The sequence below is a fragment of the Mya arenaria genome, chromosome 17 (genome assembly GCF_026914265.1).
Source record: "Mya arenaria isolate MELC-2E11 chromosome 17, ASM2691426v1".
NCBI lineage: Eukaryota > Metazoa > Mollusca > Bivalvia > Myida > Myidae > Mya > Mya arenaria.
The window spans coordinates 48,715,808-48,787,896 of record NC_069138.1 but is presented as its reverse complement, the minus strand read 5'-3'; the positions used below and the strand labels follow the sequence as shown (position 1 = coordinate 48,787,896).

At 33.5% G+C, this 72,089-nt stretch overlaps 4 protein-coding genes across 5 annotated transcripts in view; 2 read left to right on the top strand and 2 right to left on the bottom strand.

Moving 5' to 3' along the window:
• LOC128223572 (putative nuclease HARBI1) overlaps positions 1–1,068 on the top strand; it is a 2,510-nt gene extending 1,442 nt beyond the window's left edge. Inside the window, exons 4-5 of the mRNA XM_052932849.1 lie at positions 223–358; positions 955–1,068. Of these exons, the coding sequence (XP_052788809.1) occupies positions 223–358; positions 955–1,068 (250 nt within the window). The remainder of the gene's footprint in view (positions 1–222; positions 359–954) is intronic.
• A 29,130-nt stretch (positions 1,069–30,198) lies between these two features.
• Positions 30,199–30,822, bottom strand: LOC128223571 (caveolin-1-like). Its single transcript, XM_052932848.1, has one exon. It carries the CDS (start codon positions 30,820–30,822, stop codon positions 30,199–30,201), a length of 624 nt encoding a protein of 207 aa, XP_052788808.1.
• Positions 30,823–45,664: 14,842 nt separating this feature from the next.
• On the bottom strand, positions 45,665–50,215 carry LOC128224753 (orexin receptor type 2-like). 2 transcript variants are annotated; one of them, XM_052934768.1, is made up of 3 exons: positions 49,276–50,215; positions 48,759–48,908; positions 45,665–45,738 (listed from the first exon to the last, which is right to left on the bottom strand). In XM_052934768.1, the coding sequence occupies exons 1-3, from the start codon at positions 50,065–50,067 to the stop codon at positions 45,721–45,723; spliced, it is 960 nt and encodes a 319-aa protein (XP_052790728.1). In that variant the 5' UTR covers positions 50,068–50,215; the 3' UTR covers positions 45,665–45,720. The 2 variants fall into 2 exon arrangements, with proteins under 2 accessions (XP_052790728.1, XP_052790727.1); XM_052934767.1 differs by lacking the exon at positions 45,665–45,738 and having other exon boundaries at positions 46,606–48,908.
• Positions 50,216–62,374: 12,159 nt separating this feature from the next.
• On the top strand, positions 62,375–71,527 carry LOC128223570 (17-beta-hydroxysteroid dehydrogenase 14-like). Its single transcript, XM_052932847.1, has 9 exons — positions 62,375–62,484; positions 64,808–64,846; positions 65,651–65,736; positions 66,054–66,120; positions 67,172–67,263; positions 67,461–67,568; positions 67,926–67,993; positions 70,659–70,755; positions 71,393–71,527. The coding sequence occupies exons 1-9, from the start codon at positions 62,388–62,390 to the stop codon at positions 71,525–71,527; spliced, it is 789 nt and encodes a 262-aa protein (XP_052788807.1). The 5' UTR covers positions 62,375–62,387.
• The last annotated feature ends 562 nt before the right edge of the window (positions 71,528–72,089 follow it).

The following is a 72,089-nucleotide window of genomic DNA, read 5'->3' as shown; positions in this document are numbered from 1 at the left end:
CTTTTAGAATAACCACCAAACCTAACAAAACTATAATAACAACTTTCAGGAGTCTGCATATTATATCATAATATTTAAAAAAAAAATAGAGTAGCCGTAGGGATGGAAGTGTTTCACCAAATACTTCAAATCAGGGGTTGAGATGGCAAGGGGAACTTGAGATGTATATCACTGGTCTGAAAAAAAGAGTTAAAATTGTATATTTAGGTATGCCTGTTCTAGTGTCATGATGACACCATACAGAGTGGCCGATACGCAGCAGAAAATTAGTTTCAACCGGGCACACTCAAGGACAAGAGTTGCTGTGGAAATGGCTTTTGGTCGATGGAAGCATCGATTCGGAATTCTACATGGAGAGGTAAATATAAAATACTAACAAAGCAGATAAGATTAGTAAACTATATTGTTATACAAGTACATTTTTGACGGTTTTTCAAAACAATATCAACTGATAGTTGTGCTTTAACGTCTTAAGCAATGGGCTAGTAATTCAATAAACATGAATATCATAGTATTATGTAACCTCTAATCAGTTTCTATTTTCTTCCTTCTAAATTTTCTTTGTGGTAAAACATGGCCTTGACATTCACGGAAAACGAAACAACAAAACGGAATATTAGTTGCAGTTGAAAGAATTTTGATATATATATTGAAATGTGTAGAACTAACTTAAAAATCCTGTTATATACCCTTACGTATTACGGTTTATTTACAAAAACACATCCTTGTTATGTCATTATTCATTTAATCTTTAGCAAAATGATGAAATGAATAATGAAATACCACCATGAAGTTACTGTTCTATGTCTTATGAAACTTAAACAGTATAAGTGGATTAAGCCTTCCAGTGGATGGGGTAAGTTTAATTGTTTTTCGATACATAAGCAAAAAGGTACAAGGACTTAGGTCACTGTGGCCTGTGCTGTACTCCACAACCTTGCCATCAACCTAAAGGAGCCTGATGTGGATGACGTTGTTCCTGTAGCGCCACAGCCAGGCGAAGACTACAGAGGACAGGAGCAGGGGCAGGCCATAAGAGATCATATTGCTAGAGCATACTTCACTTAATATAGGACAATTGTTGTTGTTTTTTCAATGTAAGATCTATTTCAACAAGTTAGCATCAAAAGATAAATTTCACAAGTGGTGTAGCTATGAGTTAAATATTTACTTTTGGTGTTCACGAGGTGAAATATATTTTAATCTTACACTGAAACAGTTTTTCGTTTTTATTATATGCCTTAAAATGACAATAAATTGTTGTTTTTCATAAAAGCGTGCCAATTTTCATGCAAATGTAACATCATTTCTGAAATGGGCTGACATTTGATTTGTAATTGATAGCATGCTAAAACTAAAACAGTCGAGAAATAGCAATTAAAACAGTGAAATAAGATTTTTATTTCACTGATAAATCATTATTAACCACCGGAAGTCATATAATAAAAAGTGTTTTTCGTGTTTATTATATATGCATTGCCACTAGTGCAATATGGATATGGATAACACAATCTAACAAGTCACACTTATTCTCTTGATCAAATATCTAGGCTTACCCATGAATCCCGCTAGTGTTTGGCTGAAGGATTGTTCCTTCTCTTGCATTTTTTTAGTGGCACACTTGAAGAATGTCTCCATTGCTGCGAAGCTTCCTATCTGGACACCTGCCAGTTCATTCTGTATTTGAATTGCATTATTGCAGTGAATATGGAAATCTAATTTTAGTCATTTTCTGTCAAAGTAAAAATTGCAATATTTGGATGGCTTCTAAGAGAATTCTCTGTGATGCAACAAACTGCAGTAATTTAAAGAAAAAGAAGAATGCCTTTAAATTTAACAATTTTATTAACACCATTTACTCTTGCAATCCCTACCCAAATCTTTGGCAACATTTACTGATAAATATGAATATATACTTATATGTACAAAGACTAGCTCATTATCTGTTTTTGGAAAAAGATGTACTGCATCTTGTTGATGTCTTCTGTTGTCACCTTTGTTGTTTCCTTGGCAGTTTCGTAAGATTTTCTTAAAAAGGGAATTGTATTTAAATATTGAACTGGATAAGTCCAAATGTTATCTTTTGGCCAGAATGTTAATCTACATTATATGACTGGCTAGAAATAACCATTGGACCATAAACATGGTTGAATTTCCCAATTTGTAGTATGTCAGGCAAATTCATATCACTTCATAACAATTCTTAATTATTGTGTTACGTTAAAATTGTAACATAATCAACTACTACACAGTGTTGAATTCACCACATCCTCTTGAAACCTTATTAAATTTGTTACCTTTTATGTCCACCAGGTATGCTGACATTTTCTTGTTCACTTCAACAAGGTTGTTCATCTGTAACATTAATTATTTAATATTTTCAAAACTGCACTGAGAACAAAAGGGACATACCTGATAAGAAAAACATTTAAACAAACAAACATTCAATGAAAAATATCACATGGCCATGTTTGATGGTTACTGTGTCATTCTATGAAAGTGAAAACAGACATATGTGCATATCAACATTTAAAATAGAAGACTTTTTTTCAAACTTAAAGTTTTTAAAGTTAAATTTACATGAGTTTATGTATAAAATCTGTACAGAACGTCAATTAATATAATTTTTAAAATAATGCTTCTTACGAAACTCATCTGTTCCTCTTCAGCTATGTAACTGAAACTGCGTCTGCAAATTTATCATTTCCCGCAATGAGATGGTTTACAAGAAACATGTTGAATTTATATCAGCTATAACAGAACACATTAACAAGGCCTCACTGGAAATATGTTATACAACTCCTCTATGATTAAATATAATATATTTATGCAAATTATATATATTTCATATACATGTCTTAGTAAAAGCTAGTTTTCAAATGTTTATGTAAAAAAAGGCTTAATATCTCTGATAATAAATTATAATTATGACTATTCACAGTCCTATATTAACCTTGTGCAATACAAATTTATTTTACATGAATCATTATGTACTTTAAATTACACTTAATATGTTCCTACATTTCTTAAATTTTGTTAATGATTTTTGTTATAATGCCATTTAATGTTAATATCTATGTTATTCAAATATGAGTAATAAACATTATTGTATCATATAGGTATTGGAACTCACGATTTCTTCACGGAGGGGCCTTGATTACCACATTCGCATGTCGTAGCTGCATTCTGAATATGCAAACAAATTAATATAAAAAGGCATTTGTTGGGGTTATTCTACACAGGCATTTGCTTAAAAGGCATACCCAACAATTTCAACATATACGAACAAAGGTCTCTACACCTGGCTTTCATTTCATCCTATTGCATTAATTATTTTTAAAGCCCCTATGTACTGTAGTGTGTGTGGGTAGCCTACCGGCTAGCTCAGTTGGTTAGAGTGCCTTGTTATTGTCCCGTCATCGGGCACACTTTTCCTCCCAGGTTAACTTGGTACATATAAGTATCTAGCATTTATTCTCATTAACATGTGATGTTCAAATTATATATATTGCTTATAAATGTATGAACGTTATACAACTGATTGAATTATCTATAAAACACTCACATCTTGTTTAGTAATTTCAACAAGTACGTTGGCAGGATGAATAACTGTAGTATCCACAACAGTGGTCTCCTCAAGCAGCGAGTCTACAAAAGTGCAAACATGTAACAATTAAGAAGTAAGTTAAAGTAAATTTTAAGTTTTTTTCTTCATGTAAGCCTTTTAACTATGTAAGGTCATAAAACATTAGTATTGTGTTTGCAGCAGTACTAATCCGTTAAATATCGATCAAAATCAAGAATTGTAAATGTACCGAAACGAAACGGTTAACGGGACCAGAGGTGTACGAAACCGAACGGGAAATAGAAGACCGAAAGTTTCAGCGAATTCATCATCGCGTTGAGAACAAAGTTTTCTAATACAAACAATAAGTTACTTTCAGGAATGTGTCAACCAAAGGTAATGTAACTTTTCATATTTCCGTTTGAGTTAGATATTCTTTGCTCTTAATACGATATTTCTTCTTAATAAATGCCAGTTCTTATAAGTTCGTCTTCAAAATTTGGAGACTCCCGAACATCTATTTTTAGATCTTAAAATTATATATTTAGAAAGTGGGTTTTCTTACATGTCAGACGAGCATTTACATTTTTCTAAAGATATAACTATAGTTTTGTCATCTATATCGCCTTGTTTAAGTGCTTAAGTGTTTACTTCAGGAACGGAATTTACAGATTGTACAGCCTCCATCTTGGATTAAGAAAACGACGGGAAAGTGTTAAGGATTATGGGAAAACAAACAGAAAGTGAGCTTAACGCTGATACTAACGCTAACACGTAAGCGTTACATCAACGTTAGCTAACGCTTACATCAGAAGGGATTTGAACAACAGGATAACGCTAATGTCGTTAGTTAAAGTTGACATTGATGATTTAACGCTAACACGTTAGCGTAAGCGTAAGTAATTTAACGAGTGTTTTGAACAACATGGCCTTTGTGTGCTAATTGAATAAGAACTTTGATCAAAATAGTAGTTGCTCGTCACAAGATTTCTGAATCTCCTTTACAGATAGCTGCGGCAAAAAAGATCAACACACATTTTATGATCGGTAGCGAAAAAAATTGAATATAACGGATAACGATCTAAAAAGTGAAACAAGCCTTTTATTATAACAGAGCTTTGATATCAACATATTCTGTTCCTAAATTAATAAACATTATCTATATATTTGACATTTGTTCTGTGTTTATAGCAAGAAGATGGTAGTTGTATTTAATACATTGCTTTATTTGTTCAAATGTTAATATGATTTTGCCGATTTATAAACGTCAAGCAATTCTAAAAGGCGGTTTCAGTACGGCATACGTTAAAACCCTGCAAGGGTATGGAATTAAACGTTATTTTGTATTTTTCACTTTCATCTAAAACACAACAGTAGTAAGCAAGCTGTTGTTTTTATGGAACGTATAGTGTCTGATCAAAACAATACGACACGATATCGTTGTGTTTTCCCTCGATAGCACCGTTCTTCGCTAATGCATTTATATGTGAATATGACTCGTTAAGTGTCTCCATAGCTTTCTGAATTCTTATCTGCGTAGCGTTAATAGTGAGATAGCATACAAAGTGCCTTATTTGACTAATATTCTTAGGAATAGAAATAAAATAATAGGGCTCTCAGAATACTTATTCCAATTTTCGCTCTCTGAATTGAATTTACGACATCCTAAGTGTTAAGGCTGACAGAAAACAGAATACTTTTATCTGCTAGGAATGGCTTTTCTCTACTGAAAATAAAAACAAATTTCTTTTTTGTTTCAGAATAAAAACGACAAATGCTTAACAAAAGTAAATTGACAATTGTTCATCATCCAAGTGATACAATCGTATTTTATAATGATTTCAATTCATCAGGAATCCTTTACATCGATCTGTCATCTAAAAGTTACTTCAAATTGACACATTAAGAATATATTGTCAAATATATGTTTGGTATATCCAACATAGCGACAATGGGACATTACTTAATAGTAAAAAAAAACTCGACGACCTGCACATTCGTTTATATAAATGTGGTTAATATCCTACGCAGTGATCTCCCTCCATATCCTAATAATCAATAGATAGGTAATATTAATTGCAGTTTTATTTTCTTCCTTTTCTTGCCAAAATATATGCAATAAAGAAGTAAAACAGGGTGCAGTTGTCCCTCGGGCTTAAGTCTTTGGGTAATTACTAGTCAAATGTACAGTTGCGCCCATTATTTACCCCAAAAGTATGAGAGTCAATAAAGAATACGAAACTATAGTTACAAAATCCGACTGTTTATACAAAATATTAATACTTCGTTGAAAATGAAGGGGTGTTTATCAGCCAACGTTTGAGAGTTGAACAATTTACCCCCTAAAACCTGGTTTTGAGGTAGGATACTTATGTATCCATTATGTTTAAAAAGTGAAAGAATAATTGTGCAAGTACTTTGTCTAAATAGGACTTTTAAGGAATCCTTAATAGAAATATATTTTATCTAACGCAGATAAATAACAATGTACTGCGTGTTCTTGACTAAAGATTGAAATTCGTCGGTGCCACATTAAGGTACGAAATGATGCGTCATTCACATGCTTTAATATCGCACCAATTAAATGCTAATGAAACTTTTTGTGATCACACATATACATCAATGTCGTAATGAGATCATGGTTCATTAGCCACGATTCTATCAAAATTAGAAAGTAATGTGCTGCCATAAAGGATGACGATGAACGAATGTTAAGAATCTTGAAGAAACGTACAGTCACATTTGGGAGAAGCTCTTGGCGTCGCAATATGCCAACATTAATTGGGAAACTTTACATTTTCGAATATACATAATCTGTAGTTCTTATTATATTATCAGACCCATAGAAATGGTTCTCTGACCAAAACAAAAAATATAATAAAACGATGGAATCTAAAGTGACAAACCGAGGAGCTTCAATGTTAACCTCAAGTATGGTCTAAAGGAAAACAAACACCAAAAAAGAGAAACATTGCTAAAATGTTGGGTAAATGTTTAGATAACCTATCATGAGAAGTTTAAACGATCAAAGGGCAGCTAAGTCTACTTTAAAGTTGAGGCAAGAGATATTTATACAGTGTTAAAAACAAACATCACTATGTTCTTATATTGGAGACTGAACTGAATTGTGTGTTATCGGAAATGTAGGTTTGGAGTTATGGCACATATCGTAAGGATATTATTTTTTATGAACAAAGACCATTAAGTTCCTCCACGCCAATAAGTGTTTCTCATTTGTTTAACATGAACTGTTAAGAAGCGTTTAGAAGTTGTAACATGGACACGGCAGACAGCTACAGGAATAAATATATGTCTACCAAAGCTATAATGCTCCATTCCTTCAGCGGAAAAGATCCATTATCAATACATGTTCTATTGGTGAATCTGTTAAGGAAATTATGACATTATTCTGACATAATAATCTGAATAAACAACTTTTGTGTCGCCTTCTAATCATGGCCGACATTTTTGGGTATGATTTGGTCGTCGTTGTTTTTTGCGTAGTCAGCGTGAAACTTTTGTTTCTTATCATTATGTATTGAAAGGCTTGTTCTATAATATTTCAAAATTATTTGCCCATGTGTCTATTGATAAACCCAATTATTGTTGGGGTCAGGAGGTCAAACGTTGAGGTCATTATGATCTTGAATAGGTGACGGGCTCGTTCGAAAGGCGAAACATCCGATTTGCAGAATTTTAGTCTTGTTTGTATAAATACATGCAAGACACTCTTTCATAAAACACATTTTATGGTATATTTGTATTGTTTAACGTAAGTTACCATTGTATCATTATTTTATGTAAGTGTTCTGTTGGTTTAATAAAAATTCATTGAGCTTCAATAAAAAGGATGCTTATAGACAAAACTAGCTGTTAAGTCATTTGCATGAATGCCATCATCTGCGTCGGGAATAGGTCCAAACATTTGGCCATACCCAATCGCAACTTCGCACTCTTTTTGATTAAACGTGCATTTTTTCTTAAATTAATGTTATCGTAGTTTCTAAAACAGACTATAGAACCGATAAATTGAAGAGGCACAAAAGATTCGATTGTTTCACTGTTCCTGCTTTTAAAGATCGAACCCGAATGGAAAATGTCCTCTCTTGATAGTGTAATCTTTTCTCGAATCAAATAAATAAATATCTATATTAACTTATAACAGATACCTGCATCACCCCTAATTAAAATACATGATGCGTTTATCAACTTAGTCAAAATTACATATCTTTTTATATCAAAACTCTTTTTGAAGCTTCATTTTTGTAACGGTGAAATTCCGATAGTATTTTTCCATTTCAGGCTTTTACTACTCCACGAAATGTGATTCTTTATGTTTTTGGTTTGTGTCTTTCTTTTAAAATAAGAAAACAATTGACTCCGTGGAGATGTAAATTTGTTTTATACGTCAGTCATATATATTGATAATTGTAGTGCAGTTTTCGTTTTATTTTGCGTTGATAATATATTAAATCAATATTTATTTGCCATTAGATAAATCATTAGTGCGGAAAATAATGTCAATCTCGGCTGCGCCTCGGTCGAAAATATTTACCACGGGTTGACAATATTCACTGTCACCCTCAAGGCAGTCATTTTTTTTTATATAATGACTCTTGGAAAAAGAATAACCCTTACCCCAATGCATGTTTTTGTGATCAAGAGCGAGGTGAAGCTTATCCCAGTATTATACTGTAACAAACGTGACTTTTTGCTGTTATACTCTTGAAAAAAACTCTCAAACTCAAAGTCAGACTGAAAACATAAGGGCTCAGATAGCCAGGTACTTAAATTATGTCTGTACAGAGGAGAACGTCCTTTTGCACCTTTAAGCAAAACGTTACCTGCTCAAGAGTATTCTATGCTTTCCTAATTGAAAACGGATGGTTTTATTCATTATGATTTAATTTTCCAAAGTATTGGCGGGCACTTTTCTTTGACAACGTTTATGAAAAGGAGACCAAAATTTTGAAACATTGCAGTTGACCGTTTGAACATAAATCATCTAAGAGCTTCATGACACTGATCTAGCCACAACAGGCAATTACATAAAATATACGGATGTCTAGGCAATATAAACAGTTTTGTCTTCTTTAGCGACAATATAATTGGATCCTGACGCATGAAAAGTCTCCTAGGACAATTATTTTCGACCAATTGACAACCTTTTTGTCACAAACCATTTTCGAGCGATATGCTTGTGTTTATTACGAAACAATTTCTTGTTTAATGAATGTGTCTGACTCTGGCAATGATGCACATTACAATTTAATATTTAATTAAAACAGTCGTGAAATAGAATCATATAATTATCTGTGAAAGTTGAGTTCAATAAGTAGTGTTATGTAAAATATATGTAAGACTGAACATCACCGATATGGAGTTTTGATCCAACATGAATTCAATTTACAAACTCAGATTTAATGGATAATGGTAACTACAGGCCGAGCATTTCAAGAATTACGTATGGCAAAAACAGCAGCAAAACATCACCATGCTGGAAAACGAAAGTAAAACGTAGTTCGTTATTCAAATAGTTGCTGTTCTAGAATCGAGTATATTTATCCCGAGTAATCACCTTTAACCAAACCGTAATTTGGAAAGAAGCTTAAAATTAAGTCTGAACTGATCCATTCAATGTATCCATCAATCCATTCCTACATGCTAACATAAACATTGCAAGTGTTGAAAATCGCGTTACATTAAAACAATTCTAATAAAATGCTTCAACATATGTAAAAGTTCAAACGCTTTTGAAATACATTTGAAGATGGCCCGACTACATTTATTCGAATAAGCGTGTCTTTTATAAACAACTATCAATTATATAATATCGAACCACATAGCAACAGTTGAAACGTCCAATATTAAACAACAATAATATAACAACAAAATATTTATTTTGTCGTATGCGCCTTCAAGCAGTAGGATATAAACGACTGCTCCAGACCGCTCCATGAAAAATGATATATTACTTGCTTCCATTTCCAAAGAAACCTCCTTCCGAATAAATGTGTATAATGAAATGTATATCAGTTTTGATAGACACTGAGAAAACAGTTTTATTAGTATCTGTCGGTTTCCAGTATCTCTCATAGACAGACAACAAATAGAACTGTACTTTATTATCCAGAAGGCATAATTTCCCATAGGCACTCTGAAGATATTAAAAAATTGCAGAGACTTGAATTTAATATTATTTTTATTCAAAGCAAACGCTCATGTTTTTTTTTTTCATTTTATATCGAAGATATATATATATATATAAATATATATAAATATATATATATATATATATATATATATATATATATATATATATATATATATATATATATATATATATATATATATATATATATATATACATATCTTTTAAAGTATGTATACTTACTTGTACTTGGATATATTGACGGTTTGGGGTAATGATATATATATATATATATATAGATATATACATACATATCTTTTAAAGTATGTATACTTACTTGTACTTGGATATATTGACGGTTTGTGGTAATGACCAAGGTTAAAATATTTAACATCGACTACGACTCCGGAGACAGCAAGGTATTCAAATTATTCAAAATACCCCGGCACTTTTTCTTCGATAACACAAGATAAACCAGATCAACAAACTTGTTTCTACAATATACGGCGTACACAATCACTCTACAACCTTCTACAGTGAGTCGTGTGAATCTGTGATATGATCGATGAGGCATTTTGGAGTCGGTTTATAACTAAAGAGCCATTTTCAGGAGTTTGGAGACTTAATGAATACTCGTTTCATTTCAAACCCTTATACAAAACATGTAATAATGGCTTACAAAACGTGTTTGACAAGGTGTGAATAACCTTAAACATGTGGGTAAATTCTAATTTTAATTAAAGGAAAGGGAATTGAAAAACATTGTTAGAGTTCATGGATATTTCATTCCTGTTCCTGATAATGTTTGGCCGAGAAAGGTACGCAGAATCATCACAAGTGCTGTGAATGAATAAACTCTGTGTAGACACTTAACGCTTTTATATATAATCGCATGACTGAAGGATATGAGCTATGGGTTATCGTCGAAGTAATTTCATAAGGATATCTTAGTATTGTTTTAAACTTCCAGAATGTAGATATTTGAGCGGTTGTACAACAATCACACATATTACAAGGCTGATTTGACTAATTTAATTTGGAAGTATATTCGGGTACAGATACACAGATTTTATATGGGTACCACGTTGAATGCCTGTATATATACTTGTTTAGGTTTGATGCATTTTGTTTAGCATTTATATTTTATATTTGATGATGCACCATAAAGAAATAAAAATGGCTAATGCATTCTGGTGCTTTGTAGAGATTTATCAGTTTTTAATGCTAAGTATGAAAATATAAGCTCTCTTCAACTTCCAATTAAAATGTCATCGCGAACAGGTCCGTGGCACAATTTCAACGACGTCATTTCCGAAATTAAATTACGTTTGCATTCAATATTGCCAAATGCAACCAGTTATTTATTAATTGGTTAGTGAAGATAGATGAAATAATCGTCCAGATTATAAAATCTACCTTTGAAGTAGTGTATTACGTTCAATCTATATAGGATATGTTCGTATTAATAAACGTTTTGATATTTAATTTATAGGAGTTGGAGTTTATGCAAACGTTTTGCTTTTCAGACATGCAACACTTTAATATGTTTGATGATCTTTTGATTTTTTGGCTAGACACCACTTAATTATGAAAACATCAGTGGCATCTTAAGCAGCGACTGCACTTATCTGATGATGTTGCGTCTTACTGTTTCTTGTTAAATGTTAGCTTTAACGTGATTATTTTCATATAAACATTTCAAACCATCTTCCATTTCGATCCCAAATTAATTATGCAAGAAGCATACCGATTTGTCAGAGTGTCAAATTATCGTTTGAAATGCGAACTGTCTACTTTTCCCAAACCTAATCGGAACCAGATGATCTCCAAATGTCTTATTAAATGCGTCACAGCAAAATGTCAACTTTCCTTTGTATTGTGTGCATTTTGCTTAACGGATTCGGAAAATGACTTGTGTTCATTTGCGTAATGTCGTCAAGAATATGTATGTATCCCTTATACACTATCGGTTGCTTACATAGAATAAAAATGCAGTAAATAATTATAGAGGCAAATTAGGCTTAGGTAATGAAGTTATGCAGTATGCTCTTTTGTAGCTTTCGTACACTATATTTTTCTTTATTAAGTGCTATGTGGTGGCCTTTACCTTGTTCATACTGCACTTCATTCATTTTTTCTCGTCCTTTGCAATAACACTGATTCGTGACCAATATCACAATTCCGTTGAGCTGTATTGAGAAAATGTGCCTTAAGACAGAACTTGCTTTTTGTGTTATTTGTAGAGCTGCATAGTTACAAAATCACCTGTGTCGGGAACGAATCCAAACGGTAAACCATACTCAATCGAAACCTCGCACAGCTCCTGATAAAAGGTAAATTCCTCTAAAAAAGATGTCATGTCGCAGTTTCCAAAAGCAAAACTGAAAGCTTAACGATACATAGGGGATGTTTTCATCGCTTGATAGCATTTATGGAACACACACTAATGTTTCTCAACAAGGCAACCGAGTATTCGAACATGAATCATCTCACAGCTTCAGGACTCTGGCATAGACATTGCAGGTCACTACGAAATTATACAAACGTCTAGGGAAAATACATGGTTTGTGCTTCTTAAGCGGATATATAATCCCTACCCGAACAAGTACTCTTAGGGCAATTATTTAGGACATACTGGCAATATTGTGACACAAACAATTTTCCAGATTGTACTACAATTGATTAAGGTAAAAATACCGAGCATTGCCAATAAGAACAGTTTTGAGCCAACAACACAAATTATACTTTCGTTTATTATACTTTTATTGACAAATAATACTTTTTGGAAGAGCCGAGAATTTAAAAGATAAGCCTTCATGTATTTAAAAAGGGCATAATTGACACTCGCCCAACGAAACATACGTCAGCACAAGACAAATTTAGATAAATTGTGACAGCATCTTTCCCGTTTAAACAATTGGTTAGATATCACAGTTAAGAAATGTTGCAGAGAATGTGAGTGTGCACAGTTTAGTGGGATATCAACAAGCATAAACTAGTACTTAACCAGATATCAGTAGTTAAAACGAACAATATCATAAATAAATCAGAAAATACTAACCTTATAAAGAAATTAGAAGAAAGTCGACCTGACACAACCTGGCGATAATAATATAATTCCCTACACTCCCTTAAACAAAAGGATACCGAAGACCGTTTTAGACAGAGCTCTCATGATGAACGATATATCACTTTATTACATTTGGAAAGAAATCTTTTTCCAAATTAATGTCATTAGATATCGGGTTTGACACTGGAAAAACGCAGATACCACGTGCATTATTGAATCAATCAATCAGAAAGCAGTATTTCCGAAAAGCATTTTGATGATATAAACGATAACAGAAAATTTAATGTAATATCATTTAGTTGCATCGCAACAAATATCACAATGGAAATATTAATGCGAAGTTTAACACGATATCTAAAACAAATATTAAAAGATCAAACGTGCAAGGGGATTGAGCCACGAGATTTGCCATCATCGTTTACGGCTCAATACCTTTGTTGGAAATTTTTAACCTAAAGGGCAATTTTAAAAGTGACTTTTTGCCTACTGTTAACATGCATCAAATAGTTGAACGAATTATTATATAATAAAGTGACAAGCGGATGAAATAGCCTTATCATTCTTGGTGATTTCCAACATAAATTGAATACGTCTTGGACTTGAACCGATTTAAGGGATCGTAAAGGCAGCAATGAGGATGAAAATGAATTCCATTTTGGAGTGTTGGATTTTCTACCCGATTGCAACGTATCATGTATTAAAGTCGATATTGAGAATCGGTGTTTGGATAATGCACCATACGGGGATACAGCTTCAGAAATAGATGAGGAGGATATATTCCGACCACAACAGCAACAATAATAACCATAAGTGCTGTAATTGAACATACGCTGTAATGTTTTCATTTGAATGTTCAAAACAGTGTCAATTTGTAGTCATCACCTTTTTATAATAAGTCGGTAGCGTACCTCTGCAGGATATGCTATACAGCAATACATTGTTATATAGAAAGCTTGTGTATCGGTTATGGTGAGCTGGCCTCCTGCAAGTTGAAGGTGTGTTGATGTTTAAGTGTGTAGTTGACAGCTATTGCAATTGAATAAGATGTGTTCTTTTTTGCCAGACACGAATTATGTTCACTACGTGCCATTTGCAGAAGAAAAACAGTTTCGATAATTTTAAAAAAATAATGCACAGTTACCAAATACAACTGGAAGGAAATAACCTTGAACGTTATAAAATGATTGAGGTAGTTGGTCTGAGCATTTGTTCCAGTGGCAAGAACAATATGTGTAAGAATACCTTAGGAGGGATATGTATGTAAACCAGACCGTCGTCTCCAGTCGATTGATTGACTTATCGGGTCATCCAATGCTTGTCAGGCGATTCGTCTTTTTGAAACACTATATTGCTTTACCTCATAGAGGCTGTATAAACAGCATTATATTACAATAAATATTCTTTTTCAAAACGCTGTCATTTAAGGTGTTTAAATATATTCATATTTTACTTTAAATATATTTGCCTGTTGTCTACGTGAAAAGATATCGCTGATCAACCTAGAAAACATAGTATACGTCCAAACCTAAGAAGTGTTAATTGAATTTACGTAATAGTGATGCCGATATAATAACTTATTACCTCAACAGTTTGATATTATTTTGAAGAGCTAATTTATTTAAACTATATTGTAACGAAAAAAGTCGTACAATAAGTGATGACCGAAAGGTATAAAATATTTGAAACAAACGACGTTTAAAGATTCCAGAAAGGCGCATGCGCATACTTTGATTGTTAAGATTGCTAAGCGTGGACAAAGCGTTTATATATAGCATGTCCAATTACTCTGGCTTTATTAGCAGTCGAGTTATGACCTTCTTCGACTAAGAGAACAAAAATAGACAAGTGATAGCGCTCTCTCAGCGGCGGTCTTGCTAATATGTTCCAAAACCTTCGTTGAAAATTTAATCTTTGCGTGCAAATTTTCTAGTAATGTGACAATAGTATATTTGTATGTAGAACCTAAAAGACTACGACCACATGGTGTTTAGGAGATGTTCGCGAGGGAGTACTAGAGCTACATGATGGTGAGAAATCCCGGTTCACATGCAAACGCTTAAGAAGTGTACGCAGTTAGCTATACATGTTTGACTACTTTTAGCTACATACTACCCACAACATAGAACTTGTATAATAAGAAAAAAGAAAAGAATAAAAATGTATATTTTCAATTATTAATTATGACAAAATCATCATCATAGTCACATATGTTGACCTTTTTGGTCAATATTCAAATATAATCGATCATCGATACAACATTTACATATTTCAACATACGTTATATAAATTAAGTATATTAGTCTAAGTGGCTATTCAGCTATTTTCCTAGCAAATTTGTATTTAAATTAACACTTATTCGGGCCTCTTGATTACGGTGATTTCTTTAAAAATAAAAAGTCTTCAAGGGGCCAAGCAATTTGTATTTAATTTCCTTGATTATTGAAGATAAATAAATCAACTAGCCGGGACAGAAAATGTACCTTTAAGTAATAGCTAAAAGCCAGTAGTATGTATTTTCTCAAATAAACGGATGAAGCGATGACCTATGCCGTTCATCCTTTTTAGTGTTCTAAATGAGTTTGTTATAAAAAAAATCTCTCTGCGACAACAGACTGTCAGGTTGAATAATCAGAATAAAAATGGTATCCAACTTCACGTCAACATGCGTGTTGAAATATCCAGCTCGCGGATTCTATGCAACTTGGGACTATCCCGCTTATCGGGTTTAATTCATACTGCACTATTCATGCTGAATTTCTGAAATAATAGGACAGGTTTGAGAAAAAATGCCATCACATTAGACAAATAATATTTTTGAACGTGTAAATAGGATAACACGTTCACATCTTGTGAAATAGTTTAGTACTTAAACTAAAAAGTTCTGCTTTTCAGAAATACAATCCTACAAAAAAGATGTGTTAGCTCCAACTTCATTATGAACATATCAGCTATAATTCATTGTCTTGGTGATGAATGTAGGAGATGGTTTGAAATATTAACGCACATTATTTTGCGAAAATTAAATTAATGCTGACATTTTAAAGAAAAATATTCAGAAGCACATCATAAAAAATTGCTTACGCGCCTTAAGGTGTCACAATAAAGTTGGCATAATTTTGAGACACCCAACTCCCCAAAACTCAAAAAGAATCTTGTATCTTGTAGCTTGTTTCGTTTTCATCTTTGTCCTTAGGCACGCCTCAGTGATTCAATTCCGTCCGTTGGCCAGGTATATTTACAGACAAATCAAACCACTTGGATTCTAAATATATTATTAAGTCAAATTCAATATGGTTATTGAAAACATCGACTGGACAATAAACAGGAGATGCATTGCTGGGTCACACCATAAACTAGGACTTGAAGCCGCTGCAAAGAGCATTGAACGTTTCTACCAATTTAGTCAATGTACAGACGCAATAAGAGATTTCTACTTTGATATTTTGTGCTTTTCAATGATAAAGATTGTGTTTATATTTGTGTAAAGAACGTGTACATTCACGTGTTCAATAATAGTGATAATTTATAGTTTTGCATACAATTTGTTTCAATTACCTTTTAATAGTACATTGATTAATTGCGATCTTATAAGACATTTCGACTCGATTTTGGTTTCGATTCGGTTTGGAAAAATTTGAATGCCAACTTAAAAAACATCAGACGAATCAGTATGTTTTGTATTATTTATTGGCCTATGGCCAATAACAACTGTGTTCAAAGAGAGAGTATCTACAACGGAGTATTCATAAGTGCAATAATATCAGGAACTTTTAATTTACCATTGTAATACCCCTAATGGTGCATTATTTTTTCAGGAATCATGAGGGCAAATTACCAAACATATCGATACAAAAGGTCTGTGCAAATTATGATGCGGCTTTTGATGGCCAAATCAAACTCACCTTTGACAAAATTGTCCAATTTATTATCATTTATTATCCAATTCGTTATAGATTGGACAGTGTGAAGACCCCATTATATCAAAACCGTAATGAGTTCAGGACTTTTTAAATCTATTCATTTGCAATTGACATTCGCAAGAATAAACAATTCTCTTTTACTATAATTACATTTACTTGAGCGGTCCTTGAATAAAAGTAGTTTGGTAAGAAAGAAAGAAACCAAATGATTTCGATAAGGAGGTTGGACACATATCAATTCGCTTAAAGCCGCCGCGCAAAACCCTGATAAACTATTCTCATACCGTAGAAAAGAAACAGGCAATTTTTCATTTGAATTCATTTTACAGAGACAGGCCCAATGGCATACATCTTACTATTGCTAGGAAGGCAGTAAGTATATGGGCAGAATATAGCACAAAACATCCCATGAACAAAAATTCCCATGTCATTTTTGATTACGTGGACAAAATATCTGATTTTATTTCGGCAATGTGGACAAAAACATTTCAGAACGCTTTATCAAGATGAACATTCCGACTTAGTTTCATTTACTTTGGTCTAAAATTGTGGCTTATAGCGTTTCAAACAAATGATTTCTCTGGCATGACCATGTGATCCAAGTTTTGACCGCCGATATCTCAGTATCTATCTCTTGACCATAATTTTATTAATTCAAATTAATTAAAAATGTTCTATTGATGTTGGACTTAAATTTGAGCTTCTATAATTTTGACTTTTATTGGATCAACGGTGACCCTCGAGACCAAGAATCGAACTTGGCCTTTATCTTATAGTGACACACATTCTGATATTCTACAGTTGCACGTTTTTGGGGCAAACACTGTTGCTTCTAGATTATTAAGATTGCGAACGACAAACGATGGAAATCCAACGATCATAATTATACGTTTTGACATTATAACTAAAGATATTATTGTGAAGTATTTTGCCGTAGTAATCAGAAATTGCACCCAAATCAACAAAGCACTTATTCAACAAAATATCACTGTCATTTGATATGTTGTCAGGACTTAATTTTAGTGTTGACATATCGGTGCAATCATTAGCAGCGTCTGCAATTTTCTGAATATGCACCAGCGTCTGCAGACTGACAGATTTAATGTTTCTTTTCATCGTCAATTCCACTATAGCTGGTTTTGTAGGGAGCAGACAAATTGTCTCATTTGCCTAAAATAATCGCAACATCCCATCATTTGCACAGTTTGAATATGTATTCATTTTTTTTTAAATCGAGCCCAGACATTCTCCACTAATTGTGTTACTGGATGTTCAGATAAAAATGTGCGCTAATACAGTCTTAATTGTGTCTTTCACATATATATTTAAAGTCTATGTAACTAAAACAGAAGTAAAAGTATAGTACAGACTCTTTTAACAAGCAGCTATTTTAAATTTAATGTGATATCTTCTTTAGCTCAGCTCAGAATGCCTTCATATTTTTAGTTCATTTCCAAAGACAAGATAAACTTCTCAGTCCATGAAAGAATAAGCATGCGGGTCCATTTATTTCTGATATATTCAAAATAACCATTAACATGATTGGATGTCTAAATGATGCCAGTGACGATTTTGTGGGTTTAGAGGGTCCGATGTACAATGATGCGTTTCGTTTTCTCTAGCATGTAATGACAAATTTTGTTGCCAGGTGACCTCATATAAGCTTGTTTGTTTCCAAAGACGTTTTGCTTAATGAATACTAATTTGTAAAATGAATCACCGAAAACACTTAATTGAAAAAGATATCACATGCTGTATTTTTGTATTAATTGTAATAAAACGTGAAATGCCACATTTTGCTTCTTTTAAAGCCCAAAAAGTAGTGATGGTAATTAATATGTACTTTCTCCATCAATACAATCCTTTCAATTGATGCGAATTTAATATGGTGGTACCATGCACCAAAACTAGACATTATGTTATCTTCGGAAACAAATTTCTGCTTTCGCCCTAATATATATTGATATAATTTCCCACACATGACATAATTGTGTAGAAGTTAGATACATAGTGGTTTAAGACTGTGCTGTAATCAATAACCATTTAAACACGAATATGTTGGAATTTCCTTAATTTGAACCTTTGCTTCTCTGTGAGAAAATTATTTATATCATTGAAAACAACTAAAAAACATATGGCTTTCTTTAAACAAATCTAAAGTAAGGCCCGAATATTTTGTATGTACACACATATAGTCCAATTTATTTTTGACTAGGAAATATGAAGATCCCAATATATCAAAACCGACAGGAGCTCAAGTCCAATAAAACAATTATCATTTGCTTTGAGGAAGTTTGAGATCAAATATACAATGTCAAACTGTTACTTCAGAATTTAAAACAAAGAAATTTCTATAAACCACCTGAACGTAAATAATATTTTGTTTAGATTATCAAATAACAGATATAAAGTGGAAATACAAATCCTATATCACAATACATGTATTCCTGCTAAGTATATACATAAAAACATTTCGACGGGTATTTGTATAGCAAGCTGTGTATCCGTGTATCATTATACCGATAATATTGCAAAATGAGATTTGTCAAAGCCGTAATATTTGTGATGTTCATGCAACCCAAAAAACACAGACATTCTGCCACATAAAGACAAAACTGAGATATCCTTATAAGTTCATTTCGCGACAAATCATTACACAAATGCATTTATATTTATATGGAACTCGTTACGTATCCAAATAGACTTCTGAGCTCATAAATTCGCAAACGCTAATGGAGATTTCACATAAAGATGGTCTTATTTGTAAAATTTCACGAGGGAACGAAATAAAATTTCTAGGAACTCTGAATATGTTTTCCAATTCCTTTCCTTCAGTTCAATTCCCAACATCCTTATCACAAATGACAACATTTGTTGACACATTCACAAACATTTCAGTTAAGTGTAGTATTGCATAAATAATTAAGATTCCAAAGTACATGGTCATTTAGTTTAGCTGTTTCATTTATATTACTTCGCGATCTACTTGCAGCGTAGTTAAACGTGAAGATTTCTGACATTGTAAACTATATTCATCCGGGGATCTTTTCGATGGAAAATGGCTGCGGGGTTCTAAATTAGAGTGTCAAAGTGATCAGTGTGTGTATACCACGTGATAAATTGAGCCTTAAATGCCCCGCCTTCGTTCTTTTACCAGAGTTTGATTGGAGTTTAGTTTCCTCAAACACTTCGAAAAATCTTTTCACAATACGGCCGTCTGACGGAGCACTGTCAAAACATTATTATGGAAACAGGTTTGTTGAAGTGTTTGAGGAAACTAATCACCTAATCAAACTTTGGTAATAAAACTAAGGCGGGGCTCTTTAAGTGGCATAGACTGCACTTTGTTTTATTTAAAATGGTGTTGTTAAAGAAGTTATCTTTGATTTAAGTCTTCATTTTATGCAAAATGTTGCCTTCCGACGTAGCATATATGACGTAATTTATCACGTGCACTGGTAATGTTCGCGAGGGAGTATCGCAGCTACATGGTAGTGGGAAACCCCGGTCAATTTAGTGCGCACGCTTAGGAAGGAAAATATATTCCACATACATACTACCCACAACGAATAATTTGTATATTTCCGTTCTAAATAAAAAAAACTATTTCCACCTTTAAGGTAAGAAAAAATGTTTTAATGTTAAATCAAAATTGTATGCAACTCCGGACAAATCCGCCTCTGTGCCTGCTTAATTATACCATATTATGAAACTTTAAAACAGTCCACTTACCAGGTTGAATTCATATGAACTAATTCATGCTGATTTTGTGAAATAATTGCAAGCCAAATTTGTAATTTGCCAGCGTTAATTTCATTTTCGCAAAGAACGTTGCTTTAATTTTTCAAACATTCTTCCAAATTCATCCCTAAGACAATAAATAATGTCAGGAGCATACCGATTCGTCTGATGATACTAAAATTAGCGTTTGAAGTGCGCAATATCTCCTTTTATTTTAATTTTCCGCAACCTAATCGAAGCCAGACTTCCAAGGCATGTCTTATTAGATCGCATATAATCATTGCACTATTAAATGGTATTTGAGGAAAATTGTTTGTATAACAATAACATTTCACAATTGTTGATCACATAAAGGTACGCCTAACTTACACAAATAGAAACACATTCTTTATCCCTGAAAAGCACAAAGTATCAAAGAAGCAATCTCGTTCTGTCTGTCTTTGATTGTGCCGGTATACATTGACCTTTGATCCCCTGTGTATTGCCTAGGGGCGGTATTTAATTATAAATAATATAATATAATATAATAAACATCTTCGATTTCACTTAATTTTAAGTTTAGAATCCAAGTCTTTTGATTGGATGGTAAAATACGTGGCCAAGGTACTGAATAGAATCACTGAGGCGATTCTAAGGACACAAACATGTGTAAGAACAATAATAAATACGGCCTCTGGTGTCACAGAAGTATTCCCACTTTTTTGTGTATTTTGTATTGCTTAATGGCCAATTTAAACCGTGTTCAAAGAGACAGACTCAACATCGGGGTAAAAATAAGTCAGATTCAATCCAAGGCACAACATCATCAGTAAACAACTGTAGCGTGGCATGGCTAATTTATATGCGCGTGCACCGAACTAAAAATGTAGACTTTTAAAGCGGCTGTACTCCGTATGATGAAATAGCGAAAAAAAAGAAAATTGTCGAAAACTGACATAAACTTGGTATCGATGTATACAGTGCATTGAAACTTATTAACTGAAGTACTACATTGTTTACAATTAATTTATTTTTAGCAGTTTTTTTGGTATTTTTCCATTAAAAAAGATTGCTAGGTATGTCTACCTAGTAGAATTCATTCCTTATGCGTGATAGGCTAGTCGATGTTATCACGTGATATTACCAAGTTTGGTTTATAGCTGAAATATTCCACCCGTTATGAGTATTCGTAGCACAGTGGATACAACACTGGACTGCAATTTTGGCGACCCCAGTTCGAACCCGGTCTCCGACGCGATTTTTTTTTACATTTTTTGGAATTTTTTTACAATTCTGATATCAAAGAGTAAAACATTTTATCAAATAATTGTCCTGAGATTCGTTACAGAAAAAAAAATTGGTGCCAATCTGGTGTACAGTCCCTGCATTTTGCGGTATCCAGTGGAGAAATTGACAACATTATCGATGCAAAGGATTTGTGCAAATTATGATGCGGCATTTTATGGCCGCCATACAGCACAAACTCCCGCCAAATCACTCCTACCTCTGACGAGAAAGTCGTTATCGATGAGACAGTGTGAAGACCCCGATATATCAAAACCGTAATGAGTTCATGCCTTATTTAACACATCCATTTACAAATGACATTCGCAAGAAAAACATTTCCAAAGAAATATAATTACTTTCGGAAAATAAGGGTTTTTGGTAAGAAAGTAAGAAGCCAAAGGATTAGCTTGGAAACTTTCGATTCGAAGGATGGTGACACGTGTAAAAAAAGCTTAAAACCACCAAGAAAACCTGTTATTAACTATTTGCATTCCGTCGAAAAGAAACATACCGTTTTTACAATGGTATTAATTCTACAAATGCAGGACCAGTGGCCTACATCTTACTCTTGCTAGGCCGACAGTAAGCATAGAAGCAGAATATCGGGCAAAACATCTCATGAACAAAACAGTCCATGCCATTTTTCAATAGATGGGCAAAATATCGAACGTTATTTTGACAGGGTTGACAAAACTTCATACATAATTTTACAGAGTGGACAAAGACACAGGACAATATGGTACTTTGATTGTGCCCAAATGACCCAGAATCGAAACTGGTCTATATGATTTAGTGAAAAATATTCTGACAAAGTTGAATGAATTGGGTGCCAAAATTGTTGTCTCTAGTAACGTTACTTAAACCTTCTCGGATGGATATTGATAAAAAATTTAAGTTTGCTTTACGTTTTTTGGACCAGTAATAAAAAAAAGCATCAGAAACAATACAGCACATGCTCAATAAAAGATCGTTATAATTTGACGAATTTTTGTTGACACATCGGTTGAATCTTAGACAGCATCTGCAATTTCCTGATTATACGCTTCTTAATTGTGTCTGCCGAATATCAGCTCGCAAGGAAAACGCGTTAATATTTCAAACTCCTCTTCAACGTTCATTTCTTACAAATACAAAATAGAATATGTTATTTGCTTCTGATTTACAAACACTTGGCAGCGCCTACTGACTTCATAAGAAAAGATCATTTCCAGAGACAAAATAAACGTCCAAGAAAGAATCAGAGAATGGATTCATTACCCACTGAATAAATATGAAAAATAACCTTTTACATGATCAGATGTCTAGATGATGCCAGTTGCGGCCCCTTGGGTTTATTGTTGGCGATGAACAATGATGCTTCTTATTTGATCCAGCATTTTGCTGAAAACTTACGTTTTCTTGCCTTTTGACCACTTATAACTTTGGCCGTATTTAAAAGATACTTGCTGAATACAATAAATAACCGAAAACACTTTATTGAAAAAGATATCACACGTTTTTCTTTTGTCTTTCAAGTTAATTCAAATCAGACGTGAAATTACACATTTTGATACTTTTAAAGCCAACAAAGTATTGATTGCAATTAACATGTTCTTTTTCTTTACCTTATACCCTTTAAATTGATGCCAAAATAATATGGTTTCACCATGCATCCAAAATTAATATAAAGTTATCTTCAAGAACAAAAAGGTTTACATTGTCGGAAGGGTTTCGTCCTAAGCTGAGTTCATATACATATATATTCAAGACATGACATTAGTATGTGGGTATTTAATACAAGTCAGTTTATATATGTGCTCAAATTAATCCTCATTTAACCAACATATATTGGAAATGCTTTGCTTGTCTGAAAGAAAAATACGTTGTTTAAACAAAAGTTTACGCCTAATAACCTGTAAGACGCGATATCTTTTGTACAGGCATAGAATCCTATTTCCTTGTATTTCCTTTGACAAGACAATATGAAGACCACAATATATCAGATCCGATAGAAGCTCAAGTCTAATTAAACCCAAATTGAATCAATTTGCAACTGGCAGGTGTTAAAACACATTTTAATTGAACTGCTTATTGATTTACTTGAGCCGTAAATAGAAATAGTGAAAACGTATATGATAATTGGGTTGCTAAAACCGTTCCACCCATTTCCCAATTAAACTAAAATAGAAAAAAATAATGGGCATACTTCTGCTCTTGCCTTAAAGGCTGGTTGATCAAATTATTTCGCGAAAACCGGATTTTGTTTTAGTAGGACTGGCAAGGGATGTAAACGGCCATGGGTGCATTCTAATTATGTATGTAATCTTGGATTAAAATTCATTTCGGGAGCATTCATGTGATCTAGAATGCCCCGCTTAAAATAGCAATTTACCGCGCTTCACAGAAATTGTCATTTTAAGCGGTGCTTAAATCCTTATATTTACAAGTTTTCTGCCACTTATTGTAAAAATAATAAAATAAAAAAAATCTCGAATTGAGAGAAAATGAGCTCTAAATATTGTAACTCTTTTGTGACTATACCGGCATCAGTAACACGGTGTGTTACAATTGAATAACTTCTGTTGCATCGAAAGTTTTTCAGGCCTCCATTTTATCAAAGTTATGCGATTACAATTGTTACAATGAGTTACAAGAGTGTCTTAAAGGGGTTTATTAAACTATCGGGTAACGTGGTTTAATCAGGTTACATCAGTTAATTTCAAAATCTGATCATTCTACAATGGGTTACAGCTGTGTTTTACAAAAGTTTGGAAAAGCTTTTTTTCTTTGTCAAATATCGGGCTATGCGGTTACATTGGTTACATCGGAAAATTTCTCAAAAATCTGATCATTCTAGATGGAAATGGAATTCATCTTATACCATCGTACATCAGTCGATTGAAGTTTCCAATTAAAAATAGAGCTTTCAGGTTGACATCAGTTCAGAATTATGTGGTAACACTATTTACAATGAGTTACTGCAGTGTTTTTTCAAAAGTTTGGAAAAGCGTCAAGTATCAGGTTATTTCTTAATTTTTCAAAAATCTAATTATTCCACATGGAAACGGAATTCATTTTGTATTATAATACATCAATGGAATGTATTGCTTAAAGACGAGACAAATCACTGCAAATCGAACAGTATTCATGTACTTAAAGACGAGACACATCACTGCAAATCGAACAGTATTCATGTACTTAAAGACGAGACACATCGCAGCAAAATGAACCTTGTGCATGTACTTATGGACGAGACACGCAGGTACCTTTAGACGATAAGGCACATCAATGCAAATTGAATCAAGCGCGGCAACAAATGTAGTCTCCATTCAGGTACGATGACATCGCATTCTAAATGCATTAACCTAATCTAACATGTGCGCCTATATCAACCTTATCTGGGATGTTTAAAGCTTCAATGGTATCAATGATTTTTTATCCTTGATATCACTATACCCCTTCAAACTTGAGTGAAGTACATACATGTTAAAATTATAACATGGTAATCGGCACATGCATCTTGAGTAAATTATCGAATATGTTTCTCGTAAGTGCAAGCTTGTTTCAAAGATATTTTAGTAAAAGCACGATATGTACGTGTTGCTAATTTTCACATAAGCTTTGAATTAAAGATTAGAAGTCAATATTGATGGGGAGGTGGTATTAGAGTTTTTAAGGTCTGTCCGCGCTTGTTTGGTGCATTGTGGATTGAGCCCTCCGCATCCCCCGTTTAGTTCAAAGTGGAAATTAAACCCAAGGGGGGGGGGGGGAATATACACTCATCCATAAAGTTTGACACTTCTAATTGATATCCCTATAATTATTTTCACTTCAGATTGAAAAAAAGGCCATTTCTAGCGTTTCAAGTATATGGCAACCATACAATTCCTTAATATTCAGTTACCCAATTGATTTAAACAATACAAATGTATCTTGCGTTTCACTTACGAATATTCACTTTTGGTTTGAACATGTGAACGCCACCTCGGTTCGGGTACATTGTATCGCCCTCAATGGATACTTAGTGCCTCGACTTGGGATGCCATCCTACCCGATGATAATCAAAGCTAAATTGTACGAAATTAGGCAACTGCAGTAGACACATTATCAGTTCAACTAGAACCCACCGTGACCGTCCGCCCGGTTACCTCAGTCGGTAGAGCGTTGGACTGTTAATCGGACAACCCGGGTTCGATTCCCGGGCGGACCAGGTCACTTCCGTTGTGATTGGTTATGAAATCCTTTCTACGACCATTCGCACTGTACCACTGCCCCTAGCATGTACAGAAGTTGTCAGTTCCTTGCAAAAGTGAAGGCACCTAGTACTGGTTAACCGCCCAGGATATGTGTGCGGTGGTTGAACTGTCACTCTGGGACCCTTCAATGTGCTCACGCCGGGACCCGGAGTATAAACTACTAACACCACCACCACCGTGATCCTTGCATACATAGTACCAAGGGAAGAAACTTGTATACAAGTGTTGTTTTCGAGTTGTGTTAATCTCCACTTTTAAGTCCCTTATAACACGATCAAGCTTAGGCTAAGTATTTTGTTTCTGGTATCGCTTGTGTAATATTTTCCCTTTTAAGAGTTTTGAGACTAAAATAGGAAATTATATTTCAGATTATCAAGTTTAAGTATGAAGTTAAACTAGATAAAATAAGTTACTTCAGCATGTTATGCTTAACTATTTTTGAGAAATTGGGCCCTGATCTTAATACCTTGGGTTGAATATACACGGGTATCCAGGATTAATATAATTGTTCTATATCCTTGTATGTAACTTCGCTGATTAAATGTTATTCAACTAAACCCAATAACCGATCAAGCAGATCTGATATAGATGGGTTCTTCTGCAGTAGCATTATTGACCAGATATAACAATATTGCAACCGTGTTTTAATAGCTGAAAACGCACATATATTAAATGATTGGTGAGTGCTAAAAGATTTGCTGTGAACTACTATCGTCTAATAAGGTATGAATACCGTGTTTTCTGCACCTTTCTCTCAAATTAAACTCGCTTTCCTTCATGAGAACCATTGTTTTCGACATCTATTCATCCTTTTTGGTATATTAAAACAATTGTGTCCATTGTGGTAAATCTTATTTAGGAGTAATAGTGCATATTTAAGAAATCTGATCAACACATAAGCTAGATCACCTATTCCCTTCTTAAAGCTGCACTCTCACAGATTGATAATTTTGACATTATTAAACACTCTTGTCTCAGAATCAGCTGATTTTGATATCAATGCTTTCGATTCAGTCATTTATGATTTTACTCATTATAGGACAGATCTCAATTTATTGGAAAACTACCGTAAAACTTATTTTTCTTAAAGCATTAGTAACGCTTTTTAGCCATGAAATATCAATTTCCGAACGTAAAGATGTAACACTGCGATCTGATCTTTTGTCAGCAATCTTATATCACTGGTTTCCAGACATTTTCGCAACAATGGCTCATTCCAAGACAAAAATTATATAATGGTCGAAACGGTGAATCTGTGAGAGTGCAGCTTTAACCTTAGAGGAGCACAATGTTAGTGTACACTTGGTAGATGAAAATATTCAAATACATGTTTATATTCAATTCGTTTGACTTTAATGATCAAAACAAAACAAAAAATGCACAATATTTGTGTACAAATAAAAAAATAGCTTTTATAAATGCGGTTTCAATAAATAGCAACGTAGCCATAAAATTTCCGGTGAAAAAAAAGCGCCAAAATATTATCTGTAAACAAAGCATTTGCTTTCTTTTTTTTTGAATATTAAAGTGGGTTGTTTAACTTTATAATACATTAGATTTAATAAACATCAGATCGATCAAGTTTTAACCTGTATTGTTTTCCTATGTAATGTTTAATTGTAATACCTGAAGACCTCATCAAAGGTTGGTATGGTTGGAAAAGGTATTTGATGACTTATTACTTATACGTAAAATGTATTATAAAAAGTGCATTATACATTAAGTTATCAAAGTTTGTAAATTTGAACTTTATTTCAACTGAAATCAGACGCAATATGACACATTTTGCAATCGTTGACAAAAAATTTGTTTCTTATAAAAAGAGAAAGACCGGTCGCTATTTCAATGTTTTATTCTTATATGTAATAATTTAACAGGAAGCACTTTCATAATAGAATTGTAAATGATATCACAGTAAATAATAATTTAACACAACATAAAACGATTAAAATATATTTTAAAAAGCGCAATCTGAAATCAAATAACCCAATCAAAGACATTTGTAAACAAGCAACTATAATGACTTACAGAAAAGGCATTATGAAATAAATAATGCATTTTTTTAAAGACAGTTTCATGTAAAAATAACACTCGTCAGTCCTAATATCACTACCTGTTGAGTCTACGTGATAAATTTCATCATAAGTAATGAGCAAAACATATCATTCTTTAACCTGTTTTTCCCGCATTCACCACGCGTAATCGTTAAGATTTGTAGTTTTACATAACAGACATGACGCTCGCTCCGCCAGATTTGTAGTTTTACATAACAGACATGACGCTCGCTCCGCCAGATTTGTAGTTTTACATAACAGACATGACGCTCGCTCCGCCAGATTTGTAGTTTTACATAACAGACATGACGTTCGCTCCGCCAGATTTGAAGTCTTACATAACAGACATGCCGCTCGCTCCGCCAGATTTATAGTTTTACATAACAGACATGACGCTCGCCCCGCCAGATTTGAAGTTTTACATAACAGACATGCCGCTCGCCCCGCCAGATTTGAAGTTTTACATAACAGACATGCCGCTCGCCCCGCCAGATTTGAAGTTTTACATAACAGACATGCCGCTCGCTCCGCCAGATTTGAAGTCTTACATAACAGACATGCCGCTCGCTCCGCCAGATTTGAAGTCTTACATAACAGACATGCCGCTAGCTCCGCCAGATTTGAAGTCTTACATAACATACATGCCGCTCGCTCCGCCAGATTTGAAGTCTTACAAAACAGACATGCAGCTCGCTCCGCCAGATTTGAAGTCTTACATAACAGACATGCAGCTCGCTCCGCCAGATTTGAAGTCTTACATAACAGACATGACGCTCGCTCCGCCAGATTTGAAGTCTTACATAACAGACATGACGCTCGCTCCGCCAGATTTGAAGTCTTACATAACAGACATGACGCTCGCTCCGCCAGATTTGAAGTCTTACATAACAGACATGCCGCTCGCACCGCCAGATTTGAAGTCTTACATAACAGACATGCCGCTCGCACCGCCAGATTTGAAGTCTTACATAACAGACATGCCGCACGCACCGCCAGATTTGAAGTCTTACATAACAGACATGCCGCTCGCACCGCCAGATTTGAAGTCTTACATAACAGACATGCCGCTCGCCCCGCCATATTTGAAGTTTTACATAACAGACATGCCGCTCGCTCCGCCAGATTTGTAGTATCACATAACAGACATGACGCTCTCTCCGCCAGATTTGTAGTTTTACACAACAGACATGCCGCTCGCTCTCTCCACCCCATTTATCATTCAGGTTTCAAACAATATATTCTAATTATTATTCATGGCACTTTGTTATACTATATAAACTTGTATTTATTGACATATCGAGATAAGTGCAATTTTGAAACGCTAAACAAACACAATTCTCTCCATATTTGTTTCGGTAATTTTGGAAAACAGGAAAAAGAACTTTGGCATTACTCTTTGTGTTAAATATTCAATCATTGGTAGTTTTCTTTCCCATGTCAAGTGTTCAGGTATTATATCAGCGCCAAACTACTTATAAGGTGTTAACATTTCGCAATACCTTCAGATTAAAAGGTCATGTCCTAGTAAAAATATAAGCCTTTAATTTAAATCACATTTCTTAAGTTGTGTACAATCTTTTAGTTAAATCTTTAACATTGCAATGAAAGAAGTATACGCTAAAAAGTATATAACATTGAATGAGTTAAACAAAAATATATAAATAGTACATACATCAAGATTGTCATCTATATAAAGCAATATCGAGCCAGCGATACTAGAGTGTGCATGAAAATAATATATGCGGATCTGAATCATTATTACTTAAACAAAAGGTTGGAATGTAGTACAGTCAAAACTCGCTATGTCGAAGTCGATGAGACCTCGCGAAATACTTCGAAATAACGAGCATTCGATATTACCGAAATACAAAACATGTCGTACTAAACAAAACACGTTCGAATAAAGTTTGTCATAACCAGAACATCGAGATAACAGAGCTCGACATAGCGAGATTCGACTGTATATAACAAAGCATATGTTTTATTTACGGAAAACATTCGCATACATTGTACTGGTATCCTAGTATGGCTATGTCTCCATGAACTCTTTGTAAATAAGATAAGGTTGTCACCCATTCCCCCGCCATTATTAATGAAAGGTGAAGAAAATTCCACTGTCCACACAGTATTCAATTAATTAAACTTGAATCGAGTCACAGATATATTGATTTAACCATAATTGATGGCAGTGCTGGATTAAAGGAACAACTGCCGTTTTATGGAACGAGCTATTTTCTCTTTGTCGTAATCATTAAATTCACTCGTAAATGCAACAGCTGCAACTTTCTTTATTTCCGGTGATTTGGGTGGCTCGACTGGTTTCGATTGAGGTTTTGGTCTTGGCTTTCTTGGCTCATAAAGCGGTGTTTCCGGTCTATTTCTATAACTTCCGTCGCCGCAGTGAATGAATATTAACCCACAGGCGCTCGTACATGGTCGTATACACGCCCTGGCCCACAAATAGCAACACCGCTTACACCAGCCCCCACAAGCAATCTTAAAGCACTGAGTAAATGGAGTGATAAACCATATAGCGGCAAACAGTGAGGGCACAAATTGGAGGCCCCAGTAAATTGCTATACAAACACCGCAACAAAGAGATGAGAATTTGTATACTATCTCCCGAAAACAGTCGAAAAATATTTCCGAACATTCCCATACAAAGTCAACAGTTTGTGGCGCAGTGCTAGGCTCACCAAGTACGCCGTAGAAGTCAATTTTGATATGGTCATTAATATGGTGCGGGTCTCTATCTTCTTTCGGTGGTGGCTCTTTTGGTGCGACTTTATTAGCGCGTCTAGGCTGGTTTGTGGACGTCATTGTGTCCTTCCGTGTCCGCGTTTAACTTTGAATATTGAATATCCTATAAACTATCTGTTGTTTGCTTCCTTTTTGTTTTAATCCCTCTTTACTTTTTCATGTTCCATATGACCATCCATATAGTGTTGCTACTGTTCTGTGGCTGAGAGTAAGCACTGTAAATATATAATTTGCTTGTGTATTTGTATACAATAGTTCAGTTTGGTCAGTCAGATTAACCTAAGTTATGAAATCAAACTATTATTAGAAAACATTGAAACTGCTATACTTGCTAACAAATTCACAAAATCCTTCTTTCAAATACAACTTATCTGTCTCTTCATTTGAAAAGAGAGCGAAACCACTTAAAATGAAAGATATGAAGGCTCTTAAAGCTCATAAACGTGGATCATCTGATGTCCGTGTACATTGATACTCTCGTATGAGCTTATCAAAACAAAGTATACCAATACTTGAAAATATTCATAGTTAAACCTAATTTATCTTCGATGTCACTCCTTCATTCCATTCCCCCAAACAAGTTGAGCATCAACTAATTGTTTGAAAGGAACTTGCTAAATATATTGTAGAAACTTCAATACATTCCCTTTCCACTCTTGTTTGTTGATAACAGTCATAAACATTTATTACAGTCTTTGAACAAAGTGTGCTTTTAATAGTTTAAATTACAACAGGCGAAGTATTTATAAATAGTCGCTTTTGTCCGCAAGTAGATTTGAGATATTGACCGCTCTTGTAACGATTAACCAATCATCTATTTTCCGTAATTATTTATTTCCGACTGGAGCTGTGCTTATTATTATGATGTATTCTTACACAACGAGGCTTTCTTTATAAATGCAAGTCCGACTTACAATGCAATTGATCTTCAACGTTTATCAAAATAACCACGCTTCGAGCTTTTAGTATATTAAAGAATCATATTTCCTCAAATATTACTTGTTCACAGTGTTTCAACTTACGTCATCATATCCAACCGTGCGAAATGCGAAAGTTCCGAAAATCACACGTTATTCCGTCACGATTTTGAACATTCGATTAGCACCAAAAGGTGGTCTCCAAAATAAGAGAAATAATAATGTTAAATAGTGGACTTATCAATACGTAAAATGGTTTGTTTTAATCCTTTAAGTAAATCTCCTGCCAGTTTAGAAGAGGGCATACTCTTTCGTCTTATGGGTATTCGGTTTATATTTACAGTGAAGGACATGGTTTGTTTAAACAATCGTTAAAATCTTTATTTGGTTTTAATTTGAACGACTCACCTTTTTAACATAATTCAAATAATTACGTGTTTTTTAACTGTTAGAAAGTAAGCGATTTAATCTTTTCTTTTAATACTATTATTTGTTTAATTTTGTGTTTATGCAATTACGTTTTTTTATAAGATATTGTTAACTTTTCCATTGTTTAATTAAGCATGGCTGTTTTTACTTGACGTATGTATACCATATACGTAAAACAATTAACCGACAGACCGGCTTTTTATATTTACATATTTGATATATGTTAATTGCAAGATGAAAGAAAGTGATTCAATCTTCTAACTGCTAAAACTGAAATTAACAATCAAGTGTCTAGTGAGCTAAGAATAAAATATTCCTGTATATTTGACGTGAATTTCCATCTTTATACCGAATGTACAAGGATAAATTGAAACTCACCGAGCCTCGTTTGCGTCGTTCGCACGTGCTAAAATACTCAAACCGCAACGTTAAAGTTAGATAACAATGTTATAAAATGTCGGGTTGCATTATCACTTATTATAAACCATTAAATATTGTGACAAAATGCAAATCATACGCGTTTTCCTTTTAAAAGAATCGAAATCAATACATACACATGTAAAACAAACATAAATTTTGAGTGATACACCTTTAACTTCTTACTAAATAATGCATTTATGGATAATATTTATTACTGATAACAAGATTGTAACCGTGTTTTTAATAGCTGAAAACGCAAACATATTAAATGATTGGTGAATGCTAAAATATTTACAGTGATCTACTAAAGTCTAATAAGGTAGAAATATTATGTTTTATGCATTTTTTTTTTCAAATTAAACTCGGTATCCTTCATAAGAACCATTGTTTTCGACATGTATTCATCCATTTTGGAATATTAAAATTAAAGAATTACTTGTGGTCAATTTTATTTTGCAGTAAGAGTTCATCTTAAATAAAGTGTTCGATATTAATAATATTGTATTTTAAGGGGGATGGTAGTTTATCGAATGTGCCGTACATTTCATTCGGTAAATCATTCATTCATGCAGCCGATATTACTTTAATCGGATGAATCGGTAGGTTGAAACAGAGGCTGGGACAATAGACAAAATATAATCTCGAACACTAATTTTGTTAATGGGTGAATTGTAATAAAAGTATGTATGTTAATAGAATGAGCAATATACTGTCCTTAATTTTAACGCAAGTAAGTCAATAGTTCCAAACTTAAAGAGACACTCGTATTCAAAATCAATACGTTATATGTGTATAACAAATATCAATTATGATTTTCAAACTACTCTTATAATAAATTTATGGAAAATATTAAATACTGATAACAAGATTGTAACCGTGTATTAGATAGCAAAGAGCACAAAAATATTTAATGATTGGTGAATGCTAACAGATTTATTGTGGTCTACTTTAGTCTCATAAGGTAGAAATACCGTGTTTTATGTTCATTTATTTTAGATCTTCCTTCATTAGAATCATTGTTTTCGAAATTGTTCATCCCTTTTGAAATATTTAGACAAAGATATTAATTGTAGTCAATCTTATTTTGGAGTAAGAGTGCATCTGTAAGGATATCTATTGAACATTTTCATTGAACGAAAGGGTAGCAAGTCATGATATTGAAAATGATAGTATTATTGGATTAAATCCCCTTGCAAACTATTCAGCACACAAATCAAAACTCATGCAAAATAGCAGAACGATATATGCAATTTGAAAGTTAAACACGTGACATGCATGCATATTTCAAAAGTATAATAATCACCCAAGTAAAATGTTACGGGTAAAAAAACGTCAAACAAATCACGTAATTGTGGCGTTTAATAACAAAAGGTAACAAAACAAACTTAATCAAGTTCAAACATCCAATGTCTTTCGTACAAAATACACACACAAAATAAACTGATGTCATATCATCAATTATACATTTGAAGTGATCGACCGATCGATTTTGCAACCTTTTCTTTTTCATCCGAACTAAACACAGCTGTTGGTGCTACCTTAGCGCCGCCCTTAGTACCGCTTTTAGCGCCGCCCTTACTGGCCTTCGCGCTTTCTTCCTGCGCTGCAGCTTTTGCTTTAGCCTCCATTCGCTCTTTACGCTTCTTCTGTCTAGCCTCTTCTTTGTTATCTGTGCTATCCTTCTGTCCAATCGCTGTAGAATATCGTACATTAGACAGTAACAAGCCGACTGTTCGGGTGAAAGGCGATATGCATGATCTGGTCAGTATATAACAACAAGATTTACACCATATGTCAATAATCAAGGTACATAGATTAATACGCGGAGTACAAATCCATATTTGTGAGAAAATCACGGGTACGAATGCACAACCTAGGTATATTGCCACGCAAACGCCGCATAGAAGTCCGTATAGTTTATACATGCAACTTGACATTGCGTTGTAGCAAAGACCGGAGAGTTCCCACACGAATTCAAACGTCTTAGGTCCCCGTTCTGGCTCACCAAAGACATTGAGGAAGGTAATTTTAACATGCGGATTTAACGAGTTTGGATCACGATTTGTTAGGTTATCCTCATGTTTGCCTCTTGTTTGTTGTTTCGGTTTCGGCTTGGCCTTTGGCTTTGGTGCTCGTAGCAGTATATCATCGTCAGAATCTGTTCGAAGCATGTTCAGTGTTGATTTGAAGTTGATATAGCTATCAACACAAGTATGTTTTATATTAAATATATGTAATTTCACTCTCTGTCAAATTAACACAACATGATTTAAGACTATATAGACACATGTGTCTCTTTATTAATCCTTTCAATCATGTTATATTTGATTTTTATAATAACTATTTAAATAAAACTCTCCGTGTTTTAAATAATTATTCCCTTTCGTAAAGTCTGAGATAATTTCTTCAGGCATGTGTTTATGACGTAAAGTTTATTGTATATGGCAGTATTGCCTTATGAGTGTTCTTTGTTTTTGAAAATGACAGATCATACCTTGTAATACAATACTCACTTTTCCATTCAAAACTATCAACCCAAAACAATAACGCTCACGAACACAGACTCGGGTGACACATCGCTTAAGCGACTATAAACAAACAAGAGCATTAGTGTAATGACTTTTAAACCATCTTTTAAAAAATATGTTCTCATTTGCAAACGAGCACTTGTATTTCATTATTAAAACATATTATAATTAAATACCTTGTGTAAACCAATTGTTAGCAGCCTTTCATCACACGAATAAATTACTTAACTAAATAATATTGCCAAATACCTCAAAGAAGCTATGAACTGGGTAGAAATATTGCACTTTTTTAATGATTATACTACAAATCTCTACCATGTGTTTTTGGTACGGATAGAAAAATCCGACCCGAGGGCACGCGCGTAAGCCGGTAACTAGGTACAGAGGGTCGGTTTTAATCTCACTAATAAACTCGTGCGACGATGTTTACTGACGTCCTAAAGCACAGTAAATTTTAATTGCTCTTGACTTCAAAGTGTTTCTCGAAAAATCTCGTTTTTACGATTATTGATTTTCAATATTACGCCTTTGATACGAGCATACGTGCATAACCCGGTGATGAGGTTTGCCGAGATACTGGCTACGCTGCGTACCTTAGAGTTTGATTCTTTAGATCCAGATTGGAAAATCATGTTATTTTCTTGGCTAAGCTAGATCCGGATGTTCTAACATACTTTTAACCTTCCATTGTTGTAAAACGTTGACGTAGATAATGAATCCTTGTACATTTTTCAAAAAAAGCGCCGGCGACGTTGTTTACTGACGTTGTGAAGCGTAGTAATTATCATTATGTCAATGTTGACATCAAATAGTTGATCTTAAACACTGGCATTTAAAGATTATTGATTTCATGTTGTATTTAAATTTCTGGTAGATATTTCATATTCAATCGCACACTGTTAAACATGTGTTCGAGTATTCAGGGTTATATAAAGGTTAGAGTATTCAGGGTTATAAAAAGGTTCGAGTATTTAGGGTTATACCAAAGCTCTAAAATTCAGGGTTATACAAAGGTTCGAATATTCAGGGTTATACAAAGGCTCGAATATTCAGGGTTATAGAAATGTTCGAATATTCAGGGTTAGACATATGCTCAAGTATTTCGGGTTATGCAAAGGTTAGAGTATTCAGGGTCATACAGAGGTTCGAATATTCAGGGTTATACATAAGCTCGAATATTCAGGGTAATACAAAAGCTCTAAATTTCAGGGTTATACAAAGGTTCGAATATTCAGGGTTATACATAAGCTCGAATATTCAGGGTTAGACATATGATCGAGTATTTAGGGTTATGCAAAGGTTCGAATATTCAGGGTTATACAAAGGTTCGAATATTCAGGGTTATGCAAAAGCTAGAGTATTCAGGGTTAAACAAAAGCTCGAATATTTAGGGATATACAAAAGCTCGAATATTCAGAGTAATACAAAACCTCGAAAATTCGGGTTATACCAAAGCTCGAGAATTCAGGGTTCTACAAAAGCTCAAGTATTCGTGGTTATACAAAGGTTCGAGAATAGAGGGTTATGCAAAGGTTCGAATATTCAGGGTTATACAAAAGCTCGCGTATTCAGAGTTATACAAAAGCCCGAAAATTAAGTGTTATACAAAAGTTCGAATATTCAGGGTTATACAAAGGTTTGAATATTTAAAGTTATACAAAAGCTCGATTATTCAGGGTTATACAAAATTTCGAATATTCAGGGTTAAACAAAAGCTCGGATATTCAGGGTTATAAAAAACCTCGAAAATTCAGGGTTATACCAAAGCTCGAGAATTCATGGTTATACAAAAGCTCAAGTATTAAGGGTTATAAAAAACCTCAAAAATTCGGGTTATACCAAAGCTCGAGAATTCAGGGTTATACAAAAGCTCAAGTATTCAGAGTTATACAAAGGTTCGAGTATTCAGGGTTATTTAAAGGTTCGAATATTCAGGGTTATACAAAAGCTCGCTTATTCAGAGTCATACAAAAGCTCGAAAATTAAGTGTTATACAAAGGCTCGAATATTCAGGGTTATACAAAAGTTCGAATATTCAGGGTTATAGAAAAGCTCAAATATTCAGGGTTATACAAAACCTCGAAAATTCGGGTTATACCAAAGCTCGAGAATTCAGGGTTATACAAAAGCTCAAGTATTCAGAGTTATACAATGGTTCGAATATTCAGGGTTATACAATGGTTCGAATATTCAGTGTTATACAAAAGCTCGCTTATTCAGAGTTATACAAAAGCTCGAAAATTAAGTGTTATACAAAGGCTCGAAAATTAAGTATTATACAAAAGTTCGAATATTCAGGGTTATACAAAGGTTTGAATATTTAAAGTTATACAAAAGCTCGATTATTCAGGGTTATACAAAATTTCGAATATTCAGGGTTAAACAAAAGCCCGGATATTCAGGGTTATAAAAAACCTCGAAAATTCAGGGTTATACCAAAGCTCGAGAATTCAGGGTTATACAAAAGCTCAAGTATTAAGGGTTATAAAAAAACTCGAAAATTCGGGTTATACCAAAGCTCGAGAATTCAGGGTTATACAAAAGCTCAAGTATTCAGAGTTATACAAAGGTTCGAGTATTCAGGGTTATTTAAAGGTTCGAATATTCAGGGTTATACAAAAGCTCGCTTATTCAGAGTCATACAAAAGCTCGAAAATTAAGTGTTATACAAAGGCTCGAATATTCAGGGTTATACAAAAGTTCGAATATTCAGGGTTATAGAAAAGCTCAAATATTCAGGGTTATACAAAACCTCGAAAATTCGGGTTATACCAAAGCTCGAGAATTCAGGGTTATACAAAAGCTCAAGTATTCAGAGTTATACAATGGTTCGAATATTCAGGGTTATACAATGGTTCGAATATTCAGTGTTATACAAAAGCTCGCTTATTCAGAGTTATACAAAAGCTCGAAAATTAAGTGTTATACAAAGGCTCGAAAATTAAGTATTATACAAAAGTTCGAATATTCAGGGTTATACAAAGGTTTGAATATTTAAAGTTATACAAAAGCTCGATTATTCAGGGTTATACAAAATTTCGAATATTCAGGGTTAAACAAAAGCCCGGATATTCAGGGTTATAAAAAACCTCGAAAATTCAGGGTTATACCAAAGCTCGAGAATTCAGGGTTATACAAAAGCTCAAGTATTAAGGGTTATAAAAAAACTCGAAAATTCGGGTTATACCAAAGCTCGAGAATTCAGGGTTATACAAAAGCTCAAGTATTCAGAGTTATACAAAGGTTCGAGTATTCAGGGTTATTTAAAGGTTCGAATATTCAGGGTTATACAAAAGCTCGCTTATTCAGAGTCATACAAAAGCTCGAAAATTAAGTGTTATACAAAGGCTCGAATATTCAGGGTTATACAAAAGTTCGAATATTCAGGGTTATACAAAAGCTCGATTATTCAGGGTTATACAAAAGCTCAAGTATTCAGAGGTATACAAAGGTTCGAGTATTCAAGGTTATACAAAGGTTCGAATATTCATGGTTATACAAAAGCTCGCTTATTCAGAGTTATACAAAAGCTCGAAAATTAAGTGTTATACAAAGGCTCGAATATATAAAAGTTCGAATATTCAGGGTTATACAAAAGCTCGCTTATTCAGAGTTATACAAAAGCTCGAAAATTAAGTGTTATACAAAGGCTCGAATATATAAAAGTTCGAATATTCAGGGTTATTCAAAAGCTCGGATATTGAGGATTATACAAAGGTTCGAATGTTCAGGATTAAACATATGTTCGAGTGTTCAGGGTTATACAAAGGTTCGAATAATTAGGGTTATACAAAGGTTGGAGTATTCAGGGTTATACAAAGGTTCGAATATTCAGGGTTATACAAAGGTTCGAATATTCAGGGTTATACAAAGGTTGGAGTATTCAGGGTTATACAAAGGTTCGAATATTCAGAGTTATACAAAAGCTCGAATATTCAGGGTTATACAAAAGCTCGAATATTCAGGGTTATACAAAGGTTCGAGTATTCAGGGTTATACAAAGGTTCGAATATTCAGGGTTAAACAAATGTTCGAGTATACAGGGTTAAACAAATGTTCGTGTATTTAGGGTTATACAAAGTCGAGTATTTAGGGTTATACAAAAATTCGAATATTCTGGGTTATACAAAGGTTTGAATATTCAGGGTTATACAAAAGTTAATCGTCTAAACATTATTTATTCAATTAAGATTTGCTGTTTAACGAGGTCAATTTTCGAACGTATAACATGGTTTCATGGGATTAAAAAAATTCGCCAAGTCTGTAATTCGATATTTATTTTCTTCGGTCCAATGCCTGCTTTTTTATGACACAACACATATAAGATATAGACTTATGTATAGCATAAGAACAAGCACTTTTGGGGGGCATAAAAGGCGTACTTTTAAATAAATGCCATTTCTTTATTTGTAGGCGGTTTAAAATCTTATGACTCATGCATGGAAAATGGAATAGTTAAACCAATTAACTAATTTTATCATTTAACAAATGGTTTGGATTGTTGCAACAAAACCGAACCTAAAACGCCAATCTATAACGCTAAATGACACTGTCTGCCTATCAATATCGCCCAACGATTTAAGCATTTTATAGCAATTAACCGATTATATGATTTGGCATTTGCAATCGGTTACAGAATATTTCATTCATTTGGAGTAATAAATAATGCAAAGTGGAGGATGGGTGTATTCCCTTATGGAACACGTTTGTATTCCCAATGCAATTCGCTACCGGGAAATAGAGACAAGAGAATGTCCATTCTATCAGTTTAAGTTTAATTTTACGCTCAACACATACAAAATGCAGAATGTGGAAACAAATGGTATACAAATGTTCAACCTGGCTGTTTTTTTTTATTACAGCTAACAAAAATAAATTAAAACTTAAGTGAATGAAAATAAGTACTGTTCTAATTCAGATATTTCATAGAAATAGCTCTCGTTAAAACATTATAAGCGAGACAAGCAAATGTATTATGATAATCTGTTTATCATTGCAAAATTTACTTGGCATATTTCGAATGGGGACAACCATAGCCTCAAAATTGGTAAATTACCGAATGATAAGCCTATATCTTTATATACTGTTACAGTATTAACCTAAAGGCACGGATTTTCTTAATTCCTAGCTTCTAACTATTACTTGAAAAAATTTAGCTATTGCAATGAATTGTAAATAAGCATTTTACCAACGAACTGATTAGTTAGTAATGTGTTCTTAATGTAGCCTAGTAGATTTTTTTTGAGATTACTAGAATTGAGGATTGCGAAATAGTAGATTCACAAATGAACATTATTACTAATGCAATATTCTATTTAGAGACAGAAAACTGTTACAGGATGTTTACAATCTTTTTTCTAACATGTGCCCATGTGTAAAGTTGCATAAACATTCAAAAAGTCTTCTACAAGATATTATATCATGAAAAAAGCGTGAAGCGTGATGTTACGCCACACATGTGACTCTAAATATCCCCAATGTATTAAAATGTCATGTACTATAGCAACGGTTACTTTTCATGTTATTTCTATGTATTCGTTCATGCCGAATTAATAAGTTGAACTTTTTACAGTATTTCAAGCATAACTCATATAAATTGGGCCGATTGTTCAGAACTTGTTTAGAAGTGAACTTTTTGAAGATGTGCTCAAATATTTAAATAGAAACAAGTTCGGATGAAACAGAAGTGTTTCAAATCGTGTTAGTTATACAGCAGAAAGAGTATTCTTCAAACTTCCACAGCTGTAACGATTTGAAATTGAGCAACGAGTTTGTATATCGAGAAATGGATTTTTTATCAAAATATTTTATTTAAGCATTTACGCTTCGTACCGATTTAGGCAAAAATGAGCCACATATGATTCCGTTACGTAGATATAGTAGCGGAAAAGATCAGTAAATTTATATTGATATGGACCTAATTGCTCGACAGATCGTTAGTCCAATATAACAGACAAAAGCGATGACCCGGCTTCGATTCCCGGGCTGGGCGCATGTAAGTTTGAGCCGGACAAGTCTGTTTCCTCCATGTTCTTCGGATTTTTCACAAGACCACACTCTCGCGTATCATCGTGCCAACGAAGGGGATTAAAATAAACTTGATTTATTTTATCTATATATGTTTAAACTTAGATCAAATTATGACATGATGGTTTTCTAAAATGACGATGCTTCGTTTTATATTCACGACTTGCGGACTTTGACATTTTAGAAATTCGGCGAATAAACCAATCGCCAACCGCTTTTGGAACTGCTAAGCTTGTAAATATTTTTGGACCACCAAAGTCACCTACAGTAGATGAATACTTGATTAAAACACAGTAACTCCTCATTTAAGCATTTATATAAGAATAATCAAATACCAACTGTAGTAAGCATTACAAGCAAATACATGTTTGAAGAATAAAATGTTTGCAAATTACATAGAACCCGCATAAATACGTCCTATATAATAGGAAATGTACAGTTAGTAACATAAACAATGCATCTATTACTTGCCTTCGGCAAATAGTTAAATTAACAATAAAAAAATATTCTCCAATTTACATTCAGTGACGCCAAAAAAATGTCTTTGTATTCATACTCAAGACATTTTCAGACTCATTTTTAAAAAGAAAAATGCGGATACAACTCTATTAATAAATTCTGCAACGGGAGTACAAAAATCGATATTAAGATAAATGAATAACAGTAACTTATATAATCATAAGTTTTTCATATGACATACATATTAATACATACAATTAATTACTAAACATGTCTGCATTTATGCAATTATTACACACATTACAATAAAGATTGAAATCACAAATACAAAACGAGTATGAAGTTAATAATATGTAGCAATGACAATTTCTATATCGACATAGACACAGTCTACCATTCAGTAAGTGCCCCGATTAGATTGTAAGTGGGCAAACTTCACTGACATAGAAAAACATTGGCTACATTACTCTTGTTCTTTGTGTACCCCTATTTATCGTCCCACCCAAAAGACGATAAGAATGTTGGTGGTGTCTTATATAACTGGTTTCCATGGATTTTCGCAAAAAATGACTCGTTCCAAGACAAAAAAATAAAAAAGTTGTCAAAACGTTCAATCTGTGAGAGTGCAGCTTTAAATGAATGGCCGGTATCATATTAACACGCTTTCCGCAACCGCGCCAGTATAACGCATTTTTATTTCATCATAATCCATATGCTCCCAATGAAATAAATAAAATCGTATCTCTAGCTATAAAGGTAATCTAATTTTATTTCAATAGTCGCAGTTGCCTACACAATTTCAATTATAAAAGTTTGATATGGCTTTATTATAATGTATCATGCATAATTAACGTTCAAACTAAACACGGACAAGTGAAATAGTTTATTCTTCACCTGCTTTGCTTTACAATTTACACAAATCAATGCCACGTGTCTAAACATTATAATTTTCAAAAGAAATAGTTTCATGACTTTAAACAGTAAAACTAATATTTATGAATAATAAATAGACTATAGATCAAAAGAACTAATTAAATAAATTCATTCAGTCAAAACTAATATGTATGAGTAATAAATAGTATATAGATCAATTTTTAACATAGGCAGTGAGGAAAAAAACTGCATAAAGTTAAGTCACAATGTTAATTAATGTATTTCTAATAACAAATGCCTCCTTCATATATTTACAAACATTTATAACCTCCAACCTATCAGTTGAAGTAAGCATATTATGGAACTTATATACAGATGGATTAACATAATACAAACGTTTAATGTACTTTTTTCGTAATTGAGTATAACAACGACAAATGCAAATAAAGTGGTATTCATCTTCTATATCGTTAGTATTACAACATAAGCAATAACGCTCATTGCGAGGTAAATTAATACGAGCATACCTTCTTGTCTGAATTCTTAAAGGGTGTACAGAAACCCTTAATCTAACAAAATACAATCGTAGAGTTCTAGGTACAATATCTAGATAATGCTCATAATCTAAAGTGGGTTTAAACACTCTATACATATCTAAAACTGGACTATTACTAGCAGTTACACACCATTCTTGGTTGAATGTATTTACGATTCTACTTTTAAATTCACTAATGAATGTATTTACATGTATCGCATTGGGATTATCAAACACATATGCAAAACCATAATTATTTAACAAAGTTTTCACATTTGAAACCCAGTTGGTATAACCCTTATTATTGTTATCATCAAGTGCATGATTATACATAGACTTCAGAATAATATTATTGCTATTAACAATTTCAAACCAGTACTTTATAATGCGTACATATCTATTAATATATAGAGGATATCTTCCTAGTTCGCCATATACAGCAGCATTACATGTATTAAATTTCACTTGTAACAATCGTTTACAAAATTTCAAATGGATTAACATGTTTATACTCTTAAAAACTAGTTTTCAAATTCCAAAATATTTTGAAGATGTCTATATCTTCTTACAATATGATAAAAAAGTAACCATTTTAATAAACATTGATAGCAGCAACTTTTTTGATTATGATATTATGAGGACCGATTCCTAAGAAAGCAATTTTTCGAAAAACTTATGCAATTATCAACTATGCAAAGTCCTGCATGAAATACAGGATATATAAGTAGATCAAATTTACAACAAATGAACAATGGAAAACAGCACACCACAATTTCATCAAGTAAAAAAGGTTTAGTTTAAAAAATAGAATCATTATAGAAAGAGATTCAGGTAGCTGAACATGTTGAACTTTTTAAGTCAAATGTGTTTTGGAATGCATAATTTTAATGCCAATGGAGCAACTCTTCAAATACCTCAGCTAATTGTATATTGTAACAGTTTATAACATGTCTGAATGAACTGGACGTTTCCTTTCATGAATTGGCAATTTTCCATCGACCCTGTTCATTTGGCAGTTTATGGTTTCGTAATATTATTAGTATCAAATGTTTTGTCAAGTGAGACGGTATTGGCTGTACATAGTTTGATTGAGGAAGTTTTACTCTAATATATTTAAAGAAGTTGCTTACGTATGAAATGTCTAAGGTAGAATGCCATTGTTGAGTAAATTCATTATTTTAGTTTTTGATTTGAAGCCATCATTAATCATTAACTACTCTGAAAGCTTTGACATATACTATTTGACAGAAAAAACAAGTTCACATAAAATAGACTTAATATTTCCAATGCAGTCAGATATTACTAAGTTTTCCGAAACCAAGTCATTCAAAAGTAAAACCATTTTGGAGTTAAACTTAGTAGTAGTTTCATTGTCATTATAATTTTTTTATTATCCTTGTCCACTTTGAAATCAATCTCGTTTTAGTACGAACCTACAAAAGTAAAATACTAAAGTTAAACAAATATCATGCATAATGGTGTGATTTTTTTCATTTCGAATATATATATATATATATATATATATATATATATATATATATATATATATATATATATATATATATATATATATATATATATATATATTTATATATATATATATATATATATATATATATATATATATAAATTCTTAAAACTGATATGTTTACAACTATGTAGACAATTGATATGACCATAGCAAAGTCACACAAAATCGGTTATACTGATTATAACGCTGCAACGGTTGTTAGAGTTGTAAAATGAACACGACAAATAAACCATACAAACCTGCCGGATCTTGCTAGACATTGCTAATATTTTCCTAAGACGGACCCTATGACGGTGTAAGTGACAATAGATAAGTCCATAGCATATGTTGACAATTACTACAGACACAATGAACGTACTGGCGTATACATATCTATAGATATAAAGATAGAAAGCTCCAAAGAAAACGTTTGTTTGACACATTGTCCTATGAACAATAAGATTTCTGCTGCCGTTCAACCCAGCATTGATTCCTGACTCTGTCGTTTGATTGGATGAATAATTGAAGGTAGATCTAACTGAGTGTCGTTAGCAGTATTGAAAATAGTCTGCGTACCGTTCAGCGACATATTTGTTTCATCACTAATGTATATAGTTTCAACACTGTAGTTTAATGAAGTCAAAACGCCAAATGTTCCAGCCAGAATCACAACACAAACAACTGTACCTTTCGAACGAAAAACGGTATTGCCATTCAAAAAAGAATGACATATACATAAATATCTGTCAATTGCTATAACGGCAATCAAAAAAACTGAAAATTGAACATTGCTTACTACTAAAAACATAAAAACCTTACACAAAAAATCGTATGGAAGCTCATACGAAAGCAGTTCTGTGACAATCGTGAAAGGAATCAAAGTTAATGAAGTAAATAAATCCGTTGCAGAAGTGTCATTATAAAGAAGGTAGCCGAAGTCCTCTTTCTGTGATGATAGATTAATAACACCGTACAATTGCCTATAACTGTAAACAGAATAAACAATTGTGTTGTTTAGTGTCAGACAAACGTGTAGAAGGAAATATTTTATTTCTATTATTTATTTATTACTTTACATTACACGAATGGAATAACATTGTATTGTCATCAAGTTTAACATACCAGGCACAGAATTGAACCCGGACATTTGTAAAGTCTTTATGTTAACTGTCGTGAAAGATTCACGATAATGATATTTATGCCCAAAAGTCAAATTGAAGAATAGCTGTGTGGCATCACGTTGCAACCGGTATCGTTTCTTTAAGGTCCCTCATGTTTCTGAATAAAAATAGTTTACACAGAATTGCATCTGAAATTACTTCTTTGATCGTTATTTTACTCAATTTTATCGAAATTGCAGAACAAAGTAAGTATAAAAAAGTATTTTGGTTTTAGTGGGATGCAAAACCACACCGGAAACGTCAAGAAAAAAATAGAATACAGTCGCATTAACCACTAGGCCATAAGAACTTTTACAAAAGTGATGGATGTTTTGACTTTTTAACAATTCATTGATAACATCACATGACCATTTCATCAAACAATCACGTAACAACGAATCGCACAAAGCTTTTATTAACGATAATGAATAGAATTGTCTTCAAAGACGAGCAAAATAAAATTTGCTAATGGGTTCCTGCTATTTGTATCTTATTTTTAACACTCCAGATGATTTCCACACTTTATTTTGTCATTTAAAAAAGATCATAGTGTGTTTTTATATATTTTCTCTATTTTTAATGGTAAATAAAACCTTGACTTATTTTCAACGGTCTATGATCGAACGTGCGGAGAATTTATCAAAAGTAAAAATAGCAACGCTGCATTACATCCCCTTGGCGTGATGCAAAAATACGATTTTTAGAGTGTTGTAAGAATATATGTAGCCCCAAAACACAATTTAATCCAACCAGTAAATAACACCATCAATTGATTAAACTACAGTGATAACCTTCCATTTTGATAAGCTCCCACTCCCCCCAAACCTAAACCCCGCCCCAAACCGGTTACCATTTATAAGTCTTTTGTAAATTATAAAACATGTGTCTTGAATGTACAAAAAAACACAATACAATTCATTCCAATTCAATACTTTATTACATCCAATAATAAAGAAAATAAATAGAAAATGAGGAAAACACATACAAACGAATTGATGAATAAACGTACATAGAATGATAGGATGTATAAAAAACATTGTTAAATGATTAAATATGAAACAAATATACGAGGTGTATAATGTGATAAGTACTTTTACGAAATGAAACAGAATGTATTTGGAACGAGCGCAGGATGAATGATGTTTACAATAGACGAGAAAACATTATATTAGATTTGTTTTAATATATAGTCAATAAACAGTGTACATAAGTGAGTCACGTAAGTTGCTTGAACGACTAGAATATATATTGCAATGATGTATCGAAAAAATGCTCCCAAAGAATTCGTTCCAATGGACAATCGTATCTATATTCATAAAAGTTATCTGATTTTATTCCAATCGACTCAATTCTTTCTACAATTTCAGTTATAAATATTTGATATGGCTTTATTATAAAGTCTCACGTGCGATAAACTTTTAAATTAAACAAGAGCAAATGAAAACTTTATCCTTCGCTTGCTTTCCTTAATGACAGTGCTTTTCAGCATTTCAGTATATGACAGTATTCGTATAATTTAGTTGTTCCAGCCAAACAGGTCTGGTGTTGATCAACATTCACGAAAATCGTTTAATTTTCGATAGCGAGTATGCAAGCACATAATAAAGACCAATCGATAAGTCTTTAAATAACATGTTTATACTATTTGTTTTCAAATTCCAGAAGATGTATATAGTTTCTTATAATCTATGCAATCCGATAAAAAATAACCGTTTTTAAATAAACATCGAAAGCAGCATATTTTTTTATTTCGATAGAAAATGCATTCCTTAGAAAGAACTTTTCTAAGAAGAACTTTATATATAAAATACTTGCATATTCTTGCATACAATAAAGGATACAAAAGCAAATTAAATTTACAACAAATGAACAATGTAAAACAGCTAACCACAATTTCATAAAGTCAAAACAGGTTTAGTTTAAAACAATTAAGAAGCATTAAAGAAAAAGATTTTGTAATCTGAACATATTGACCTTTTTAAGTCAAATGTGTTTTGGAATGCCTAATTTTAAGAATTATGATGGAGCAAGACTTAAATACTTCAGCTTGTTGTAAATTTGTAACAGTATATATGTATTATGAACTTAAATGACGCGAAATCTCACCCATGTCTGAACAAACTGGACGTTTCCTGTCATGAATTGGCAATTTTCCATCGACCCTGTTCATTTGGCAGTTTATGGTTTCGTTATATTGAAAATATCAAATGCTTTGTCAAGTGAGGCGGTATTGGCTGTACATAGTTTGATTGCGGACAAACTTCTTTACAAATACGTTATTAAAGGAATGCTAGAAACAAATATTAATCATGTGTGTCCGGTAAGGATAGAAAAATCTGACCCAAAGGCACGCTGCGTAATCGGTAATTCGGCAAGCCTTGTTACCTGGCAACGCAGGTGCTCTCGGGTCGGATTTTCCTATCAACACCGAGAAAACATAACAGATATTATTAATCTGGACTGTAGCGTATTAAAAACAACAATATATATATAAACACATGAGAAAAAATATGCGGCAAATCATTGCGATCGAAAACATATATTTCAGCAACAAAGACCTACTTGAGAGGGATTAGGACGTTGTAGCGTTAGTAAAGCAAACTGTATTTTAGAAATAAGAAATTAGAAGGACAACTGGCTTGCAAGCTCGCGCAACAAAACCCTATAATTCGCGACGGTTAGTAACATTGCTGGCAGTATTGTAGTGAATACAAATTCCCTTTTCCCTTTTCACTCAGTATCTTTATTTCGCATGTAGTCTAGACCAGGTTATTACCTGCTGCTATTGTTCTTTATTTGTGTGTGAGTTTTTCAGTGTTAAAAACTGCATTACTAAACAATTATGAAGTCATTAAACATGTTCTTGTAGTCTTGTACCAAGTTAATATCATAAACATTCAAAATTTATAAGGATAATAGGTTGTTCTACTAGCAGCATTTGAGAAGCAGCCTTTTGATATCTTGCCTGAAATCCTTGCTCATAAAAGCATAAATAATGGGATTAGTCGCATGATTTATCAAGTATAAATAGAATACGCATAAATTAAAATCAATGAGTTCAAACGACATTAGCCATGCGGGAAGATACGTTGCTAAAAAAAGAACCGTAACAATGAATAGCATGAACGCAGTTCTCACGTTCATGAGCAATACTGACGTTCTTTCTGTTGTCAGTTTCTTATGTTTAGGTTCATTTTCTGTCGTACTTTCTTTCGCCGGGCTTGGCACACTGCTTCCTATGCATGGTGAATTTTTGCTACAAGCAACGGCTTCTCCAATTCTCTTTTTCTGAAAGAACATCATATGCATTTACCAAATAGTTGAGCACCGTTTATCAGCTAAAAAGGGTTGAAATAGGCTTACCATTCAACAATATATCACATCAAACGAAAGGAATACAATTTTGAGTCAATAGCATGCTTTGAAAATTCGTATCGGTTATGAGTTAGGTAAGTAGAGCCATTTTCTTGGAAACATTTTCATGTTTTATAGGTGAATGGATTTTCTGATATAAATTCTTAAAACTGATATGTTTACAACTATGTAGACAACTGATATGACCATAGCAAAGTCACACAAAATCGGTTATACTGATTGTAACGCTGCTACGGTTGATAGAGTTGTAAAATGAACACGACAAATAAACCATACAAACCTGCCGGATCTTGCTAGACATTGCTAATATTTTCCTAAGACGGACCCTATGACGGTGTAAGTAACAGTAGATAAGTCCATAGCATATGTTGACAATTACTACAGACACAATGAACGTACTGACGTATATATATCTATAGATCAAACGATAGTAATCTCCAAAGAAAACGTTTGTTTGACACATTGTCCTATGAACAATAAGATTTCTGCTGCCGTTCAACCCAGCATTGATTCCACAATTTGTCGTTTGGTTGGATGAACAATTGAACGGTAGATCTAGCGGAGTGACGTTAGCAGTCTTGAAAATATTTTGCCTACCGTTCAGCGACATGTTTGTATCATCACTAATGTATATAGTTTCAACACTGTAGTTTAATGAAGTCAAAACGCCAAATGTTCCAGCCAGAATCACAGCACAAACAACTGTACCTTTCGCACGAAAAACGGTATTGCCATTCAAAAACGGATGACATATACATAAATATCTGTCAATTGCTATAACGGCAATCAAAAAAACTGAAAATTGAACATTGTTTACTACTAAAAACATAAGAACCTTACACAAAAAATCGTATGGAAGCTCATTCGAAAGCAGTTCTGCGACAATCGTGAAAGGAATCAAAGTTAATGAAGTAAATAAATCCGTTGCAGCAAGTGTCATTATAAAGAAGGTAGCCGAAGTCCTCTTTCTATGATGATAGATGAATAACACCATACAATTGCCTATAACACCACAAAGCGTAAATGCTGAAAGCATACATGCTAAAGCTATGAATTTAGCACTTATCATCATTAGTCGAATTTTGAATCCGCAAGTTATATATAAGACGTTGTGGAGCACAAAATATTTCCAAATAAATGAGAAAAAATATTTCTAACCCTCTCTTATCTAAAGCCCTAACGGTATTCTGTTTTAATAATCAAAAAACGATGCCCTCATTGGTTGTTGTCTTGCCAATGAACAAATATTTGAATGTGGAACTCGACTGATTTATGCCTAGCTGCCGTTGTATAAAGTATATTGATTAGTCACACTTGTTCTGTAAGGCCAAAAGACTGAAGTCAGTAATTTATGATACTTCGGAAACGATAATTCTGATAGTGTTTTTATCGTGAAATACAGACTTAAATTCATGGTAGATCAAAATGAACATGTTGGACTGTTTTAGCGTTTGTCGTGAATAAATAACACTGCGTTTGAACTTTGGTTAAAATTCAATATAATTGATAATATCAACATTGTGAGAGAGAGGCATGTAAACCGACACACAAAATAAAATGCCTCATCTCGGCTTACTCACAATTGCTGCTGAGTATTTAAAACATAACGCGTGTGGCGGCGTTTATTATAACGTCTTCATTTGGCCCCAAACTTGCCATAGTGGAGTTGACATACAAAGACATAAACTTTTCTAAAGCTTTTATGTATTCCTTAATTAACACAAAGTATCCTTAAATGTATTATTTAAATTCAGTCACAAATCCAGATAGTAAACAACAATCCAATTTCTTTTCGTATAAAATAAAGATTGCTCACATATTATATCCATCATAAACTGCTACATTGTAAGTGCAGAAAGATCCAATGTTGATTTATCTCGATCAAATATAAATAGCACGTCTTTAGATACTAAGTATCCAAGCTTGAAATGCACGGGCATTCCGAGTTACATGATATTCAGTGATAACGAAGCAGACACAGGTAGTGCGAAGGCGATGCTTATTTACGATTTAAACATTAGCACAGCAATGACGTATAGTATAGGTTTAACGTGTGAAATTTTAGTACATTATTAACGGAGCGAGTAAACCATTGTAAGCGTTACATACACAATATTTGATGCATATAGTCAAATGTAACCCTCGCGACAGTTCGCGACAACGCGGTTGACCATTCAGATTAATAAACCCAGACAGTGAGAATAATTTGTACTCACTATCAAATATTTTAACTGTAAATATAGCTAAATATTGTGTTGTTTGGTATCAGACCAACGTGTAGTAGGAACTATTTGTTTTTATATGACTTACATAACACGGGAGAACAATATTGTATTGTCATTTAATCCAATATACCAGGCACAGAGTTGAACCCGGACATTGGTAAAGTCTTTTATGATGATGAAATTTATGCCCCAAATCAAATTGAAAAATAGCTGTATGGCATCACGGTGAAACCAGTATCGTTTCTTTAAGGTCGCTCATGTTTCAGAATAAAAATTAGTTTCCCCGGTATTGCATCTGAAAACACTTCTTTTATCATTATTTTACTCTATAATATCGAACTTGCAGAAAAAATACAATTATAGTATAAAAGAAGTAGTTTGGTTTAAGTGGGTTGCAAACCCACACCGTGAGAATACAGTGGCGTTAACCACTAGGCCGTAAGAACTTTTACAAAAGTGGTGGATGTTTTGACCTTTTGATAACACCACATGATCATTTCATCAGCAATCACGCTACAACGAATCGCGCCAAGCATTTATTAACGATAATGAAAAGTGTTGTCTCCAAAGACGATATTTGAGCAAAATAACATTTGCTAATGAGTTCCTGCTACTGGTATCTCATTTTTACAAAACCTTGGGCGGATCTCATTAAAACACACCGGTAATCGTCTTGAAATATCTCGTCCTCGGGAAAGAGTCACTGTTTACTGATAAGTCCCAAAGGTGATACATTCAACTTGTACTGTTGATAGAAGCAGATTGTTAAAGGTATTCCAATTGGAACCGGTGATTTGTAATACACTCGACGACTTTGATTGTACGCATTATATTATTAGTGCCATAGGCAAGTTCTTACAGCTGCCTATGGGGATTGATGACGAACATTATAATGAATTATGTAGTATTGCTTGTTTCCTGATTCATACTTCAGGGCTTCCATTGAAAGCTGTTGATGCACAGAGGGCATCGTAAATTAAATTTACAAATATCAGGCTTGTTTAGTACTGTATGGACGTGCTCGCATACCGTCTAAATCCCAAATAGAATTATTGGCTTTCATTGACAGTTCGGAAGCAGAAGTCCAATATTTACTGATCTTTATATTGCTTTAAACTGTGTTCATGATTAGTTCTAGTGTGTATCATCTAAATGCTATTTAACACCAGTTCATAGTGTGTTGCTATGTCATTTAATATTAATATAATGGTTCGACTTTTACCGCTGAACTAGGGAAGTCAAAGCCGTGGTTCGTATTAACCGTCCAATAACTGTGCGGTTATGATCAACAAAGACGCATTCTTCCTATACTTGTACTGTTCATAGTATCCATATATAACGATGGCTCCAGTATGATTCAATACAGTTTAATCTAAACACTGAAATAAAACAGAAAACACTATTTTTAAAAATGCAACATCACATTTAGTAATTGTATACTTATAATATGTTTACATATGTTAAAAAGTAGACTTATCTCATACGGTATCTTTAATTCCTATTTAATCATTTAACATTTTTTTGTTTACGTCAAAATATGTACGTTTATTCATCAATTCGTTTTGTATGTGTTTTCCTTCCTTCATCTGTTTATTTTTTATTCACATATCTCCATGCTTGGAGGCAATAAAGTATTGAATTGAATTAAATAGTATTGATTGTTTGTTTTTGTACATTCGAGACACATGTTTTACTATTAACAAAAAGCATATAAATGGTAACGGGGTCAGGGGTGAAGCTTGGGTTGGGGTGAAGTGGGTGCTTATAAAAATGGAAGGTTAAATTGATTGAGGGTGTTATTTACTGGTTGGTTTAAATTAAAGCTCTGATCAAATTGTGTATATTTGCCAAACAATATTTGCCTGTTACGCGTGTAGCCATATCGGGGGAAGGGTTAGGACATTCGAAGCTCTCATTTAATGGGTCGAATTTTGGCGCTAATTGAGAGTTTTGCAATAATTAGCGTCGAATTTCGAAATTATCGTTGTTTATAAACGACGTAAATGACACCTGGTTGGATACATGGATACAATAAACGAAATTACATAAACTCTGGAACCTTTTGCTATTCTATTGTTCCACATGTTAATTGAAGCAGCATTGATTTTTTCCTTTGCTTCTGAAATTGACATGTGGAACACTAGAATAGCAAATGTGTTAGTTCCATTGTACAGCTTTTTTTATATTAACTATTTAACCTTTATGTTGGTATTAATAGGCACTTAACTATATGACTTGACTGTCATCCAAAATGCACCACAACAAATGATTTTAGTAATATTAAAAAAAATTCTCACGAGGGGATTCCCCTGGTCAACTACAAACTTTAAAGATTTAAATTTAATTTTCATTCAGAACTAAAACGGACCATAAGTAAGTCGAAACAATATACTTGTTTATAATATTTATGCAAAAAGCTAATGAAACAAGCTCAGTAGCAAAATGTTTAAACATAAACCCGGTTTAATGGCACTGTGCAAACGCCAAAGACATAGAACACAAAATCACAAACAAGAAACATAGAAGAACAGCACAAACTCCACAAACAGCACAGTGCATATATACTATATATAAAAAATAGGTATGTTTATCAAGAATTGTTAGGTACCGCCTTGGAACGGTCAGTAATATGACTTTAATATTATTGGCTTATGTAGATAAATATTGACAATTTATATAGCATAGATCTTCTAGAGGGGATTTCCAAAGTTACTCTCACAACTTTAAATCTTAACTCCGCCGCCCAGTACCTTAAGTATACGTAGGTTACTTTCGGAGCAATGGTATCGCTCTTAGGGAGAACTTGATACATCCTGAATTTGCTTTTTCTCGCCATTTGGCCATTGATGAAAATGATAATATAAAACTATAAATAGAATTTAGTCACCTCTGTGTCAAATTCAACCCCCCTCCCAGAATTTTGAAGCTATGAACTAGAAAAGTTAGCGTACCTTGAAACATAATAATGTTTGTCCCTGCAGTTATTGACAGACATACAACAACTTTAAAACAATAACGTTCAATTTGTTGCAATGCTTATTAATATTCACAGAAAAAGGAAGTTACTTGCGTAAGAAAGACAGTAACTCTGATGAAGTAGCCCCGCCATTACAAATAGGCACTATAAAGAAGCAAGTTACAACTGTCTGGTACGATAACTCAGTGCTGTCTCTTAGAACAGGTTGCCGGCTAGAATGGACAGGTCATAGGACAATATGGCCGGTCCTAATTAGGATAACTAGATGAATATAAGATAAATTGTTTAAACATTGTTACGCATTTATAATTTAATACAATTATAATTTCTTCAATGCATTTGCCTAATATTTACACAAACGTTGTAAACCCATTGAGGGAGAATTGGAGTAATGAAAACATTTGGAATTATCGGTGCTTTGTGCAAGGAGCCTGGAAAAATCAGATGATATTTCATAGAAATTTGTAGTAATCGTATCATTTTGCATAGACATTTGAAATTATCAGAATACTTTACTGGAAACTGAATAATTAGAATCAATTTTGATTAGCAGTCAGTTGCCATGATAGAAGCTCATATATGTACATACATGGTAGTAAAAACAGGAAGAAAAGACAACATTAACTTTAATTTTTAAGTTTACGTATAAATCGGAAACAAATGAGTTCAATTGAGCTGTGACATTTGTACATTACAGGTCAATCATCTCAAATGGAAGTTTTACGCGAACTCTCAACTAGAACTAAACAGAGCTCCATATAACGACTAATTATCGTATACTACGTAAATACTTAATAAAATTGTTACCAAGAAAGTGCATATATTTCATTCAATTAACAATACTGAAAACGAAACAAATACAAATTTGGGTCAATTGTTCAGGACTTAGTTAATTAACAAGGTTGTTATATTTTTAAGGTTGTCTCCTGTTTTGTATCTACAAATATTTCGGATTAGTTAATATTTGAAAGTTACCAACATTGGCGTTAAAAATGTTGTTAACTTAAACCAAGTTAGGAAAAATAGCATAGCTAAATAATGAACTTAGTTCATAAAAGTCTATGTGCCATTGTTCAGAACTTGGTTTAAGTTAACAACATTTTTAACGCCAATGTTGGTAACTTTCAAATATGCTAAAGGGGTTTTACATTGGGTATGCTTTCTGTGTATTCGATATGTCGAAAGCTTTTGCATGCCCTTGTGCTTGGAACGTACAGACATAGCTAGGATTTGTATTATAACATTGCAGTAGCAGACATTTGTTCTTGTTAAGTATGCCGTTGATATATGCAAACTTATATTTCAATTGAAATGATCACCAATGGAAACTCAGAGAAGTATTCACTGCATACACGTCAAAACGTTTTAGAAATTAACACATCATTGGCAAAGATAATAAATTGTTTGTTTCCTGTTCATTGCCCATGTTTGTTCTTTTCGGAGCCTCAAATGTAACCATTGTAACCAAAACAAGATATTGGGGTACTGGACTAACGCCTTTACTGTTTGATAAGCACATCAGCCGAACATTCCAAAACAAAGTATAATTTATTAGACTAAAATAAGTTGTATTCACAGATATGGTTACATGACCAAACATTATGTATCACTTCGCCATACTTCAAAAATACGACACAACTGCAAGAAAGAGGAAGACCTCGGTCTAGAATATTTTACAGGTATGATCTAAAATACGAGCTGCGATGAATAGTTCAACCTTTCTGATTACTAAATCCTGGGACAATACAATATTGGTGCCAGACCAAAGTAAGCAAGTGCAAAACGATAGTGTTCAAGTTCGTCAGAATGTTGCCAGAAGAGCATTGCATTTCGATATGTGTATACCAGCTCTTTCATCATATCATCTGGAACATCGATTGTGTTCTTTGAGGGACTTATTTATGATGGTATAAATATCATCGTCAACAACAGCTGTTGTATACGATGACATAGATTCGACGAATAGTAGAATTGAATCACTTTTTTATTACAGGAAAAATTTGTATACAGCAACTTTGATTTTACTATTGTTTAATCTTTATACTTTTCATGTTGTTTTTTTCTGCGAAATTGTCTTTACTGTTATTATTTAAAACCTACTAGCGGAGAGTGTTGGGGGCTGGACATTTTTTACCTTCCTACCATATATTCCTTTGTTAAAACATGGTCTTCGTTGCGGTGATATGCCAGGAATTTGTTAATGCGGGCAATTAGTGTTATGTTTAAGTCAACTGTAATTGACGGAAAACTACATAATAACGCATAAACAATGGTATTTAAATCCTTCTCGACACGATGTAGCCTTTCGGATGCAAAAGAAAAAGGTTAAACCCATTATTCCCATTCTTCAACGGAATTAGATAAATTGTAAACATACATAATATATTATTAATTGGAAAATTACATCATTTTTATACATTATTTGTAATATTGTAATTTGTAATTGTTTTTGCATTAATAACTTGTTATCAACTTTTGTATAGTATCATGTTCCAATAGCTACACATAGTAAAAGTTAAAATATGCAAACTTTATTTATTTATTTAAAGCTTCTTATCTGAAATAGTTTTAATATTAGTATGTACTATATTGATAAAACTTTTTTCACTAAATATATATCCCATATCGGGTCACCTTCTAACCACGTAACGCACATATCACGTCAACAACCTGTTTACATGTTTCATGTATTCATAGGAATATTCATCGGATTCAGAAAATAGACTCCATTTTGTATAAACTGGTAACGTAATATAGAAAAAATATGCGGCATAACCAGAACATCGAGATAACAGAGTTCGACATAGCGTGTCTCGACTTTATTTATTAACCAAACTACATGTTTTGTCAATAGTTTTACATTCAAAAACAAAATCTGGTATGATTCATGTGTCAGGGTATGTTGAATGTTATTTTATTTTTTTCCTAGAGGCCCTAATTAATATCGCTCACCTATCCTCAAACCGCTTTGAAGAAATAAACGAATTGCACAGAAACTACACATTCAAACTCAATAATAAGTGCATTGTTCTTTAAAATGGCTGCATCCAAATAATATGCACACTTGGTCAGCTGACTTTACGATAATTTTATCAACACAAACGTATTCATCACAAGGTTCCATCATGGTGTACTATAAAGAAGCGTTATAGTTTCCTGCTCAATTGTCTTCTGCTATGTGCCAGAAATTCTTCAGACACAGATTAATCAAACGTCAGATGCATTTTTAGGCTCGGGTGATGGCATACGGAGATGGTTTAAATTCTACCTTTCATTTAAACAGCAGCTTGTAATTGTTTTTGGTGTACATTTTGTAGTTGCTTCTTTCACATGTGGTGCCTCTTATGCTTTAAGCAGATGAATCTGGCATACTTGTATGTGGTTTAAATACATCTGATATTGAGGTTTTAACCAAATATTTAAATACACAAAGGTCACACTGAACCCATCCCGAATCCCCTATATATTTCGATTCCATACAACTGACACATTTATCAGTAGATAGTTCTTTGAACAACAAAGTTTTTTTGGCTTTAACATTTCTCTTACTGACCCTAGATATAGCACAATTGGTTGCCCCTGCTGATACACTAGCAGTATATTTCTTGGTCTTTCTTTTATCTTGTATATTATCTTTATATTTTGTCTTTGCCAACTTTTCCTTTCCAGCAATTTTCCTTACTACTTCAAGTTGCTGCAAAGCAGCCTTTCTGATAGTGTTTGATGATGTTGAACAGTCATTAGGTCTTCGCAACACACTGTCACTTAAATCAAAGTTTTTAGCGGCCTTTCTAACTGAAACACCAGTAGAAACATGTTTCAATGCTTCTTTAATTCTCTCAATCTTACCGGGGAATTTTCTATACTTATGTGAAAACCTACAGAAACAAGCTCGGTAGCAAGAAGTTTAAACATAAACCCAGTTTAATGGCATTGGGTAAATGCTAAAGACACAGAACACAAAAACAAACAAGAGGGCCATGATGGCCCTAAAACGCTCACCTAGGCACTTCGTGCTCTGGTGAGCTAAAAATCACAAAAAGAAACATGGAAGAACAGCACAAAACTCCACAAACCTCACAGTGTATACATACTATATATAAAAAACTAGGTATGTTGATCAAGGTTTGTTAGGTACCGCCTTGGAACGGTCAGTAAAATGTAAATTTACTGGGGGGTTAAACCAGTTTACGTGCACAAACCTCACTCTTATCCCAACAATCCTAAATAAAGGAAAAAAACGCAAAAGGTAAATCTCATCAAAGAATGAATTTACTTGAGGAAACTTAATTATAAAACAAATAAACTTATAGGTCAACCCCAATTAGTTCAATGATTAGAGATCCCAACTCTATCTACAGACGGAGGAATACAATTCAGAGCACCTAATGCAAACACTCTTCAAATATACGATGCAGTCATTGTTTGAAACTATGCGCATCACGCACAGTCTGCCTTATAAAATAAAAGGTTGAAAACTGTGTGATCATTTTATAGTAAAAAGCATAATTGTACTAAAACTGGGAACAAATACAGAAAACATTATTAAAAATATCTTCCAAATGATTACCTACATAAACTATCTGAAGAAAATGACGTCACATGCCAAAACACTCCGAGCCAGCCAAAGAAGGTTTTAAAGATAACTTGAATTTGCAAATCTTTCATAAAATCAAAGGACTGAAAGCTTAGTCATGTAAGGATGCTATATTCAACCCTATATTTTGTTTTAGGAAATCATCTTCAAAAACTAGAAGGCAAGTACACTTCAAAGTATTACCTTTAAATCCAAGCTTTAAATACAATCCAAGTAACTCATTAAGTCTATCTGCCCAACTACCAGCTGGAAACATCTTAATTTTACAAATTTTCTTTAAAACATCACCATAAAAATCGGGCTGGGCAATACTATTAGCAATCAGCGATTTAAGACTACTATTGTACTTTGATATAAGATTATAATGACCATTAACAAATTTTGAGAAAGATTTCCTTAATTTATAATATCTGCAACCCTGTTTTAGAAGTTTTTCCGTCATAAGTCTACTGCGAGAGCTGAAATTTTTAACATCTGTACATATTCCAGCATATCTTATCAACTGTGCATGTGATGGTAAACCAGAAACATCTCCATCTAAAGAAGGGTAATTAGTTATTATAAAATTAAAATTATCAGGTTTATCATAAAGATTGATAGTCAATATATATATATATTCCTTTACTTTGAGTTGCAGATCTAAATAGGATGCTTTTAAATCGGATGTATTATATTTATTAAGTAGCAATTGTGAAGGGTATATCGATTGAATATTATACAGGATTATATTACTTAGAATATCATCAATATAATCTAAAAGTGCTATTGAATTTATCAACAAGAGCGAGATCTCCAGACTTAGATAATTTCATCACATATTCACTTTCATAGTAGTATAAAAAGAGGTCTGCAAGTAAAAGTGCATAATTGACACCCATTGGAACGCCAATTGTTTGCTTATATACACATTTACCGAATTTTAGAAAATAATTATTAAGCACAAAATTTAAAACAATGACATATGGGCATGTCCAATAGATATATTTATCTGATTGATCATTAGTAAAAAGAAGCTTTTTTATCATTAACTGCCATAAAAGTAGTTGTCACCCTCTCAAAAGTTTTTCGATAAGAGGAGTCAATTTGTTTGTAACTAAAGATTGACGAATATGCCCCTTTTATATTTTTGCACCAGTTTCTTGGCTATGGATTGAGCTGAACTATTGTGAGATTTTGAGGGAGTTTGTGCCTTTGCACATTTACACTTAGTTGGTGTCACCAGAGTCTGACTTCCAACACCGGTCCGCTTCCTGTCAAACATATCTATCTTTGTCATGACAATCTGAAATCCAAAAAATATTCTTTTAACAACACTTAACACTTATGTTTTGTAAACAAAGAGAAAACAGTTTATGTGTAAGTGTGTTATTTTGTGTTTTTCTTCACTTATAACTTAGTAACAATATTCAACACGTACAAATATAAAATTAAACATCATGTCTTACCATCTCCATTTCAGGGCCTCATTTCTAAATGGTGCTTCAGAACTGGCAAATTGGGGTCACCCTGTCTATTGATGGTTTCACAGGTGTAAATAAAAGGAAATTCATATCCGTTTAAGTATAAATGTAGCACAGACATTGTTCTTTCCAACAATGTCAAGCATGTGTATATTACTTTCTGTGCATTGATATCAGCTGTTAGGCTGAAACAAATATTAAAAATGACTGGTTTAAAAATCAATGAAAATGTACAATATAGGTGCATGTTTAAAAACAAATAATTACTTGCAATAATAGTTCAAAATTTAAAAGCTGGGGAAATGTTGTTAAGTGAAAATGCAAACATGTGCAACAAAAACAATTTTCGTTTTCAAGCCCCTTGCATCAATAAAAAACATAAAACTTCAGAATACTTCAGAACCGGCGAGTGCGTCGGAATATTGTTCATACGTGAATTCTATTAAAATATCAATACTGTTGTATTAATAATTCAATGTAGCATTTAGGTTTGTAGTTTTTAAGACAATATCGTTAAGGGCATTGTCCAAAAATAATTAGCTGTTATTAATAAATCTTACCATGTATCTCTTATGATATACTGTTCATTTAAAATATCATGTGAAGTGATAGTTTTCTTAACTCTGTGATATGCTTGGGAAAAAAATCATGTTATATTTGTGATAGAGATCCAAACAATGTTCTTCAATAACTTACTATGATACTAATTTAAAGTGATATAATGATGATGATAATGTATCATCTTACTTATTTATCACTTATTTGCAATGAAAACTTCCCTCTCTATGACATGCCATCAACAGTAAGAATAACAATGGAAATAAGAGCTCTCCGGGATCCTTTTTGTGTTATCCTTGGTGCTTGTGTATTTCATGGATTATCAATATAATTATGCAAGTTTGTGCTATTTTTATGTGTACTGTACATGTTTTGATTGATAATTTTATGCATCCCTTGCCTTAATGTATTCATTTATCTCATCAAACTAATGTTGTCCGGGCAAAGTTAGTTTGCCATCAAAAGTATACGTGCATACGTAGTTAAAACATGGCGTTTTCATGCACATCAGTGATTATTTCGAGTGTGTTCTCGTCTATTGTACTTTATTATACCTCACTTTTACAGAAACATTTTCAATCTTTTCGACACGTGACCAAGCGAAAATTCACTGTCAGGTCATGTGACCGCAGTGATATTTTGAATGTCATATAAGGGCAAATAACTGCTTCAATATTTATGCTAAATCATGACGTGATTACCTCCCTTATACACATACATCAATGACGTCACTATTCAATGTGTACACCAAATCCCAGGCGATAGGAACTGTCAGCATGTAAACAGTGGACTTTTGTTCTAGATATAATTATTTTTATTTGTTGTATTTTACCTTGTTAAACTTGTATAATTGAATGAATTAAAAACATTTTAAAACTTTTTTCATGTACTTCATTTTGTTCGGTATAATAAAATAAATATCATATGGCTATCTTCTCGGGTGACATTTTGCTCTCGGGTTGACAATATCAATGCCACACATGCTGCCATATGATATTTATATAATGTCTAAGGTAAAATACTTCTAGCGACCATTCTTTAGTAAGTGCTTTCAATTTCTGTTTTACAAATTTCAAAAACAATGACATATTTATCAGTTTTGAATGCATTTCCATTAACAAGCATTTTCTACTAAAAGTTATAATGGCAGCGTTTTGGAGCCGTCCGACTTTTACGTGAAACAATTTGCATAAAATACTAATTACAACGATATAAAACTATGTTCTCCTCGTGATAATTAGCCCATACCGTCGGTTAGTTGAAATGTGTTCGACATGCATGTAAAAAAACAACAATTATAACATGAAATGGATATTTTAAAGTCCAGTTAACGTTTTCATAATTGCTTAAATCGAAACAAATGCACTTCTTTCATACAATTGAAAATCAAAATAATATCTTAAACCTACGCAGACCTGTTTATTTTCATGCATTCATATGTAAACGTCGTTGACCTTAACACGCATTATCTGCAATTGTGGGTCATAGGACGCTCTATCTCACATGCTGTATAAGTAGGTGAAACCTTTAAACTTTATATAAAAACCTAATTTGTACTTAATTTATGAATGAAAAATGGCTGAAAATAAAGCTGGTGTACGATTTCTGAATAAAATTGCTATAGTTACAGGCGGATGCCAGGGAGTTGGAAAGGGAATTCTGGATGTACTTTGTAAGTAAATTTGAAATTACATTATACCTGTTTAATCTTATTTGATAATCGCATGACTATATGTCATATTTATTATTGAAACTAATGAGTGATCTTGAAATTATTAAATCGAATTAACGTATTTTAAATTTTGTTTTAAATTAACTCGATGAGTAAAAGGTAGTAGCAAAATCAGTCTTCGGATATGGAAATTTCATAATGTCGATCAAAAGTTTCATATTTCATTGATATGCATCACCCTCTTTTATCTTTCTATTGTGTTATTTAAATGCGCGCGTTCTACTTAGCGCTGTGTTCATACTGACTGATAAAGATGCATTTATCCTCTTGAATAATTCGTAGTAGGCTAACCTTATGACTTTAAGCGAAACAAGTCTTAAACTTGAGCAATATGTTCAAGCAACCTACAGTACATAAACATAATTTTTTGAATGTAAACAACTTTCGTTTCAATGTTAAAGTACAAACAGTCGTTTTATGTTTAACATCTTGTGCAGTCATCTGTTAATGTAGTATATTGTATATGGTGTCCCCCGCAGACTGAAAGGACTTAATTTCGACCCATTAATAAATTTATGATATATGTTCAGATAAAAATACATCATATCAATATAATAATTATGTTTTTCAGAACACAAACATTTTTAAAGGAACTTGCTCAAGTTTTGGCACCAAAGTTTCCCTGTACTGCATCTGAAAACACTTATATTATAACTAGTTTACTCTTTGATACCAAAATTGCAGGAAAAAAACTACATTTTAAGTATGAAATAATATTCTGCCTTTAGTGGGGTGCGAACCCACGTCGGTACGGTCACTGAAAAAATTGGTTACAATTGACTGGTGCATAACTTTAAGATGTTTGTGAAATTGCGTTGCTTACACTATTCAAAATCGTTTTTTTAAAACACAATATATGAGTATAAATATATATATTGAAGGGTTCCAGGCGTCTGTATCTTAGTTCTAACACTAATGATTAGACACTCTTTATTTCGTCATACAATGTGCATTTTACAAAGACATGAGCGAGTCAATTTAATGTTCTTTCTCTAGCAAGCAACATAAATATTACGTTTTATACAAGTTCATATGTTTCAACAATATTTTCAAAAGAAGAGTTTTAACCGAATTTAGCTCAAAAAGCATTTGCATTTAAGCGCAGAAGTTCCACAAGAATATGCATAAATGGTTAACACCATTCAAACAACAATGCGTTATGTTGTGTGGTGATTGTTTGTATTATAAGAAAGACATTCGAATATATGTGAACACATTTTCGATGTATATCACTACTTCCATTTCAGTATCACACTGATGAGAAACGACCATTAGGACATTGACATTTGAGTAGTCTGAAACATTTTGGCACAAAAATATTCAATTTGTCAAATCTACAATATTCCTTAATTTGTCAAGTTTGCTCAGCTCCAATGTATACTTTTAACTTGCAAGAAATATACATCGAAACATCAATTTTGGCATTTTCCCAAGATGTACTGTGGAATTTAACTATGATAAATAACTGACGATAGTGTTGTTATCGCTCCATTCATCAAGTTCAGTTAACGATAAATGCCTGAAATATGTTGTGCTATACAGATGCTAAAAATTTTCCCTACTTTGTTCGCGAATAATTCGCTGGAAAATGCGTTTGAGCATTGAAAACTTTTTCTCATAATATGCCTAGACCCCCTTTTCTTGCATACCGGACGTGTGTTTCCGGTCATGTGACCGGTGCTGGAAAAACTCGTCTTACACCCCCCCCCCCATGTAAGATGAGTCACGCGCAACAACGCGCCACTTCTAGTTTATTTTATTGTATGGTTTATGAAATGTATATTATGCAATTTCAATAAAGCGCAATCAAAAATATAAGTATGCAATACTTTTTAATTAAAATTGAAAATAAATACTCGTAATGCGCGATTTTTAGAGGATCTATTTGACGTCAATGGTGATTTAAAATTACTGCGCTTTATGACGTCAGTACACAATGTCGCACGCGCTTTTTGGTGAAATGTACAAAAGTGCGTTTTCTACGTCAAATTTTCTACAAATTCATAATTTAAGGTATGCAAGAAAAATATCATTTTTCCGGTCCGGATCGAAAAAATCCGACTCTCGGGCACGCTGCGTGACCGGTAACTCGGCAAGCCTTGTTACCGGCTTACGCGCGTGCCCTCGGGTCGGATTTTTTCTGTCAACTATTGTTATTGTATTATTATATGAATAGTTGTCTCATAGGATTTATACACGGTTTACAAGCTCCGATTGAATCTTACTCTGCAAATATTCATGTATAACTGATTTCTGTTTTCAGTGGAGCAGGGCGGGAAGGTTGCTGTGTTTGACATTAATGGTACTAGTTTTAATATTTGTTTTATTAAATACGTTTTGTTTGTAACATATGAATATAGTAAACAAAGAATATGCACAAATCGACATTTGCTATTGTGGGCTTTAACACTACACTGCTGCAAATATGAGCCATCTAATAACATGATAACATTAAATTTAATTTCAGATTTATTTTCATAAAATTATTATAATATTCTGTATATTTATTTCCCTTTAGCCTTCAATTCAATTCGAATTCAAGCAATCATATTTTTTGTCAAACTGTAGCAGTGTTTTTTAAAGAAACACTCTTGTTCAAAATCAATACATATGCTAATATAACAAACATAAATTTTGAGTGATAAACCTTTAACTACTTACTAAATAATGCATTTATGGAAGTTTTTAATTAATGATATCAAGATTGTAACCGTGAAAACGCCAAAATATTAAAACTATAATTTTGGGGCTTTGTATGTCTAATTGAATAATACATGTAATGATATCCCTTTTTAAGATGTTTTCTTCTTCTAGTTTTATGTTGGCTTTACTTCGCTACAATATAGCCTTGTAGTTTATAATTCTTAAAACTGTCATTGGCCTCGCTCAAGCAAAATTTTGAAATAGAAACGTACTTTTAATATGAGAAAATATTCTAGGTGGCAATAAGATTTAAGAATTATTATATACATGGATTCTGAAGACCACGATAAATAAGCTCATCAACCAATGGTATTCATTTTCCTCCCTTCAACCATACAATATAGGCCTCACAGCCATTCATCACCTCATGCGTATTCAAATGCATCTATTTTGATACCAATAGACAAGCTTGGCTCAGAACTGACGACTTCCGGCCCAGGAATTGTGAAATATGTTCACTGTGACGTGCGAAATGAGGCGGAAGTTAAGGTAAACCTAGTCGCTTTAATAAGAATTGAAATCTTTACCGGAACTCTTTAATCCAAAGATGGCGTCAAATATGTCCGCCATTTATTATACTGAAAGGCAAACATTTTGCATCCTTTCAAAAAATTCCTCTGCCAAAATTTTTGCCAATTTATTACAAAATTAAAGACCGTTATTGTCGTTGCAGCTGATAAACTGATTTATGTAATATCCTCCTATTAATAAAATTGACTTGTTTATAAACAACCCAGATATATCTTTTAAAACAAATATTGTACTCTGATGACTAGAAAAAAGCATGTTCTGAAATTCATTTTCAGAGGTCGATAGCATCCGTTGTTGAAGCATTTGGTGGACTGGATCTTCTTGTGAACAACGCTGGATATGGTAACACTCTAATTTTTGCATTTTAAAGTGTGAGCTGTGCCATGTATCTCGATCTCATATCAAAGTGTTAATACACTACAGGGGCGGATCCAGGATTCGACGTTTGAGGGGCATAACTTAGGGGCGCAATCTTTTGACTTGTGCCCCTCCCTCTGAACCGATATCAATTTGGTTGCAAGTGGTGGTAAAGGATGAGGGTCCCCCAAGAATATTTTTACATTTTCGAGTCCAAAATGGTGCATGTTGGGCGTATTTTATTACTTTTTTTCTATATTGAAATATAAAGTCAACAAGGACGATTTTAGGTGATGGTGGCTAACCCCACCCCCCTGGATCCGCTAAAACAAGGAACAAACCGTTTAATCAGTTGAAACCACAGCAAGGCTTTACAATTTCACATGTACACGTTTGGAGGCTTTAAATAGTTGTTAAGGAATCCTGTACAATGTGTTTATTTTGGATGCCTGATTCTGTAATAATTTATTGTCATTTAAAAGTTTTTTGGTATAAAAAATCAACGTCAGTGATAACACAAAACGTTTTGGGGCCTTGATTTTTAGTATGTCATTTCATATTTCGAATTTAGTTGAAAATATTTACCAAAATACAATCTGCAATAACTTTATTTACAGAAATTGTTCGGTCTCTATTTTTTTTAGATATAAGTAAACCTTTCAAGTAATACGACAACTATTTGGGTCACTATGCATCAACATTTAACATTGCGGCCAATGACATGGTGAAACCAGAAACATACATCCGATACCTTAAATATTGACAAATATGTTAAATTTCGTTTCAATGGCATGTAAAAACTGTTGTGCTTCTCTTAATAGAATACTAATAATATCATAAATATGTAATTGCACATTTCATTACGGAACCTTATCAAACATACTTAATGTTCCACGCTTCGACAAAGAATAGAAACTGACCCAGCAGTAACGTTATGTAGTGGCACTACAAATATTAGGGTAAATAAAACAATGAATATATTTTTACACAAATGAAGATAATACGAGTACATGCATTGCACCGTTTTTGTATTCAGCAAATCCAGCAAAAACGATAGACGATTCAGAAATAAGTGCTTTCCAAGACCTGCTAAACCTAAATCTAGTGGCTTATTTCACCATGTGCAAGGTATGAGCATTTAAACTACAATCATGCTTTCTTCAAACCTTTGTTAAAGGTATGCTGTTTCTTGTGTTTCTCTCTAAACCTATTGATCTGTAGTATGCTATTGCTGTGTTTTGTCTCTTCCAGACATGTAAACTCTTATATAAAATTAATGTAACATCTTGAAGAATTTGTATATGTTCTATGCCTATTAATTCCAGTACTCCCTACCGCACCTGCGAAAGACAAAGGGCAGCGTTGTAAACATTTCCAGTATCCTTGGTTCTACCGTTGGACCGAAACACATGAGCATGTACTGCGCAACAAAAGTGGGTATCTTGTCCACGATGTGCTTGACGTGAATTGTGCATGACAAAACAGTTTACAACTAGCGGATTCAGAACCCGGCGCAATCCCGCCTCCCTACGCCAGAACCTACGCCACCCACCACACCCACCACCCACACACCCCCCCCCCACCCCCCAAAAAGTATTAAAATTGCAAAATTAGCGTTTTATGACAAAAAATAGTATGCTTAAACACCATTATACACAATTTTAGACTATAAATAACAAAATCCCCTTATAAAAACACACCTCATTTATTGTCATGTATGTATGTCTAGTTTTTAATTGATGTTATAGGAATGTTCAAATTTATGACATAATAGAATCCCTCTTGAACAGGGTGGCGTAACAGCTTTAACAAAATCGTTGGCCTATGACGAATCAGTACATGGAGTTCGGATAAATAGGTAAGTAATCCATATTTATTAATTTCTTATTCAAGCATTTTAGCCATAAAATATGAGCGAGTTTATAGTAAAAACAACGTTTACGTGGTTGTGTTTCACAGCGATGGCCGAGTGGTTAGCGTATCGGACTCTGATTCAGAGGGTCCTGTGGTCGATCCCCCTTCGGAGCTTCGTCGATGATAGCACTGATTATAACCCAGGCATGGTAAATGTTCTTGATCGTTGATGGGCATTGTTACATTACCATGTAGCGTAATGTTCTATGTAAGTTTTGATAGCTAGACGTGTTTATAGCAGTTATTCTCCATATTAATGTTTATAACAAATCAGTGGCGGATCCAGGTTTCTCAGTTGGGGGGGGGGGGGCGTAACTTCTGAAATTGACTTCTGTTGGCCGCTAAGGCCCCCATGTGTTTTCATGGTAATTCAGGGGGTCGGAGGCCTTCGCGACGGCCTCAAGCTCTTAAACTATTGCATGTGTTTACTATGGAACGCCGGGGCTCAATGCTTCTTGCGAAATGCGTTATGCAAATGCTATATATAGAACAATAGTTTCATTTTCGACCAATCGAAAGGCCAGGTACGGAAATACGGAAGCTCGTGCTATGTGAAATCTAAATATAGTAACACCTCCTGAATAACGGATTTCCTTCGCATCTCGCATTTCGCATGAAGCATTTTAAAAGCATTTAGCATCTCGCATTTTGCACAAAAATCATTTCCCAAAAAGCATTTCGCATATGGCATAACACAATCAAATTGAATCGGACGAAATATTGTGCACGTTCCGAACTGCTCTCGGCAGTGAAGGGGATGTAAGACATAGGCTACTGATACTGCTACAGAAATATTATTATACGGTGGAAGAAACGATACTCTTTCTAACCTAACGCGTTTACAGCAATATACAGAGTTGCACATCTTGCTATACGCAATCTAACTGACTTTCTGGCATATTTTCTCTAGGACACCTCTTTACTTTACCGTTTCTGAATATTATCAATGTAGACGGCATGTGTTTAATTTGAGTTGTTAACAGTGCAGAGTCAGATCATATGCCGTACATCCAAAGCAGCGTCTGATCTTATTCTAAATTTACTGCCATTCATTTCTAGTTTATTGTTTTAAGTCGCTTTATACTGACTTCTGCGAATATATTCAGAGAAGGTGAAATATTAACTCCTTTCCGGCTGATGATATAATTAATATGGAAACAGCTTGGATCCATATAAGATGACAAGCTACTCGGCGTCTGATATGATTCAAAGCTGTTTGACACTCCCGCCATATCAATCTTTCGAACAGATTTGTTTAGCATAAGACAGTCGCTTATAGAAATAAACTTTGAAATACTTCCAAAGTCATAGAAATGTGAAGACAAATAAAAAAATATTGTTTGCACAGAACGTAGTCTGCTGGGTGCTATTCTGTACATTGTATTTAGTCATTATGACGAACGATCCGAAAAGTGAAACAGACGAGCAAACGTCTGTTTCACTGACTTCTCAGGGTTAATACATTCAACACAATGTCGAATAAAACCAGAACATATTTTATTAAAATAACTGTTGTGTCCGATATTCCCCGCATGTATTTCAGCCGTCCGATATTCACTACAAAACTACGCATGTGTCCGATTGAACGGCGTTTTACTTCCTGCGTATAGCCGTAAAACGGAGGATAGCCAAACGCTAACACATTCTACTGAATACGTCATAATAGATAATTTAATCGATAAGAGCGTTCCACAACGTCTCGGACCAATTATGTTTCGTAAGAGTCCAATGTGGCCAAATAGATGTTCGATACAACCACGGTAAATCGAGATCTATTTTTTATGTGGAGCAAATCATAACCTTAAAAGCTATCTACAATGATGGAACGATATTAATAATTAATACATATACTTGGAAAATTTTAGGGGGGGGGGGGCGCCGGGTACGCCCCCCCCCCCTGGAGCCGCCTATGCAAATAAGCAGCATGTCACTCTGATTTAGAGAAGCTTCCAACATTTCTTTTCTCTGATGCTGAAGGTGAACAGATGGCAGTTGTCAATCCATGATTGCATTCAATGAAGCGTTTAAGCTAAACTTTTTGCACAATGTTTTCATAACAGGTATGTCGCAAGTAGAATCGGTGTGTACTTGATCCAAGTAATCCAATGTAATTCCTTAAAAGGAGCTATCTCCAATCGACAGAACACTGAAAAAAATGGCATAGAAGCAAAATCGGAACTTTCGTTTCGGCCCTGGTCGAGCGTATTGTATTTTTTTTTCTTTTAAAACAGCTCTTATGACGTCACACAACTATCAGTTAGGGAAGGGGTTTCGAACTCATTACTTTTGCATTTTTATGACTTTAACAGCCTTAATAACCACTAAAGTAACTGATGCTGTGTATGTTATAAAATGATAGCGATAAAACACTTTTTTTCGACCGTTACCATCTGCAAATGCCTTTACTATAGATCTCATTCCTCGTGCTACGCACTCAGGCTGTAAACCATTTTACGGGCCTTTGTAGATGGTAACGACATCAGACAGGTGTATTAGCCCTATAATATTGTTAATAATAGTACCGAACTTGCTACACTAACGTGAAATCTTCTAGCGAATCAATCACTATGAAATTATTTTTAATACCTTGTTATTCGTTTTATAAATAGTATAGCGCCATCTGTGGTCAGAACGCCGCTTCTGGAAGAATTTGCTTCATCATTACCGGATCCACAAAAACAGATCAAGAACTGGGAAGACAGTGTAGTAAGTTTTGTGATACTGATGTATAAAAATGTGAATTATAAAAAGGAAACAAAAATTAAAATAAATGAGGTCCATATAGAAACGAATTCATTGAACTTTTCGTTAAAACCACCATCGACAACTACAGCAATTTCTTCAGTTACACTTCATACACCGTGAGAAAATGACTGACGAAATCTTATATATGTTACCAGTATGCAGACAGGGGAGACAACTCTTCTTCAAATGAAATCGCATGTTGTAATATACACCTGTTAATCAACACTTTTCCGTCAGTTGTCTACGCAGGCGAGTAGTCTGGAATGGCTAATTAAAAATATGCAGTGATCACAGGCGGGCCAAGTTAATTTAGAATCCCTTTTCTATGGGAAAACATTAGTATGTGTGTCTGCATATGTAAATCTTAGATTTCCGGAGAGGTTTCCTTGCGGAACTAATGAAACTGCCTTATTTATTATTCGTGATAACGAGATTTTCCTGACCAAATCGCCCACGGTAGAAGAATGCCGCAGTAGTGTGAAGACGCAAAAAGGTTATTCTTGTGAATAAATGATATTAACTTAAATAAACTTCATATTTAAACTGTATTTCCTTCTCTTTAAAATAGTAGTAGTCAGAGTCTTATTTTACATTCCAGCTGCTAAGGCGCCTTGCTGAGCCAAAAGAGATCGGACTGGCATGTCTTTACCTGGCTGTAGACGCTACATTCACCACGGGCTTTGAGCTTAACTGCACAGCTGGGTCTGAAATCGGATATGGAGTTAAACAATAAACAGTCAAACGTATGATTTCCCCGATTAAACTCTTAATATGTAATTAAGCTTTACAAGTTACAATGCAAGTGGCACTTTTGTTTTTGTTTGCGTTCAGGATATGACTTTAGCCGTTCCTGCTCTAATTAAAATGCTTTGTTTATAATACTGTTTCACAAATACAAATCATTTTGATTTTTTTATGATATATATTACCATGACAACACAACATATTTTGTACAATTAAAAGCTCAGAAAAGTTGTAATGCTCTTTTCGTGTCTGATGTTAATTCATTGATGCGACAGTGCTGTGATTCTTTTGTTTGTTCTATGTTATTCTTGAATATTAAAAAAACATTATTCAAAGGAATGTTAATCTGATATCATTATCTGCACGTTCAAGAAAGGAAATGGAATGGAAAATTAATATACCAGCGGCTTCTGATCTTCGACCTTTCACTGTTACAATTAGTCGATAGGCAACGTTGAATTGGTATTGAACAACTGGTCAACTTGAATAATTCATTTCCATAAGGTTAAGTGTACAACAAAAGCATGTCCTTATGGATATATAACATTGTG

Bases quoted from the DNA above. Each gene is read 5' to 3' on its own strand.
- LOC128223571 (XM_052932848.1), bottom strand. From the start codon at position 30,822: ATGACGTCCACAAACCAGCCTAGACGCGCTAATAAAGTCGCACCAAAA.
- LOC128224753 (XM_052934767.1), bottom strand. From the start codon at position 50,067: ATGATGATAAGTGCTAAATTCATAGCTTTAGCATGTATGCTTTCAGCA. The intron at 48,909-49,275 runs GTTTGTATGGTT...ATGTTCTTTCAG, and splicing joins TGTCTAGCAAGATCCGGCAG to AAAAAGAGAATTGGAGAAGC.
- LOC128223570 (XM_052932847.1), top strand. From the start codon at position 62,388: ATGGCTGAAAATAAAGCTGGTGTACGATTTCTGAATAAAATTGCTATA. The intron at 64,847-65,650 runs GTACTAGTTTTA...TGATACCAATAG, and splicing joins TGCTGTGTTTGACATTAATG to ACAAGCTTGGCTCAGAACTG. The intron at 67,569-67,925 runs GTGGGTATCTTG...CCTCTTGAACAG, and splicing joins GCATGTACTGCGCAACAAAA to GGTGGCGTAACAGCTTTAAC.